This window comes from Nomascus leucogenys, chromosome 8, assembly GCF_006542625.1.
Source record: "Nomascus leucogenys isolate Asia chromosome 8, Asia_NLE_v1, whole genome shotgun sequence".
In the NCBI taxonomy this organism is placed as follows: domain Eukaryota; kingdom Metazoa; phylum Chordata; class Mammalia; order Primates; family Hylobatidae; genus Nomascus; species Nomascus leucogenys.
The window spans coordinates 3,261,834-3,317,041 of record NC_044388.1 but is presented as its reverse complement, the minus strand read 5'-3'; the positions used below and the strand labels follow the sequence as shown (position 1 = coordinate 3,317,041).

The 55,208-nt window shown below is 52.0% G+C and overlaps 4 protein-coding genes across 7 annotated transcripts; 1 reads left to right on the top strand and 3 right to left on the bottom strand.

The window, feature by feature from the left end:
• Positions 1-3,790: 3,790 nt before the first annotated feature.
• On the top strand, positions 3,791-17,207 carry CACNB3 (calcium voltage-gated channel auxiliary subunit beta 3). Of its 4 annotated transcripts, none has more exons than XM_030816656.1 (13): positions 3,791-3,966; positions 11,581-11,703; positions 11,918-12,040; positions 12,497-12,612; positions 12,911-12,975; positions 13,192-13,211; positions 13,406-13,486; positions 13,677-13,735; positions 13,903-14,012; positions 14,631-14,782; positions 15,023-15,118; positions 15,238-15,387; positions 15,849-17,207. In XM_030816656.1, the coding sequence occupies exons 1-13, from the start codon at positions 3,925-3,927 to the stop codon at positions 16,161-16,163; spliced, it is 1,452 nt and encodes a 483-aa protein (XP_030672516.1). In that variant the 5' UTR covers positions 3,791-3,924; the 3' UTR covers positions 16,164-17,207. The 4 variants fall into 4 exon arrangements, with proteins under 4 accessions (XP_030672516.1, XP_030672517.1, XP_030672518.1 ...); XM_030816657.1 differs by lacking the exon at positions 3,791-3,966 and adding an exon at positions 5,253-5,751 and having other exon boundaries at positions 15,849-17,017; XM_030816658.1 differs by lacking the exon at positions 3,791-3,966 and adding an exon at positions 5,766-7,200.
• LOC115836312 (translation initiation factor IF-2-like) lies at positions 4,609-7,159 on the bottom strand. The gene is made up of 2 exons (XM_030816660.1): positions 6,780-7,159; positions 4,609-5,162 (listed from the first exon to the last, which is right to left on the bottom strand). Exons 1-2 carry the CDS (start codon positions 7,155-7,157, stop codon positions 4,950-4,952), a joined length of 591 nt encoding a protein of 196 aa, XP_030672520.1. The 5' UTR covers positions 7,158-7,159; the 3' UTR covers positions 4,609-4,949.
• Positions 17,208-18,022: 815 nt separating the features above from the next.
• On the bottom strand, positions 18,023-39,753 carry DDX23 (DEAD-box helicase 23). The gene is made up of 17 exons (XM_030816655.1): positions 39,657-39,753; positions 32,857-33,065; positions 31,211-31,321; positions 28,889-28,982; positions 28,719-28,784; positions 26,501-26,639; positions 26,083-26,216; positions 25,840-25,952; positions 25,454-25,597; positions 25,129-25,354; positions 24,684-24,829; positions 22,907-23,084; positions 21,860-22,102; positions 21,004-21,155; positions 20,349-20,457; positions 19,402-19,576; positions 18,023-18,952 (listed from the first exon to the last, which is right to left on the bottom strand). Exons 2-17 carry the CDS (start codon positions 33,063-33,065, stop codon positions 18,729-18,731), a joined length of 2,463 nt encoding a protein of 820 aa, XP_030672515.1. The 5' UTR covers positions 39,657-39,753; the 3' UTR covers positions 18,023-18,728.
• A 4,913-nt stretch (positions 39,754-44,666) lies between these two features.
• RND1 (Rho family GTPase 1) lies at positions 44,667-53,407 on the bottom strand. Its single transcript, XM_003252493.3, has 5 exons — positions 53,158-53,407; positions 52,270-52,357; positions 49,533-49,642; positions 48,522-48,656; positions 44,667-45,763 (listed from the first exon to the last, which is right to left on the bottom strand). The coding sequence occupies exons 1-5, from the start codon at positions 53,275-53,277 to the stop codon at positions 45,518-45,520; spliced, it is 699 nt and encodes a 232-aa protein (XP_003252541.3). The 5' UTR covers positions 53,278-53,407; the 3' UTR covers positions 44,667-45,517.
• Between the last annotated feature and the right edge of the window lie 1,801 nt (positions 53,408-55,208).

Sequence of the window (55,208 nt, the reverse complement as noted above, 5' to 3'; positions counted from 1 at the left end):
GAGGAAGAGCTAGGTCTTGAACCCACAGCTGACTCCCCAGTCCCTCCAGAGGCCTGATTTGGGAAGGAGGGTGCAATCTTGCTGGGCATTGTCAGCAAGAAACCCGTCAGACATATTTATAGCAAATGCTGCATCAGGGGATGGAATCTGAAAGTGCCTCGAAGCATCAAATAACACCATGAGTCCAGAGGCAGAGCCCAGAAAAAGGAGGCACTGCAGCAGGAGGGATTGAGGTTTGATGTTGGAGGAACTTCCCCCAGAGTAAAATCTGGAACTGGCAATGGGGATTCCCTGTGGAAGCTACTTCCACAGGATTTTCTCAGAAGAGAAGGGATAGGTACCTTTTTCTGGTCTAGGTAGAAAAGATAAGAAGGGATGGACATGGTGATCTCTATCTTTGTAGTATACAGACTTTCAAATATCAAGGCCACTAAGCACAGTTGTGCAGACTATGCCTTGCTGAGGAGGCAAACAGAGACTGAATCCAGCTCTAGATCAGTTACCTCTTGCTTCAAAGCTGTGTCTGTACAGACTAGCCAGAGTGGCTTGTAGGGGCCCTGCCAGATATCCCAAGTCCTGACAATCTGGGGGTCTGAGGACAAAGTGAGCAGGAAGAAGGTATGAAGGCTGCCTGGGGGCCTGTTTGCTAGAGCTTAGGGCCTATACGGGCCAACTTAGAGGGCATAGCTTCCAGGAATGGATCCAGGGTAGAGGCCCCTCTCAGCAGGGTGCCCTGCCCAGATACTGTGAGGTTTGAGCCAGAGATGAGGGCCCTGAGGGAGCTTGAGTGGGGAGGAAGAGGATATGTGCCTTGGGCAGGCCCTGGAGAAGGATAATCCTGCCAGTCACGTCACAAAGAAGGGCCTGGGAGAGGGCAGTTCTGGGGACCTGGAGGCTGGGCTGCTGGCTCTAGCTCTGAAGTTCCTACCTTCTCTGCGGAGCAAGATGGAGAAGGGGCCTGTGGTCCAGCAGCTGGGGTGGAAATGAGAAAAGCAAGGGGTGGGGAACTGCCCCTGTGTACCTCAGATTTCCTGTGATAGGCTCATGGAGGAGGAATTTTTTTTTTTTTTTTTTGAGACAGAGTTTCTGTCCCCCAGAGTCTGGAGCGCAGTAGGGTGATCTCGGCCTGCCTCCTGAGTTCAAGCAATTCTCTGCCTCAGCCTCCTAAGTAGCTGGGACCACAGGTGTGCACTGCCATGCCCGGCTACTTTTTATATTGTTTGTAGAGACGGGATTTCACCATGTTGGCCAGGCTGGTCTCGAACTCCTAGCCTCAAGTGATCTGCCCGCCTCGGCCTGCCAAAGTGCTGGGATTATAGGCGTGAGCCTCGGCGCCAACCTCAGGGAGAAGTAATTGATATTTCTATTCAAAGTGGAAGGTGGGCCAGGCACGGTGGCTCACTCCTGTAATCCCAGCACTCTGGGAGGCCGAGGCGGGCAGATCACTTGAGGTCAGCAGTTGGAGACCAGCCTGGCCAACATGGTGAAACCTCGTCTTTACTAAAAATACAAAAATTAGCCTGGCGTGGTGGCGCGCCTGTAGCCCCAGCTACTCGGGAGGAGAATCGCTTGAACCCCGGAGGCGGAGGTTGCTGTGGGCCGAGATCGCCACTGCACTCCGGCCTAGGCGACAGAGTGAGATTCCGTCTCAAAAATAAATAAATAAATATAAAGCGGAAGGTGGAGAGATGGTTTCTATGCTATAGGTTCAGGCAGAGAATGTGGAGGGAGGGAAGGAGAGAAGGTGCGGGAAGCCAGGGACAACCGCTTGCCTGGGCCAACATCCCTTCTCCCCCCACCTCCCTTCTCCTATGGAAACTTAAGCTGCCGCAGGGCCCAGCGGAGCTAGTCCATTAGCTGTGGTCAGCAGGGGAGTGTAGGTGGGGAGGGCCCTCTCTCCCTCCAGGTCTTCTTGCCAAATGAAGGGCAAAGCGTTTGCTCCCTCTACTAGAGTCAAAAAACAAAACAAAACCATAAAAACCTCCACACACGTTTTTAACACACACACATAACATAACCTCTTTCCTCTGAATGGTCGAAGCTGAGCAACTTGGGGGTGGGTGGGTGGTAGGGGCTCGGCGATCCACTAGCCTAGACTACAGAGGGAGTGGGGGAGGAGGTGCCTTCTCAAAGCACTTTCCAGGTTAAATCCAGCCTCGGGAGGAGCCGGGAGTGGAGAGAGAATTTACTCTCCCCCAACTTACCTCCCTCAGAAATGGGGGCAAGTGGAGGGTCGGCTGAGCAGAGAGGGAGGAACAGTCTCCCGAGATCCCGGGGATGGGAGGATTGAGGGGAGGGATCCCGGAAACTCCCAGGGGAAGTGGGTTAAAAGAAGGGCCGGGAAGAAGGGTAGGACGCCCTCCACTGGAAAGGGGAGAGCGTTCTAGTTAATGCTGAGGGGAAGTTGGGGACCTGGGTCAATCGGTGTCAGCGTGTGTCTGTCTCCATGAAGGGGGTCCGTCTCTCCCCGCCCCAGGCGCCGTCTTTGGTCTGGAGAAGGGTCCAGCCTGGGGGCGTTGGGGGTGTGAAAGGACCAATGAGCGGTCTGTCCGCTCAGAAGGGTCCAGAGAGACAGCCGACTGGGACTACACCCCCCGCTCCCCCTTCCCCCGCCAGAACTTGGGCTTGTCCTGTTTGACGCACCCGCAGAAAGGGGCGGGAGGGGTACTGACCCGAGGAGCGGTCCCGCGACTCTGTACTCCCTGCTGCCTAGTCCCGGCCAGGACGCTGCCCGGCTTAGCTGGGGCGCCCCTCGAGACCAGGATGGAGGTAGGGACGGGCTAAGGTCCCGGAAGGGCGCGGGTGTCTCGAAGGAGCCCCACGGGGTGGGAATAAGTAGAGCGCAGCCTGGGGTCTCCTACTGGGGGTCTCGAGCTGGGACTGCAATTCCTGGAGGAAGGAGGGGGAGAGGGGTTCGTCCTGGGCTTGGGCGGTGTCTGGATCCGCGGTGCGTCCCCTTGCTCTGGCCCGGGCAGCGCCGCCTGCTGGCAGGGCCGGACCCCGCGGCCCCGGGACCGGACACCAAGCGGTGCCGTCACCTGGAGGGCGCGTGTAGCCGCCGGGCCAGCGAGCCCAGGGGGCGCTGCAGCCGGTCGAGAAGGGGCCGCGTCGCTTCGCCTCGCCCTTCCCCTTCGCGGAGCTGGGACCCGCGGCACCAGAACCCAGGAGAGAGGGGAGACGGCAGAGACTCCGCGGGCGCGGGGCGATCCCAGCTGGGCTCTCTCCACAGGGATGCCGATCCCGCTGGAGACACAGGGCCGAGCCGGGGAGGGGTGGGTGGGCGCCTTGACGCTTGGGCGGGCGAGCCGAGCACCAGCACTCTTGCTTTTCGGTCCTTTCCCCCGCCGAGATCGGGGTCGCAGCCGCCGCCGGAGGATGGGTGCTCGGCGCACGGAGCAGGGCCGAGAGGGAGCAGAAGCTTCCGCCGAGAGGGAGCAGAAGCTTCCGCCAAGAGCTCAGGAGCTGGGGCAGCCCTGGAGCGTTCCTGCCCTTCTGCCTGCGGCGGCGGAAGCTCCAGAGTCCCTACTCTTTCTCGGGAGGACTTTAGGGAAGAAGCAGAGGGGCAGGGGAAGCCGAGGAGCGCGGGTGCGACGTGGGGGATGGAAGGACAGTGGCAGGCACACGGAAAAACAGAACGGGGACCTTAGACAGGAGAGACAGATGTGGAGAGAGGCTGGGCTGAAAGGCAGGGAGAGCCAGAGACTGACAGAGGCGGCGAAAAAGGAAGGGAGAGGGAGGGAGGGAGGAGGGAGGAGAAAGAGGGAGGGAACCAGGAGAGAGGGAAGGGAGCAGGCGGCGGAGCCGGGCAGGCGTGGGGCGAGGCCAGGCGTGCAGGCGGGAGCAGCGAGCAGAGCAGCGGCCGGGTTCTGCTCCCGCCTCGGAGCCCCTGGCCCGGGGGAGGGGGAGAGGCCGCTAGCCTGGTCTATGTCTTTTTCTGACTCCAGTGCAACCTTCCTGCTGAACGAGGTAACCGTGGCGGGGGGTGTGGGGTCGTGGGAGGGGGGGTTCCCCACTGGGTGGGAGGAGAGCTCCGCTCCAAGCTAGGAAGGGGGCACGCGTTTGGGGGAGACTGCACCGATGGGGAGGGAGGGAAACCGGAGGAAGTGAGGCCAGGGGTGGAAGAGGCACCGGGTTAGAGAGGAGGGAGCAGCCAGAGCTGGCAGCTTCCTAGTACTGGGATTGGATGGGAGGAGAGGACTGACTGGGGAGCCAGAAAAAAGGGGCTAGATTACAAGAAGGGCTCTGCCAAGATCCCCTAGCGCCTGTCCCTGAGTTCCCTGGCAGCCTAGCAGCCAGAATGGTAGGGGCCTCCACCTGGTTCAGATCTTAAAAACTGCTGGGGAGGAGTCTAAGTCTTCCCAGAAGGCCTAGCTTCTGCCTCAGTTTCCCCATTCAGTGCCCAGGGACTGGGATCTGCCCAGCTTCCTGGCACACTTAGAGGAGAAGCTAGAATATATTCTGAAACCTCCCAAGAAGGTTTCAATATATTCTAGCTCCCAAACCTGATTATTCAGGCTTTTCCTCTTATGTCTTGCTTCTATGACTTGGGTACCTGCCAGCTGCCAGTCTAACAACTCTCTCCTAGAAAGAATCAGCAGGAGGAGCCTCTCCCCTGATCCTTTATTGCCCTCAGCTCTCTCCCTTTATGCCCAGCCATGAAAAAGAAAAGAGGTTAGGGCTAATGGATACTGACAAGCCATGTCCTGTCACAGGACAAGAAGTCACCAAGTTGGCATTAGAACTGGAGTAGGCAGGTGTGGGTGAGACGAGAAATGAAAGGGGCATTGGGTAGCAACCCAGAGATATGAGAAGAAGGAAGGAAGCTCTGAAGCTTCTGCAGGACCCAGGGGATGTGCCCAGGTATGAGGAACTTGAACCCATCTCCTGGGGATGGTTGGCATGGCAACACATGCCTCAGGGGCAGACTTAGACAACCTTGTCACAGGAGATTACAAGGAGTGTGAGGAAGGAGTGCTGCCGATGGCAGATCCGCTGTTACCTACAGCCCCAGGACCTTCTGTGGGTGGAGAGTCCCAAAAGGAGAGGCCAGGAGAGTGGATGGGAAGAGAAACAGCTGCCTCCGCCACTGCTTTCTTCATTAGAGCCATCTTCCAGGAGAAGAGCACCTCGAGGGTCTTACTCTTTGACACCTCTCCAGGCCCCTGAAAGACAGAAGGAATTGAAGAGAAAGGATGAAAGAGGGGGATACAAGGAATACTGCGTAACTGGGTGAGGGCACAAAAGTGGGCAGTGTCTGGGAACTTCCAATACAGAAGAATCCAGTATATGCCCAAACCCCAGTTGGTGCTGGACTCAGGAGAGGAGATGGTCCCTTCAGCCACAGGGGCTGCAACAAAGTTGTTTGTCAAACCTAGCATGAGGAAGGTGCTTGGCAGGGCTGCTCTGGGCCACCCACAGTAGACAGACTAAAGATGTCACTCTGAAGATGAAGCCTCTTCTTCGTCTTGCCAAGATAACACCGATAAGTGACCCAGGTGGGAAGCCACTTGGTTTGGGTGGGCTTTCTCTCTCCCATGCACAGTGCCTTCTACCATAGATCTTATTAAGCCATGTCAGAGTTTTGGATTTCTGATTCTCCTCAAGCCTAGGAGGGATGAGCCTAGGAGATTGCTGAACTCCCGGGTGTGAGAAATTGGGAAAAGGACTGAGCTCAGGGCCAAGAGCATGGGCACCAGGAGGCCTCCAGGTGTAACCCCTGGTCTACCCACATCCTCCTCGTGGGGCACAAAGGTAGGCAGTCAAAAATCAAAGAAGGAATTTTGCTCAGGAGATGAAAAAAGGAGAGAGCTCAAATGGGTGGATCTTTGGGGAAAGTTTCCTCAAGATAAGGGCTGCGGCTCTCTTACCTCAAATCTCAATGCTCCTGTGAAGGAGACTGAGTGGTGCAGAGTGCTACAAGCCCTTCTGCTAAGCGGAGAATCTGGCCTTACTCTAGTGACTCCGAGGAGACTGACCCTTTCCTCTCCCAACCCCAGTGTAGCCAGGATCCCACCCACAACTATCCCCCTACCTCCACCCTCTGGCTTCTTTCCCCCTCCCTTGAGGCTCACCTAAAACAGCCCCTTTCTGCCCCAGTTCCCACGGATGCCTTGGCACTGTCTGGCACAATCCTTGGCAGGGAAGTGGGGAAGGGAACCCCCATCCTGGCAGGACTAGGACAAAATCTATCCGTGCAACAGGTGTGGGGAGGCCTACCCAGCTCACGGAAAGTTCCCCCCTTCTCAAGGGTTGGGCAACACCGCCTTTGCCGCAGCGTCCCCGTACTGAGGGGGCCGGGCAACCTGTTGGGGCAGGAGCTGCCGTCCTGTCATTAGCCTGGGGGCACCAAGCCCATTCCTTCCCGGGACCACTGCGGGGTTTGCTTTCGGAGCCTCCGGGACGCACGGGCCCAGACCCGCACTGCTGTCGCCTGCGACCCCTCCCCCGTCTGCGCTTGTTCCCGCGCCTCTTCTGTCTCCCAGGGTCTCCCCATTTTCTTGTCCTCCCCGTCCTCCCTCTGCCTCTCTCTCTCCGGTTTCCTCGACACCTGCGGCCTCTCCAGTCTCCGCCCGGGTCGCGTCTCCCTAGCGGTCTCAGCGCCCCCTCCCTCCCCCGCCGCAGCCCTTTGTTTCCCGGCGGAGTAGTTCCTGGGTTGCGGAGCGTCTCTGTCTCCGCATCTCTCCTCGCCCCGCCTCCTCCCTGCCTGGATCCGCCCTGCCCGCAGCCTCTCCTCCCCTTCCTCCCCGCCGCCACGGCCCCGTAGGTGCTCGGGGACCCACCTTCCACCCAGCACGGGTCCGTGCCCCTCTCCCGGCCTGGCCCGGGTTCCCCGGTGGCCGCCGCCCCCGCCTTCTCCTGGGGAGGGGGTCAGGTGGGCGGGCACTATTGTTGTAGGAGCCGGCGCCAGATTCCTCAGCCGCGCTCGGGGTGGGACCGGCTGGGTTTGGGGGGGTGGGGTGGGGGGAGCGGTGATTTGAGCTCCGAGCAGCTGGTCTTCGCGGCTCGCTCCCTCCTTCGCGCTCTCTCGCTCCCCGCCGCCGCCCGCAGGGCTGCGGGGCTCGGTGGCATCTCCCGGGCGCGGCCCGCAGTCCTTGCCCCTGCCTCCGGGCCGCTCCCGCCCCCGGCGCCGCTCGCTCCCCCCACCCGGACTCCCCCATGTATGACGACTCCTACGTGCCCGGGTTTGAGGACTCGGAGGCGGTGAGTGCCCACGGTGAGGGTGGGGGCGGGGAAGTTGGGGTGACACCTCCACTCCCTTCAACCCTTTCCCCGGTTCAGGACTTTGAAAAACGCCTCAGTGGCAGGGCAAGGTTTGTAGGGGGGCGCCCTAAGAACGTGGGGAGATGGATTTTCATGCCAAGCGCTCCCCAGCGACCCAGACTCAGACCCTGGGGCATCGGGTGTGTGCAGAGAGGGGGCAGTATAGGAGGAAGGGCTCAAGCAGGTGGCTCCACGGCCCAGGAAAGAGGGGTGGGAGAAGGCAGGGCTGGAGGCCGAGGGCACAGAGGCGCTGGAGAGGGAACACGCCATGTCTGGAGTTCCAAATTCTGGATTTCTGGGGTCTGAACACAACAGCCAGGAGAGCCGCCGAGGTGGTTGGGAAGGCAGACATTCCAGACCTCTTGTGCCTCAAGCAAAGGACACATCAGGGAGCTGAGAGGACATCAGGGAGCCAGGGACCAGCCTCTTCAGACAGACGGATCCTAAAACTTGAGGAGCCCCATTATTCCCTTCCACCACCTCCATCGCTGCGCATTGCCTCATCCCCTCACCCTTTCTCTAGCCCAGTTTCTCTCCCAGGCTGAAACCTGGGCGCCCAGCACATGGGTAGGCCAGGTGACTGAGCCCCATCTATTCCACAGCCCCCTGCTGAGGCTTCCTCTGAGCAGCGGGCATCCTGAGCTCTTGGCCCAGCATGGAGGGCCTGGAGGTGAAGCCAGAGGAGCTGAGGGCCTGGGGATGGAGAGGAAGCGCTTTGCTCAGAGAAACAGGCAACCGATAAATATTTAATTCTCCTCTTTGCTTTTATCTCCTGACCCACTGAGACAAATCAGCTCATTAAGCAGTGATTCCCGGAGCTCAGACAGCAGGGAGAGTGCCTGGAAAGATGGGGCAAGAATGCGGAGCAGCTTCTCAGCCCCTTGGAGCTGCCAACTTTCCCCCAAATGTCCTGTAAGAAGGCCTCCTTAGGAGTGGACCACTAGGTGGCTTGGAAGGGGCCCCGATAGGTTGGAGCACCCCTGGGTCGGAAAGAGGAGTTCACTTTCAAGTCTTCTCCCATCACTTGCTGCCAGGCCCAGGATAGATGAATGCTGACGTTCAGAATAGGCAACTTTCCTTTTCTGGGACTGGGCTCCTTCTGGGCCCAATTCTCCGTGGGGCCTCTGGGGCTAATTACGTTGCTGCTAGAGCAGATCATTTTCAAGGCTCTGGTGGACACCTCTTTCTGACAGTTGAAGGGACAGCTGGTATAGCCCAGGGTGCCAAGGTGAGCTTGAGAACAAACCTCTCCGTGGGGCTGGACAGCCCTAGGAGGTTCTTCCCATCCCTGGTGAGAAGGCAAGGGCTATTGCAAGGAACAGACTGACATGTGGATGGTGTTGGAGGGCAGCCTACTGACCCATTGCTCCCTCCCATCTCTCTCTGGTTCCTGATCACCCTCCCCCACTTCCCTTGCTCTTGCCTGGCTCCTTGCTCTCCCTGAGGCCCCCTCTGAAGCAGTAGGAGGGAGATCAGGCTCTAAATAAATCCAACGGCTCATCTCCCTCCTCTCCTTCCCCCGTGCCAGGCAAGAGAGGAGCTGCAGCCTGCCCACACACTCACTAGGCAAGGGGGGCACCACCAGGGCACTGTGCCAACTCCTGGCAGCTCCAAAGTACTGAGACACTGGCTATTTTGGCGTAGCAAGGTACAGGAAAGGTAAGACCCTAGATCATGCTTGGCAGGGCAGCCCTGGCCTCCCCAAGTAATACCGGAGCACTAGAGATGAGTGAGCCTGGGGGACTTGGGAGTAATGGAGAGGGGGTTCCATTCTGAGCACAACTCATTAAACATTTAGGGAGAGATCCTGTGATTCCCATCCCAGGGTGAGAGGTCAGGTAACCCAGATGCCCCAGGCATTATGATTACTAAATTAGGCCGCCAGTGGTGGCTCACACCTGTAATGCCAGCACTTTGGGTGGCCGAGGCGGATCACTTGAGGTCAGGAGTTGGAGACCAGCCTGGCCAATATGGTGAAACCCTGTGTCTACTAAAAATACAAAAATTAGCCTGGCATGGTGGCGCATGCCTGTAGTCCCAACTACTCAGGAGGCTGGGGCAGTAAAATTGCTTAAACCCGGGAGGCAGAGGTTGCAGTGAGCCGACATCGCGCCATTACATTCCAGCCTGGGCATCACAGTGAGACTCTGTCTCAAAAAAAAAAAAAAAAATTATTAAATTAAACCAGGTGTAGAGACTCATGCCTATAATCCTAACGCTTTGGGAGGCTAAGGTAGGAAGATGGCTTAAGCCCAGGAGTTTGAGACCAGCCTAGGCAACATATCAAGATCCTGTCGCTACAAAAAACTAGTAGGCATGGTAGCGCATGCCTGTAGTCCTAGCTACTCAGGAGACAGGAGGATCGCTTGAGCCCAGGAGTTCGAGGCTGCAGTGAGCCACGACTGTGCCACTACACTCCAGCCTGGGCGACAGAGCAAGACCTGTCTCTAAGTAAATAAATAAAATAATAAAAATAAAGATTACTAAATTGGGCTGAGAGCCTGGAGCACAGGCAGAAAAGGTCAGACTCCTCTTTTAGCACGGTGCTGGGCCTCTGGAGGTACCCGATGTATCTGTACCAAAGCGAGTGGTCATCTGCCTTGCCTCCTGCCTCCCAGCCTGTTGGCCCCTGTCTGGTCGCTTCAGACACCAACATCCCACAGAAGTTTCTCTTGTGTCCTAAGACCCCTGGGAAGGAGGTCCCTCACCCTGTGCAAAGATTATTTCTGGGGTTCAACCCCCACTTATCCTGCTGCCATCCAGCCTCATTTTGTTCTCAGGAGAGATGAGGAACAGCCGGCGGACTACTCTTCTGTGAAATGAAAGATCTTTCCCCCTTGTGCTATCTTCAGGCCTTTGGTCTACTATAGACACTGTCTTTAGCCTAAGGCTCGAGAGCCTGGGCTGACCCCTAGCTGAACAGCCCTCTTGCCCAAGGCAGGGTGGGGGTAGAGGGCATGGTGGACAGTAGGTATGTGATTTTGCCTTCTCCTCTGAGAGTCTGGCCTCTGCTGCCTTCTGTAGGTGGTCATGCCCAGTGAGCTTGAGAGAATGTTCCTCCACCCGAGGACATTCTAAAGCCCCTTCCCCTATACACACACACACTCCTGCATGAACCCCTTATCTAGGCTTATCCCTTCTCTCTGCCACTGGCATCTCAGAATTGTGGGAAGTATCACTTGACGCTTCTCCCCACAGAGAGGGAAAACTGAGGCAGGAAACGAAAGACTCCCTTTCCCTAGACAGAGGAGGAAACCCAGAGACATCCTAACTTCTGGGCTCTTGTCTCGAAGTCCAGCATCCCTTACTCATTTGTGCCTCTCCCTCATGGCCTTGAAGCTGAGCTCTGTGACCGTCAAATGCACCTTCACTGCCCAAGACCTTTCCTATGGGCAGGACTCAGAGACTCTCCTTGCTCATGTTACCCCCTCCCCACATCCCCGGGGTCCTGCTCCGTAGCTGGGTTGCCTGGCACTAGCATAGCCTTCTTCTAGGGCTGATATCCCCTGGGCCTGGGAAAGGAGTGGGGAGATGTAGGCCAAGTGGTAGGCGTGGCCCAGCCTCACCTGCACCCAGGGAGACAGCTTTGTGTTCTTCTTGGTCTGTGTCTTGTTTGCTGCCCACACCTGGCCAGTTGCCCCAGCAGGTGTGGGAGGAAGAAAAGTAGGGGGTGGGGAGAGCAAAGGGGAGGTAACTTCTAGGAGCTGGCAGCTTTGTGTCCTCCTCTTCACCCTGGAAGGGTAAGGGCTCACCATTTGGGAGCCTTCAGAGCCTTGTTGGAGTAGGGAAAGTGGGATCTTAGAGGGCAGATGGCTGGATCCCCACACTCAGGACTGGTGCTGTGCCAACCAGCGTCTCTTGACTGTTGCGGCTGGCTGGACTCCTGCCAGGCATCTTAAAGGGATGATGTCCAGGCTGCTTTGCAGGCTGCTGTGAACAAGAGGGCTGGGTCTCCTGGATCCAGAATCATCTCTAATACATCATCTTCAGCACACCTCCCTTCCCTCGGCTCAGAGGACATGTTAGAGGGGAGAAAAGGGAGGAAAGAGAGAAGTGAAGGCTCTATTCAAAGCTGCAGTATTAATAGGCTTGGGGGAGGAGGGGCCCAGATCTTTGCACCTATGAATTGGGCTAGATTTCCTGTAGCCTCAGAGGCACTGGGGCCCTTCTCAGGGGATAGGAGGGGCCATAGGGACCCAGCCACCTCCTTGGAGATGGAGAAACTGGGGGCAATAGAGGCAACACTGTAAGGTGAGGAGGGTGCCTCCATAGCATCCTTCATGCCGGAGCCTGGGAGTCACAGCCTCTTTCCCAACCCAGGGTTCAGCCGACTCCTACACCAGCCGCCCATCTCTGGACTCAGACGTCTCCCTGGAAGAGGACCGGGAGAGTGCCCGGCGTGAAGTAGAGAGCCAGGCTCAGCAGCAGCTTGAAAGGGCCAAGGTATACTTTCTGGGCATGGGGCGAGACAGGAGGCCAAGCTAGGTGGAAACCTGCACTCGGTCCTAAGTCCCAAGGGGTCCTTGGGCAGGATGTCCTTGAGCGTGAGAGGGTGTGTGTGATGGGCAGAGGCCACGGCCTTCTGCTGTTGGGGCACTGAAGCTGGAAGGGGTGCTTCGAGGCTTCTCTCACTTGCACTAATGGCCAAATTCTCCAGCACAAACCTGTGGCATTTGCGGTGAGGACCAATGTCAGCTACTGTGGCGTACTGGATGAGGAGTGCCCAGTCCAGGGCTCTGGAGTCAACTTTGAGGCCAAAGATTTTCTGCACATTAAAGAGGTGATTGACCCCCCTACTTCCAGAAGCCTCTAACACTTCATTTGCTTGCTCTTGCTCCAGATCCCAATGCTTCTGACTTCAATCCTCAGTCTAATTCCCCAAGCTAATCAGCTCTTCTCCTTAACACACACCTGTCCACCCCTTATATCTAAGATCTCATCCCCAGGGTCTCCATCCTTCTGAGACCGGGCTTGGGCATCAGTCTCCATGTCCATCAAGTGAGCAGTTAGATTAGCTGCCTCCAAGGTCCCCTGTGACAGCTGCAGTGCCTCACTCAGAAATCCTGGGTGGCCCGAACTTGGCTGACCTTTCCCCTGGCCCCTTCTGCCCACCACCCCTTGCATTGCATTCCTCAGACCAGCTCAGTGACTGCCTCGCTGGCTGCTTCACATTGAAGAGCCAGGACTAGGGCGGGGCGCTCCTCTCACCAACCCTTCCTGCTCCACCTACCCCTAGAAGTACAGCAATGACTGGTGGATCGGGCGGCTAGTGAAAGAGGGCGGGGACATCGCCTTCATCCCCAGCCCCCAGCGCCTGGAGAGCATCCGGCTCAAACAGGAGCAGAAGGCCAGGTGAGAGTTGGGCTGTGAGTCAGTAAACACACCCCAAACACTTGCACTGTACCCACAGGACACGTCACCATGCATGCCACACACATGCATATCCCCCTGAAATACACATACATATATGCCCAGCTCTACACACTCACACTAAACAAATCTACAAACACGAATGCACACATATTGCATGTACACCTGTCTCACTAGATAAAGCATATGGAATTGTGTACAATTATTAAATAATGCATAAAACATACATACACAGAGACACATTCTTCTCTCCCTCTCTCTCGCCTCCCTTTCTTCTCAGGAGATCTGGGAACCCTTCCAGCCTGAGTGACATTGGCAACCGACGCTCCCCTCCGCCATCTCTAGGTAGCCTCCCCCCAACCCACCCATTTTGGGTAGGTGGGTAGCTAAGACACAGGGAAAGGGGGGATCCTGCCCAAGTGAACTGTGTGGGAAGGGGTTTGTGGAGAGATCAGAAGGGGTGGGGAGAAGCCAGTATCTCCCCTGGGGATGGGGATACTATGCCCCCAGGGACCTTTCCCCCTTCACCAACTTTAATCTTGTATTTCCTTTTCCAAAAAGCCAAGCAGAAGCAAAAGCAGGTGAGTCAAGGAAGGGACCTGGGCTGGGGGGATCATGGCTTATGGCTCTGGGGACAGTGTTCTAGGCAGTCATTGTTGGAGGGCAGAACAGAGAGGGGAGGGAGCCCAGAACCTCTGGATCTGCCCTCACGCCAACCAGGCATGAGACAGGCACCAGGGCCATGGTTTCTACTGACCTCATGTCCATTCTGCAGGCGGAACATGTTCCCCCATACGACGTGGTGCCCTCCATGCGGCCTGTGGTGCTGGTGGGACCCTCTCTGAAAGGTTATGAGGTGAGAGGAGGTCCTTGACCCCAAAGAGTCACCTCTACCAAGCCTGCCACAGGAAGTCCCTAGGGAAAGTGGAAGGTTGTGTCTCCTCCCTCCAGGGTGTGTATGTGGAGGGCGTCAACTCTGGGGCCATGCACTGGGGAGGCTGCTTCTCTCCAAAAGGGCCCTTCATCAGTGCCATGCCCTCCCCCAGGTCACAGACATGATGCAGAAGGCTCTCTTCGACTTTCTGAAACACAGATTTGATGGCAGGTAAGCTGCCCTGGCCTGAGGTGGCCTGAGAACCAAGGAGAAGCTCATGGCCTACTTCCAGATGCCTGTAGCTAGTCTTCTCTAAGGGAAGAGTTAGTGGGAGCTGAGTAAGGAGAGGCTGAGGCACAGGTTTAGAAGCAAGCTGTGATTCTCCACTCCCACCCCAGGATCTCCATCACCCGAGTCACAGCCGACCTCTCCCTGGCAAAGCGATCTGTGCTCAACAATCCTGGCAAGAGGACCATCATTGAGCGCTCCTCTGCCCGCTCCAGCATCGGTGAGAAGTCCCCACCACCTGCTTCTGTGCCCACTCAAGCGCCAGTGAGAACCTTCCTCCTCCCTTTTCTTTTTTAATTTTTTTTTTTTTTTTTTTTTGAGATGGAGTCTCACTCTGTCGCCCAGGCTGGAGTGCAGTGGTGAGATCTCGGCTCACTGCAACCTCTACCTCCTGGGTTCAAATGATCTTCCCATCTCAGCCTCCTGAGTAGCTGGGACTACAGGCGCCCATCACCACGCCTGGCTAATTTTTGCATTTTTAGTAGACACGGGGTTTCACCATCTTGGCCAGGGTGGTCTCGAACTCCTGAACTCAAGTGATCGGCCCACCTTGGCCTCTCAAAATGCTGGGATTACAGGCATGAGCCACCATGCCTGGCCCCTCTTCCCTTTTCTCTTCCTTACCTCCTTGTCTTTCTGCCCAACTCCTCTACCTGCCTCCAGGATTGGCAAGAACACACCCCTCCTCCTCAATTCCCATTCCTCTGCCTGTCCAGGCTTCGATGAATGCCCTTTTCCTCCAATTCCTTCCTATCCACCATTCGGTAGCCCTCAAAGCCTGCTGGAGTGAGCAGCGGGCAGAGCTCCTGGTGAGCACTGCTGCTGCCTCCCTCCATAGCGGAAGTGCAGAGTGAGATCGAGCGCATATTTGAGCTGGCCAAATCCCTGCAGCTAGTAGTGTTGGACGCCGACACCATCAACCACCCAGCACAGCTGGCCAAGACCTCGCTGGCCCCCATCATCGTCTTTGTCAAGGTGTCCTCACCAAAGGTAAGTCAGCTGGACTCATGGAGGAGGCCCACAGGGCTGTCCTACTAGAATGTGGCATGACTCTACTTGGTCCCTGCCTGGGGCACCTGAGTTCCCTTTTCCTGCTGTCCTTAACACGACTCTGAGTCATCCTCGCCTGCTACTGATGCCACAAGTGGAGGAAATGCCTCGCTCTGCCTGGGCTCAGCTCTGCCCAGAGTCCTGAGAGACTCCAGGCCTAGCTCTGCCCTCCCTGCTCAGGTACTCCAGCGTCTCATTCGCTCCCGGGGGAAGTCACAGATGAAGCACCTGACCGTACAGATGATGGCATACGATAAGCTGGTTCAGTGCCCACCGGTGAGTGCCTGGGTCAGCTGCTCCTGTGCCCACTCCCCCAGGGCTGCGGCAGTGATAGAGATGGGTGGGAGGCTGCTGCTGAGGGGAAACCAACGTTGCGCCTTCCTCCCCCTCCCCAGGAGTCATTTGATGTGATTCTGGATGAGAACCAGCTGGAGGATGCCTGTGAGCACCTGGCTGAGTACCTGGAGGTTTACTGGCGGGCCACGCACCACCCAGCCCCTGGCCCCGGACTTCTGGGTCCTCCCAGTGCCATCCCCGGACTTCAGGTAACCATTTCCAGTGGGCAGAGATGCTCAAGCTAAACCAGCCAAGGCACTGCCCCTCCCTGCCCAGAGGACTGTCCTTGGCCTCCAGTTCAGCATGCCAAAGGATTGTAGAACTTTCAGCTCTGCTGTACAGAGCTAGTACAGGCGGGCAAAGGAACTTCCTGAGAAGAGAGGGAATCAATCAATGAGATGGATACGTCAGAGATTAGTTTCCTAGGGTTCAAGAGAAACACAATCTCCAAACCTGCTCCCAGGCTGCCTTGAAGGCAGAGCCTGAATTTTGCGGGAGTTGAAGCTCCAGTTTTCCCTCTCGGAAGAGGGAAAATGCTCCAGCATGCTTCTTCCTTGCACTATTTCCTGTACTGGGGAATTGAGAGTTGAGGGGGGAAGAATCTCGCACCTCACCAGAAGACAAGGTGAGGTCTGTACTGCCTCACTGAGAGCTGTTGTGTGGCCCCCAGAACCAGCAGCTGCTGGGGGAGCGTGGCGAGGAGCACTCCCCCCTCGAGCGGGACAGCTTGATGCCCTCTGATGAGGCCAGCGAGAGCTCCCGCCAAGCCTGGACAGGATCTTCACAGCGTAGCTCCCGCCACCTGGAGGAGGATTATGCAGATGCCTACCAGGACCTGTACCAGCCTCACCGCCAGCACACCTCGGGGCTGCCTAGTGCCAACGGGCATGACCCCCAAGACCGGCTTCTAGCCCAGGACTCGGAGCACAACCACAATGACCGGAACTGGCAGCGCAACCGGCCTTGGCCCAAGGATAGCTACTGACAGCCTCTTGCTGCCCTACCCTGGCAGGCACAGGTGCAGCTGGCTGGGGGGCCCACTCCAGGCAGGGTGGCGTTAGACTGGCATTAGGCTGGCACTAGGCTCAGCCCCCCAAACCCCCTGCCCAGCCCCAGCTTCAGGGCTGCCTGTGGTCCCAAGGTTCTGGGAGAAACGGGGCCCCCTCACCTCCTGGGCAGTGACCCCTACTAGGCTCCCATTCCAGGTACTAGCTGTGTGTTCTGCACTCCTGGCACCTTCCTCTCCTCCCACACAGGAAGCTGCCCCACTGGGCAGTGCCCTCAGGCCAGGATCCCCTTAGCAGGGGCCTTCCCACCAGACTCAGGGAAGGGATGCCCCATTAAAGTGACTAAAGGGTGGGGTGTGGGCACCATGGCATGAGGAAGAAACAGGGTCCCTGAGCAGGCACAAGTCCTGACAGTCGAGGGACTGCTTTGGCATCTGAGGGCCTCCAGTCACCTCACTGCCACACATTAGAAATGAGACAATCATAGCCCCCCCAGGGTGGCACACCCATCCGTCTGCTGGGGTGTGGCAGCCACATCCAAGACTGGAGCAGCAGGCTGGCCACGCTCGGGCCAGAGAGTGCTCACAGCCGAAGCTCTTGGAGGAAAGGGCTCTCCTTACCATGCCAGGAAGCATCTTAACATGTGACAGGACCAGGGACCAGGAGCATGGTGAAGCCAACTGGCAGACGGGAGCCAACCTGGATGGGGGTGTGGGGAAGGAGGGCATGTGTAGCAGAGAACTTAGGGGGGCCTCCTTGCCTTCTTTCTCATTCTTTTGCCCTGCATCCTGTCATTTCTGTTCTTGTCCCTCATACATCCTAGGAGAACCGGGCTCCAGACTTTGTTCCCTGACTCATAGCTGCCGCTTGTTAGGTTAGGGTTAGATGGGGAGAGACAGGGCACAGAGGACCTGTCTCCCCGGCTACTCTTGCCTTATGGCTCTAGTGTGTGACCTACAGAGCATGCTCCACAAGCCCCTGCCTCACCTCACTGTCGTCACTAATAAACATCATGCACAGTCCCTCCGGCTTCTGTTCTGTCTGTGATACGGCCCAAGCCTGGTGGAGGGAAGGATGTGTTCGGGCCGCCCTTCTCTCAGAGGATCTGTCCAGCGGGAAGGGGACAAAGGCAGAGCTGGGGAGGCACTCCACTCCCAGGCATCCCCACTCCTCATGCCCAGGTGTCAAGAGGGAGACATCCAGCAGCATGGAAGGGGCTTGTCCTGGGATGTGGGGAAGAAGATGCTCGGTCACGGCTTTACAGTATCCTTGCGCCAGGCCAAAAAGGCCCTAGAAGCCCCTACAACTTGAACTCTGTGTACTAGGCCAACTCTTTCTGTGGGGTAAGAAGAGCATGTGAACAAGAGGAGTGTGGAGGGAGGACTGCAGCCCTGCATTCCTCTCACCACAGCCTGATACAGCTGGGTCCACCCGTCCTGCACCATCCCCTCCCAGGAGCAATGGGTCCCACTAGGGAGCCACAAGCAAAGATCCTGAGACCAGGCGTTGGGCACACAGCGGCAGAGTGGTTCCAACTGCCTCACCTGCCAAAATTTCACAACTGCTTTCCTTTCTCACCTTTGCCTAAAGCTCCCTAGAGGGTGTCCAGGCCAGGGCCACACATTACAGGAGGCTAGAGCAGGGGTGGAAGATGCATTACAGTCCTGAGTGGCTTCTGCATCTCCCCTCAAGTCCACCTATGGACTCAAGACTATCAGCAGAGACCCTCTACTCTTCTCTTAATGTGGCTGTCTCTCATTTTCCAAGCCAACCCACCCCGTGCCCAGTGGTGTCCTTCCTGCCAGGGAGAAGCTGGAAAGTTTAGCTAGAACTAGACACAGCCTTAATATTCATGTATTTATTCTCAGAACATACAAACTTATCTTCGCAGAGAATAGAAAACAGAGATTTCACTCAGTGACAAAGATGGACACAGCCAGTTCACCCTGTCCCCCGATCTTAGAAAATCCCCTGGGGGAGGGGATGCCTAGAGCATACAGCACCCCTTGGTGTGGGGCTGTGCACAGGTCTAAAGACTCTCGACTTTCTTTACCATCCAAACAGGAAAACAGCTGTCCAGATGACAGTAAGATTCCACTGTCCGTAATCCTCATGGTGCCAGGTCTCCTGGGGCATCTAGGGCAACGATGCTGCTGCAGTTTATACAGTTACACAGTCAAGTCTGTGCCAAAGGAGGTCCCATCAGGCGGCCAGGTTTCTGTTCAGTCTGGGGAGCAATGCCAACTGGCTGCCCCCATAGCCTGGCATGAGCTGATGGCCCAGTGCAATCCCAAAGCAAAGAAGAGCAGAACTGGGCCAAAAAGCTGTGGTAATTTGCTCTCCCTGCCTCCGACAGCGTCGTCCTCTCCTTTTGCAGCCCCACACGCAGGCCTCCCGACCTGAGGGTCTGGGCTAGGGAGTCGGACTGTTTTCCTAAGCTCCCATATCCCAAGAGTGAGGACCTGGAAAGAGGGATGTGAGGGTTCTGAAGAACAGGCATCAGGCAGCTTCGGAGATGCCCTCAGCCCACAGGAAGAGTGCTGTCAGGCAAAGATGGTCTCTTCCCGGCGCTTCTTGGTAAGGATGGTGCCTGGCTTATGCTGGGCATCTGGGTGGTTGGCTAGTTCGGGGGGACAGGAAGACACTGGGCTTTCCAGGATGGCTTGCTTCAGCTCGTAGAACACAGCAGAGTCCTCTTTTGTGAGGAAGGTGATGGCCACCCCACTCTTGCCTGCTCGTCCCGTGCGGCCAATGCGGTGGATGTAATCTGGGGAATGGGAAGAACGTCACTCAGCATAGCCCAGATGCCCTGGGCAGCTGTGTCTGATGCCTCCACTTCTAGAGGCATCCTTCCCACCCCATCTCCAAAGGCAGGAATACAGCACACGCTGCCTGAACCGGAGGCACTCACAGTGCCCTCTCCAGGTGCCCATCTCCCCTGTCCTCCTACTGACTGTGGTCCCTACCACACTAAGACCCACAGCTGCCTAGCTTCATTCTTCACACTCCTGAGGACACAAGTGTCATCCCAGCTGCTGGGACAACAAACCCAGGTAAGATAAAGGACAGGAGCGCTTCTCATGGGAGCAAGCAATCCCAGACTTGGAGCTGAGGGAGACAGTAACAGCCTTCCATGGACAGCACCCTGACTTCGAGTGGGACACCATAAGGAATCTGACTTCACCCTGGAATGATGCTGCTTTCCCTGGAACTTACCTTCAATATTTTTGGCCATATCATAGTTGACAACCATAGACACATCTTGGATGTCAATACCACGACCAGCCACATCTGTAGCCACCAAGATATCCTTGGCCCCAGCCTTGAGGTTGGACAATGCAAACTCTCGCTGCTCCTGGCCTTTTCCACCGTGCAGTGTGCAAGCATTGTACTGTTGGAAGAATGGTGAAATGAAGAGTGAGCAATGCGATCAAAGAGAGACACAGGAGTTCAGGGGAATGGGACAGAGATGAAGGGAGGGCTGGAGAGAGCAGCAGGGTAGGAGAAAGGAAAGGAAACAACAGAAAGAATGACTGCAGTGAAAGGAAGGAGAGAACAAGTGAGCTGGAGAGAGGGACGAGAGAAAAAGATGTGGTGTGGCAGGGACACACAGAGTAAGGTCAAAGGCAAAGCAGCTGGGAGAGCGGTGGAGCCAGACAGATGAGAAGTCCTCAAAGAGAATTAGGGGCAAGATCAGGGTAGAAAGCAGGGATCAAGAAGTTTAAGGAAGTTGGAGAGCTGAGTGGCAGGGACACACCCTTCCCCTCAAGCACCAGTAACAGGAGTAAAGGACACTGATTATCAGCTTCCTTCTGACCCTATCACCTCCTCTCCTCAACATACCTAAGCACAGTTTTCACCTACTCTTTTCTACATCCTCAGACCTTGCCAGGATATGGGTCTCAAACCTTTCCCTGGCTCCACCTCACCAGGATGAAGACCCAAGGCAGCTGTGGCTGGCGTTACTGCAGCAGACAGGGAGTCCCAGCAATTGACTCCATTCTCTTTATTCCCTCAAACCACCCTTCACCCTGGTCCTAACTTGTTGATTGCTGGACAGGTTAAAAACGGGTGAGAATCGAAAGGAAGAGCCTAGGGGGCCCTGCTAGATTCAGAAAGCAGTGTCACAGAGGCCAGACTTTGTTCTCCCCTGCCAGACACACCCCCATCTTCTCCAGGGATTTGGCCAACACGTCGCAGCCCTTCTTCTGGTTGACAAAAATAATGATGGGTGGGTCAAAGCCTTGCTCCAAGATTGCCAGCAGCTTTTTCCTGGAGGGAAGAGGAGAAAAATGAGATGCATAATACCTCCCACTCCAAGTGAAATGACCAACCCTTATCTATGAACACTACTTTCTTTTTTTTTTTTTTTTTTTTTTTTTTGAGACGGAGTCTTGCTCTGTGCCCAGGCTGGAGTGCAGTGGCGCAATCTCGGCTCACTGCAAGCTCCACCTCCCGGGTTCACGCCATTCTCCTGCCTCAGCCTCTCCAAGTAGCTGGGACTACAGGCGCCCGCCACCACGCCCGGCTAATTTTTTGTATTTTTAGTAGAGACGGGGTTTCACCGTGGTCTCGATCTCCTGACCTCGTGATCCGCCTGCCTCGGCCTCCCAAAGTGCTGGGATTACAAGCGTGAGCCACCGCGCCCGGCTAATGAACACTACTTTCAGGGTCTTCAATGCCCATGACATTCTGCCCAAGAAAACAGCAGCTCTTCAATACAGCAGAGCAATTGCCCTGCCCTGCACTTGCACTAAAAAAGTTCTCAGAGCCATTTCATTCTCCACCCTGTTTTCCCTGGCTCAGCTGCCCTCATACCTCTTTTCTGACTCTGACATGAGGAAGACCTTCTGTTCCACGCGCTCGTGGGGCTTGCCTGCAGAGCCAATGTACACCACAGCAGGTCGCCGAAGATAGCTCCTGGCCAGACGCTCCACCGCTGGGGGCATGGTGGCCGTGAACATGACTGTCTACGAAAACAGGAGGCTCAGCCCTGCACCCAGGCAGGAATAAATCATATATCCCACTGTCACCGAAGGCAGGTCAGCCCAGACTAAAGAATCTAAAACGTGCCACAGTATAGGCTTTCATAGCCACCACCTTAGAAAATAGTGTCCTCTGAACTCCCATCCTTCCCCAGGACCTGTTCATCAAGGCACTTTCCGTCGTATGATGACAGGAAGGACTGAGAGCATTTGCCAGCACCTGTGGCCCCGGCAGCAGCATGAGTCTTTGGAATCATTTTTCCAGGGCTAAGCTAGATGGCTCCACCCTTAGGACTGTAAGAGGACTGTACCTAGGCACACTTCATTCTAGAAACATGTACTCTGAGCCCACCTAAGGCAAGAAAGGCCCAACAGGAGGTTGGCAAACTTGTACAACTTTACTTTTTTTTTGAGACAGGGCCTCACTCTGTTACCCAGGATGGAATGGAGTAGAGGCACGACCTCAGCTCACTGCAACCTCTGCCTCCCAGGCTTAAGAGGTCCTCCCACCTCAGCCTCCTGAGTGGCTGGGACCACAGGCGTGCACCACCAATGCCCAGCTAATTTTTGTAATTTTTGTAGAGATGGAGTTTCGCCATGTTGCCCGGGGTGGTCTCAAACTCCTGAGCTCAAGTGATCCACCCGCCTTGGCCTGTCCAACTTTTCCCAGCCCAGGGAGGCAGCCTTACTTGGCGGTACTTATGTTTTCCCGACTCAAAGTTGGCCAGCATCTTCTCAGGGTCCTCAGCCTCATCCGTGTCTGGCTTCTGGTTGCTGACAGGCATGTGCTCCAGGATCTTCTGGACATCTGGCTCAAAGCCCATGTCAATCATCCTATCTGCCTCATCCAGAACCACATAGGTACAGCGGCTCAGCACCAGGTAGCGGTTCTCCAGCACATCAATCAAACGCCCAGGCGTAGCGATCACAATCTGAGGAGTACAGTATAATCATTTATAGCCCAGCAGGTGCCCCTTCTTTTCTTTCCTGTGAACTACCCACCCACTTGGGTGACAGACCTCCAATGCTGAGGAACTTGGACTCCAACCTCTGATTATGTTTAGCAGTAAAGGCTCCTGCAAACTGGCATGAAATCACTTGTTGCCTGGATTTTCTCAGAAATGAATGAGGTCTCTGAGTAAGGTGCAGGGATTAGACAGAGGAGGCAAAATCAGTAGAAACTTTTTTTTTTTTTTTTTTGGCAAATCATTTCAGATCCTGAAGAAGGAATTTCTTAGATGGGAGAGACTAAGGGATACTATGAAGGGGGGTGTATAAAGACTAAATTTAAAAAAAATTGTAAAAAGACTAAATTTCTACAGCAGACTTCTCATAAAAAGCCCTCCTCCACTTTCCTGAGATGAAGGCAATGCACAAAGTCAAAGATTTGGTCTGGCAGAGTAAAGAGTAACTAAAAGCACAGGCTATGGATGTGAATCTCAGCTCTGCCCACTGCCAGCTGTTTGTGACTTCAGGCAGTTATTAACCTGAACCTCAGCTTGATCTATAACAAGGAAATACCACTCTTATACATTATTGTGAGAATTAATGAGCTAATATATATGATATATACTATTTGTGATATAAACCCTGGTGCATAAGTTCTCAATAAATAGCACATATATATAAACCAGCTCCTTTCTTCATACTACTGCACATCTATTCCAGAAACCAGAAACAAAGCCCCAAGATAGCCTTCCCAGACAGCAGGCTGGCTGCTAGACAGAAAAACAAACCTCACAACCCATGCGCAGCCTGAAGCCCTGGTCTTCTCTGGAGATGCCACCAATGACAGCCACAGTGCGGATACCTAGCGGCTTCCCAAACTTGATGGTCTCTTCCTCAATCTGTTGAGCCAACTCACGGGTGGGAGCCAGGATGATGGCATAAGGGCCTTGGTCTGACTCTTCGATCCTGTGGTAAATGGGGCGTCCCACGGCTGCGTGAGCTTTGGTTCTTATCCAACCACAAGCCAGAGCAAGACAAAGTCACTCTTATGGGGAGCGATGGGAATGGGGAGGATGATGAGAAAAGAATGCAATGATCTCACTTAAAAATCAGAGGCTGGGGCTGGGCATGGTGGCTCATGTCTGTAATCCCGGAACTTTGGGAGGCAGAGGCAGGCGGATCACCTGAGGTCAGGAGTTTGAGACCAGCCTGGCCAACATGGTGAAACCCTGCCTCTAATAAAAATACAAAAATTAGCCAGGCCTGGTGGCTGGCGCCTGTTAATACCAGCTACTTGGGAGGCTGAGGCAGGAGAATCGCTTGAACCCAGGAGATCACGCCACTGCACTCCAGCCTGAGTGACAGAGACACTCTGTCTCCAAAAAAAAAAAAAGTAAGTCCAGAGGCCAGGCAAGGTGGCACAAGCCTATAATCCCAGCACTCTGAGAGGCTGAGGTGGGTGAATCGCTTGAGCCCAGGAGTTTGAGACCAGTCTAGGCAACATGGTGAAACCCAGTTTCTACAAAAAATACAAAAATTAGCTGGGCATGTTGGAACACACCTGTAATCCCAGCTACTTGGGAGGCTGAGGTGGGAGGATCTGAGCCTGGGAGGCAACGGTTGCTGTAAGCCAGGATCATACCACTGCACTCCAGCCTAGGCAACAGAGCGAGACTCCATCTCAAAAAATAAATAAATAAATAATAAATAAATAAAAATCAGAGATTCAGCCAGGCGCAGTGGTTCCCGCCTGTAATCCCAGCACTTTGGGAGGCCAAGGCACGCAGATCACTTGAGATCGGGAGTTTGAGACCAGCCTGGCCAACATGGTGAAACCTCGCCTCTACTTAAAATATAAAAATTAAGGATGGGCGCACTGGCTCACGCCTGTAATCCCAACACTTTGGGAGGCTGAGGCAGGCAGATCACCTGAGGTCAGGAGTTAGAGACCAGCCTGACCAACATGGAGACCCCATCTCTACTAAAAATACAAAAAAATTAGCCAGGTGTGGTGACGGGCGCCTATAATCCCAGCTACTTGGGAGGCTGAAGGAGGAGAATCACTTGAACCTGGGAGGAGGAGGTTGCAGTGAGCTGAGATTGCACCATTGCACTCCAGCCTCGGCAACAAGAGCGAAACTCCGTCTCAAAAAACAAAACAAAACAAAAAAACAAAAATTAGCTGGATGTGGTGGCACATGCCTGTAATCCCCAGCTACCTAGGAGGATGAGGCAGGAGAATCACCTGAACCTGGGAGGCAAAAGTTGCAGTGAGCTGAAATCGTGCCACTGCACTCCAGCCTGGGTGACAGAGTGAGACTCTGCCTCAAAAAAATAAATAAAATAAAATAAAAAAAATCAGAGACTCCAGGATAGCAAAGTTCTCCAGGTCTTTGTCAGCAACACATACTTCTTTGATATCATGATCCAATTATTCCCTAACATCCAACCAAGAACAAAGAAAGCTTCTGATTACAGACATAAAACAAAAACCAAACATCCATTTGCCACTTTCACCTTTCCTACCCAGACAAACCCACTCCAGCTGGTGCTAGCTGACCTTACCTGTCAATTTTGGGAAGTGTGGTGATCCAGACCAGCAGTGGGATGAGGAAGGCTGCTGTCTTGCCGCTGCCAGTCTCAGCCACACCAATGATGTCACGATTCTGTAGCCCAATGGGAATTGCCTGACGCTGGATAGGTGTTGGTTCCTGCAGTGACCCCAAGAAAGAGTAATAGGTACAGGGAGAGTTATACAACCTGGGTAACCACTGATAGTAAGCACATCTCCTAGCACAATGGAAGGATACCAAGTACAGTTCACAGAAATAGGGACCCCAAGAAGAAATCTAATCACTAAAAGCCAACACTTCTACCAGAAAGTGACAGAAAAGGTCACATTGGTGCCCACTAGCAGCGATGGCTCCAAATAGTCAAGGAACAAAGTTCTCTATTCCCAAACTAGTGTAGGAACATGTCAGATCTCTTGGGCCGATCTACCCCTCCTTACCTTGTAGCCACACTTATCAATGACCTCCAAGATGTGTGGGGGCAGAGAAGAGTCTTTCCAGGATCGGATGGGATTGGGGATCTTGCCACCTTTGGTGGTGATGCTGTAGTCCTCACGGAAGATCCGCCAGTCCCTGTCCGTCATCTCATCTAACTTTTTCTGAGACCAATGGCGATCATCCCAGCGCTGCTTGGCTTCCTTCTTACGAAGTTTGCGGAGTCTTGCCCTGGAGCAGGGTGTGAGGAGTAAGTAGAATCAGTGCCCTCCAACTCCTTTCTGTAGAGCCTCTGGGCTCTGTCCAGCCACCCTAGCCTTGATCACTCACTCCTCCTGCTCCTTTTCTTCCAGGGTTCGCCTCTTCTCCATTAGGTCTCCATAGAAACGTGACTGCTCTCGTTTCTGCTGCTTGAGGTCAATGCCTGCAATGAAGCCTCGCCCTAACAACTGCACCTGGTGCCGTTCTTTGTACCTGGGATTGAGATAGAGGAAAAGAAAAAAGAAGGAGCTGTTACGGCAGTAGGAGGGAAGGGCAGACTACTAGCATGAAACAGTTCTTCCTGGACAGGGTCTTTCTTCCACCAGAGGGCTGGCTGACTACCAGTCTACCAATTTTCCATCCCAGCTTATCTTACTTCCTCTACCTCTGTAGTCATCAGCTCTCTAGGACTGCCTAGTGGAAAAGACCTAGAACTCAGGCCTGAAGCCACTCACAGGGGGTTGTAGTCAATGGATGTGTCCTCAGATGCATCCCACTCAAAAACAAATTTTCGGTCATTGAGATGTCTCGTTCGGCGCCGCTTTTTGATGCCACCCAGGTAACGCTCCTGCCCAGGGACAGAACACAAAGCATATGAGCTTTGAGGCCCAATTCTCACATGCAGAGATCACAATGGCCAAATAACTAAACCTCATTTTTGTGTGGGAGAGAGGTGAAGATGGAGCCAAGGCCTGCACCTTAATGGCATGCAGTTCCTTGCTCTTATCCTTCTCTTCCCGGATCTTCTGCCGCCCTTCCTCATCCTCATTTCCATTGGTCTCCCGTTCCATCCTCTCCCTGCGTTCCCGACGTTCCCGTTCCTGAGGATCTTCTGCAGACCAAAGAAAGCAAAGCTGCAGAAGAGCTCATGGAAGAAAAGAGGAGAGGGAATGGAGGGAATCCAGACGAGGAACATCAAATGAAGAAAAAAAGGGGTAGACATATGACATGGGGTAAATGGAGATCTAACAGAAAAATGTTTTCTCATAAACTCCCACCATCCTTCCCTTTTCCAAACTCCAGAGTGAACAGGTTTCTATCTCTCCTAAGAGACACTGTATCTCATCCCACTCTTTCCTCTTCCACCTAGGGGCTACACAAGGTAGAATAACGAACCCAACATCTTCCTGCCCAAGTCTTGGAACTGTTTCCTTTTCTTCCTCTCTTCTTCAAGCATCCTCTGCCGCTCTTCTACCTCCTGCTGCCGTCGCTTTAGAGCTTCAGCCTCTCGTTCTGCTTTGGAGAGGAACTTGGGCTACAAAAGAGATTGGAACTGTCAACAAAGGATCTGGGAGCAGGGTACAATCACATCACTGATGGGGAGATGGCAGGGAATCCAAAAGTATTTGCTCAGGCATTAAGCCTGTTGAGGAAAACACAAATAGGCCTTGGACTTGGTTATGGACTGAACTAGGTCCCCTACAGAATTCATGTGTTTTTTCAGGCTGGACGTGGTGGCACATGCCTGTAATCCCAGTGTTTTGGGAGACCTAGATGGGAGAGCACTGCTTGAGGCCATGAGTTCAAGACCAGCCTGGGCAACATAGCAGACCTTGTTTCTACAAAAATAAAAAAACTCAGCCAGACATGATGGCATGTGCATATAGTCCCAGCTACTCGGGAGGCTGAGGCAGGAAAATCATATGAGCCCAGGAGTTTGAGGTTACAGTGAGCCGTGATTGCACCACTGTACTTCAGCTTAGAGGCAAAAGAGAAAGACCTTATCTCTTAAAAAAAGAAAAAATGTGGCCGGGTGCGGTGGCTTGTGCCTGTAATCCCAGCACTTTAGGAGGCCGAGATGGGCGGATCACGAGGTCAGGAGTTCGAGACAAGCTTGGCCAGCACAGTGAAACCCTATCTCTACTAAAAAAATTACAAAAAATTAGCCGGGCATGGTGGCACGTGCCTGTAATCCCAGCTACTCAGGAGGCTGAGGCAGGAGAATTGCTTGAACCTAGGAGGCGGAGGTTGCAGTGAGCGGAGATCATGCCACTGCACTCCAGCCTGGGCAACGGGGTGAGACTCCATCTCAAAACAAACAAACAAACAAACAATGCATGTGTTATATATTTTTTTGAGACAGACTCTCGCTCTGTTGCCCAAGCTGCAGTACAGTGGTGTCATCATGGCTCACTGCAGCTTCAACCTCCTGGGCTCAAGCAATATCCTTGCCTCAGCCTCCTGAGTAGCTGGGACTACAGGCACATGCTACCACAGATGGCTAATTTTTTAAATTTTATAGAGATGGATTTTCACCATGTTGCCCAGGCTGGTCTAAAAATCCCTGGCTCAAGTGATCCTCCCATCTTGGCCTTCCAAAGTATTGGGATTACAGGTGTGAGCCACTGTACCCAGCTCAAAATTCCTATGTGGAAGCCCTAACCCCTAGTACCTCAGAATTTGACTATATGTGGAGACAGGGCATGTAAAGACGTGATTAAGTTAAAATGAGCCCATTAGGCTGGGCACAGTGGCTCATGCCTGTAATCCCAGCACTTTGTGAGGCCAAGGAGGGCAGATCACTTGAGCCCAGGGGTTCAAGACCAGCCTGGACAACATGGTGAAATCTGGACTCTACAAAAAATACAAAAATTAGCTGGACGCTGTGGCACGCACCTGTAGTCCCAGATACTTGGGAGGCTGAGGTGGGAGGATTGCTTCAGCCTGGGAGGTGGCGGTTGAAGTGAGCCGATATCATGCCACTGTACTCCATCCTGGGCGACAGAGTGAGACTCTATCTCAAAAAAAAAAATAAAGGGGGAGTGCGCCTTTTAGGGTGAACCCTAATCCAACACAAGGGGTACATGTGTACAGAGGGAGGATCATGTGAAGAGCTGAGGAAGAAGACAGCCTTATAAGCCAAGGAGAGAGGCCTCAGAAGAAACAACCCTGCTGACACTCCGCTCTCAGACTTCCAGCCTCCAGAACTGTGAGAAAATTAATTTCTGCCGGGCGCAGTGGCTCACGCTTGTAATCCCAGCACTTTGGGAGGCCGAGGCAGGTGGATCACGAGGTCAGGAGATCGAGACCACAGTGAAACCTCGTCTCTACTAAAAATACAAAAAATTAGCCGGGCGTGGTGGCGGGCACCTGTAGTCCCAGCTACTCGGAGAGGCTGAGGCAGGAGAATGGCGTGAACCCGGGAGGCGGAGCTTGCAGTGAGCCGAGATTGCGCCACTGCACTCCAGCCTGGGTGACAGAGCGAGACTCCATCTCAAAAAAAAAAAAAAAAAAAAAAAAAAAAGAAAATTAATTTCTGTTGTTGAAGCCACCCCATCTGTGGTATTGTGTTATGGCAGCCTGAGCAGATGAATGAAGACCCCCAAGTACTTACCTTAGCCTCGGCTTCTTCCTCAGCCTTTTTCTTGGCCAGAAGCTCCTCCAGGGATAATGGCTGGGCCTGAAGATAAAACATAGAACTTTAGTCTATAAAGGCTCTCTCCCTTTAAAGATCAACAAAGCAATGCACGCGTTGAAGATGAAAATATCCTTCCTCTCCTTTACCTTAGGCTTCTTATCACCATGTTCATCCTCTTCATCCTTCTTAGAGTCTCTGTCCTTCCGAGATTTAAAGTCTTTTCCTCGACCAGGAGATAAGCTTTGAGGAAAAGGAACAAGAAAGGTCCACATCATTCTTACTTCAGCGCCTGGATGAGGTTCAAGTTCAGCCCCAAAAAGAGAATGGAAGTTTCCCCATGACTCAACAAGACTGGCCCATGGTCATCTATCATGTTTTGAAACTCTCCTAGCAGGCATGGTCATTCTGCCAGCTCGGAAACCTAATTATGGCCCTGTCTTGGCCCCTTTCTACCCAAATCTCCTTTTGAGACTTATCTCTTTTGGGAAGTGGGACTTTACTGCTGATGTCAAAAATATTTCCCCTAGGCCAGGCGTGGTGTCTCATGCCTGTAATCCCAGCACTTTGGGAGGCTAAGACAGGTGGGTCACCTGAGGTCAGGAGTTCAAGACCAGCCTGGCCAACATGGCAAAACCCTGTCTCTACTAAAAACACAAAAATTAGCCAGGCATGGCTGTTTACACGAAATTTTTTTTCTTTTTTTTTTTTTGAGATGCAGTCTCACTCTGCTGCCCAGACTGGAGTGCAATGGTGTGATCTCAGCTCACTGCAACCTCCGCCTCCTGGGTTCAAGCAATTCTCCTGCTTCAGCCTCCTGAGTAGCTGGGACTACAGGAGAGTACTGCTGCCGCTGGCTAATTTTTATATTTTTAGTAGAGACGAGGTTTCACCATGTTGGCCAGGCTGGTCTCGAACTCTTGACCTCAGGTGATACATCCACCTCGGCCACCCAAAGTGCTAGGATTACAGATGTGAGCCACAGCGCCTGGCCCTCCTTAACTCTTTAATATACAATGAATTTAGCCTACATGGCCACCACCCACAAGCCAAGAAGATACTGCTATCTATATTCCCTCATCATTTTTCATTCCTATCAGTCCCAAGAATCCTTTCCCCATACCTGCTCTAAGCTTAATCTACAAGAGAATTCAAACAACCCCACTGAGTTTCTGTTAGGGGCATTCTGTCCTCTGCCTTGAATTCTAACCTATACTTTCAGGGCCTGATAAGAACTTTGTATACAGGCCAGGCACAATGGCTCACGCCTGTAATCCCAGCACTCTGAGAGGCCGAGGTGGCCGGATCACCTAAGGTCAGGAGTTCGAGACCAGACTGGCCAACAGGTGAAACGGCTGTCTCTACTAAAAATACAAAAATTAGCCAGGTGTGGTGGCTCGCGCCTGTAATCCCCACTACTTGGGGGGCTGAAGCAGCAGAATCGCTTGAACCTAGGAGGTGGAGGTTGCAATAAGATCATGTCACTGCACTCAGCCTGGGTGACAGAGAGAGATTCCATCTCAAAAAAAAAAATCAAAAGAGGCCGGGCGCGGTGGCTCATACCTGTAATCCCAGCACTTTGGGAGGCCGAGGTGGGTGGATCACCTGAGGTCAGGAGTTTGAGACCAGCCTGGCCAACATGGAGAAACCCTGTCTCTACTAAAAATGCAAAAATTAGCCAGGCATGGTGGCGCATGCCTGCATTCCCAGCTACTTGGGAGGCTGAGGCAGGAAAATTGCCTGAACCCAAGAGGCAGAGGTTGCAGTGAGCCGAGATCATGCCATTGCACTCCAGCCTGGGCAACAGGACAAAAACTCTGTCTCAACCCCCCCCCCCACCAAAAACAAAATCTGGTGGCAGATGCCTGTAGTCCAGCTACTCAGGAGGCTGAGGTGGGTGGATCACCTAAGCCTGGGAAGTCAAGGCTACAGTAAGTTGTGATCACACCACTGCACTCCAGGCTGGGCAAAAGAGTGAGACCCTACCTCGAAAAAATAAATAAAATAAAAATAAGTAAGAAAGAGAGCTCTGTAATAACTACCAAAAGAATCTGTTAAGAGAAATCTACTTTCTATTTTTTTTTTTTTTTTTTTTTTTTTGAGACAGTCTTGCTCTGTCACCCAGGCTGGAGTGCAGTGGTGTGATCTCGACTCACTGCAGGCTCCGCCTCCCAGGTTCAAGCCATTCTCCTGCCTCAGCCTCCCGAGTAGCTGGGACTACAGGCGCCCGCCACCACGCCCGGCTAATTTTTTGTATATGTAGTAGAGACGGGGTTTCACCGTGTTAGCCAGGACGGTCTCGATCTCCTGACCTCGTGATCCACCCGCCTCAGCCTCCCAAAGTGCTGGGATTACAGGCGTGAGCCACTGCGCCTGGTGAGAAATCTACTTTCATAAGAAGCTGAGCCAACTCAGGTGCAGAGAAGAAATGGGAGCATTCCCCTAAAGCCCCCTCTCATTCCTTCATGTACCTGGAGCGTTTACGGTCCTTGTCCCGTCTGTGCCCATCCTTGTCTCGATCTCGGTCCTTCTTATTCCGATCCCGCTCCTTATCTCGTTCTCGTTCTTTGTGCCGTCGTTCTCTGGAAGACCACAAATTTAAGAATTCACTTGGTATTTCCAAAGTATCTTGCTTCACTGCAGCCCTGAGAAAGTTCCTATACTCTCGTCCCAAAGTAATGTTTTACAAATTAGAGAATGTATCTCTCACTTATGGAAATAACAAGGGAATTCTAAGAAGCTTTTATAGATCAGAGATGTACTGTTAAATATTAACGGCAATGACAGGTCATGGACTATGTGAACAGATGAACCTTCCTTTTTTATTTTTTTGAGATGGAGTCTCGCTCTCTAGCCCAGGCTGGAGTGCAGTGGTGTGATCTCAGCTCACTGCAGCCTCCGCCTCCGCCTCCCGGGTTCAAGGAATTGTCATGCCTCAGCCTCCCAAGTAGCTGGGAATACAGACGTGCACCACCATGCCCGGCTAATTTTTGTATTTTTAGTAGAGACGGGGTTTTGCCATGTTGGCCAGGCTGGTCTCAAACTCCTCACCTCAAGTAATCCACCCACCTTGGCCTCCCAAAGTGCTGGGATTACAGGTATGAGCCACCGCGCCCGGCCACAGATGAACCTTCCTTGATAACCCAGACCTTCACCTTACAAGTTCCCTCTCAACTTTTTTAAAATTTTTTTTGTATTTTTAGTAGAGATCAGGTTTCACTGTTAGCCAGGATGGTCTCGATCTCCTGACCTCGTGATCCGCCTGCCTCGGCCTCCCAAAGTGCTGGGATTACAGGCGTGAGCCACCCCACCCGGCCCCCTCTCAACTTTTAAGAGTTGGGTCACTGAGGAAAACTGAAAACACCTGCAGGTCCAACTGAGCTAGGAGTAGATTAATGTACAAAAAGTAGATGCCTAGCTGGGCGTGGTGGCTCACGCCCATAACCCCAGCACTTTGGGAGGCTAAGGTGGGTGGATCACCTGAGGTCAAGAGATCGAGATTAGCCTGACCAACCTGGAGAAACCCCGTCTCTACTAAAAATACAAAATTAGCCAGGTGTGGTGGCGCATGCCTGTAATCCCAGCTATTCGGGAGGCTGAGGCAGGAGAACTACTTGAACCTGGGAGGCAGAGGTTGCAGTGAGCCGAGATCGTGCCATTGCACTCCAGCATGGGCAACAAGAATGAAACTCCATCTTTAAAAAAAAAAAAAGGCCGGGCGCGGTGGCTCACGCCTGTAATCCCAGCACTTTGGGAGGCTGAGGCGGGTGGATCACGAGGTCAGGAGATCGAGATCATCCTGGCTAACACGGTGAAACCTCGTCTCTACTAAAAATACAGAAAAATTAGCCGGGCGTGGTGGCGGGCGCCTGTAGTCCCAGCTACTCACTTGGGAGGCAGAGGCAGGAGAATGGCGTGAACCTGGGAGGCGGAGCTTGCAGTGAGCTGAGATCGCGCCACTGCACTCCAGTCTGGGTGACAGAGAGAGCGAGACTGTCTCAAAAAAAAAAAAAAAAAAAAGCAGATGCCTAATACTGGAGGCATCAGAAGAACCAAGAAGGAAGACATCTAAAATGTACTCTCCCTTCCCATGTAATAACATACGAAGTTACTTTACCTTTCTGCAGATTTGGAACGGGAACGAGAGCGAGAACGACTGCCTCCTCGACGTCTATCCCTTGAACGATGCCGCTTTCTATCTTTAGATGGGGAAGACTTCCGGTCCCGGTCTCTATCCCGCTCTCTGTCAGGAGTCCGTGATCGCTTCCTTTCCTCCTTGGAAGGTGATGCATCACGGTCCTTTTTGTCAGCCAGCTCTCCTGCCATCTGTAATGAGCAGGAAGAGTACTTATAATGTACTAGTCACTGCTCTAAACTGCTTATATATAATTCACTTACCCTCAAAACAACCCTATGAGGTGGATATATTAGTATGTCTACCATACAGATGAGAACGCTGAAACTCAGGTATATAAAGGAACTTGTCTGAGGACAGACAGGTAGTGGCAGAGTTGCAGGCAGTCTGGCTCCACAGGCCATCATTACTCACTATATTGTCTCCCTGTAATTCCTTTCAGAGTCTCGCTCTGTCACCCAGGCTGGAGTGCAGTGGTGCAACCACAGGTCACTGCAGCTTCAACTTCCTGGGCTCAAGCCATCCTCCTGCCTCGCCCGGCTAATTTATTTTTTGTAGAGACAGGGTCTCACTATGTTGCCCAGGCTGGTCTTAAATTCCTGACCTCAAGCAATCCTCCTGCCTCAGCCTCTAAAAGGCTGAGATTACAGGCGTGAGCCACAGTGCCTGGCCAATTCCTTTTTATATATTCATTTCTAAATATGTACAGGGAATATATCATATTTTTGTAATTAGACTACAAAAGAGTATTAAAAGAAGTGTTAGTGTATGAACAGTGTACCAACTATTTCTAGAAACATCCTATATTGCTTACTTTGAAGTGTATTAGGTCTGCCAACCCACTAGGATCAGTTAGCACACATATATCTGAGAGAGATAAATTTTCTTGAGCTCATAAAGAAAGCTCAATGGAGAAAAAAGTTTAACTTTGAGATCTGGATTATATTATAATTAGCACCACAAGGAAAACCTGAATTTAAGTGGAGAAACACACTTTTACTCAGATTAAAAGAAATGTACCTCTAATTATGCAATGGGAAAAACTTGGTGAAGGGTACACAGGACCTCTATACACATTTTTTAACTTCCTGTGAAACTATAATTATTTCAAAATATATATATTTTAAATACCCAAAACTAGAGGTTGCAGAAGTCCTGACTGACATTCCCTATTCAGATTTTCACAACCTTGGTCATCTGCATAACCCAGTTTTGTGAAAGGTTTCAGCAGGAATTTTTTCTGTCTCCCTCCTACCTGGGAGACACCGAACACCACTCCCACACTGTCAACTATTCTTTGGACTATGAAATCTAGTTCAGCCAGGAGCTAAAACTGCAGCAAGCCTGAATCTGCAACCACCTCATCATTATCCCAAAGACTTGGGATACATTTCTCGCAACTTATTTTATCCCCAAACGGTTCAGCTCGAATGGTTCCTTAAGCTTTAGCTTACAAATCCCCTTTCTCATGCCATTCCCTGCCATACATCCTTAAGAAAGATTGTATAAAGATGAGAAAGGAAAAATGAACAAGAAGCACTTTCAAAGGTGAGGACAACCCACTTTATCTCACAATCACCTGAGAAATGACTGACTGTTCTGTATCAGCACATCATGGATATCACACGGAAATACCTATGTCTTGGGCTGGGTATGGTGGCTCACGCCTGTAATCCTAGCACTTTTGGAGGCCAAGGCGGGCAGATCACGAGGTCAGGAGATTGAGACCATCCCGGCCAACACGGTGAAACCCCATCTCCACTAAAAATACAAAAATTAGCCGGGCATGGTGGCACGTGCCTGTAGTCCCAGCTACTCAGGAGGCTGATGCAGGAGAATCGCTTGAACCCAGGAGGCGGAGGCTGCAGTGAGCCAAAATCACACCACTGCACTCCAGCCTGGCAGCAGAGCGTGACTCCGTCTCAAAAAAAAAAACAAAAAACAAAAAACCTATGTCTTGACTGGGTGTGGTGGCTCATGCCTGTAATCTCTGCACTTTGGGAGGCTGAGGGGGGTGGATCGCTTGTCCAGGAGTTTGAGACCAACCTGGGCAATATCACCCGTCTCTACTAAAAATATAAAAAATTAGCCAGGCATGGTGGTACATGCTACTCAGGAGGCTGAGGTGGAAGGACTGCTTGAGCCCAGGAGGCAGAGGCTGCAGTAAGCCGAGATTGTGCCACTGCACCCCAGTCTGGGTGACAGGGCAAAACCCTGTCACCAAAAAAAAAAAAAAAAAAAAAAAGAACACTTATAGCCCTAAGAAAACAATCCCAAAGGAAGGCTATTTTCTCTGTACAGCATCCTGGGTATCATTCATTCTTTCAACAAATATTCACTGAGCATCCGCCAGAAATTGTTGTAGGTAATGGAGACAAAGCAGTAAAGAAAACAAAGTCTCAAAGTCTCATGCCGGGCGCAGTGGCTCACGCCTGTAATCCCAGCACTTTGGGAGGCTGAGGCGGGCGGATCAAGAGGTCAGGAGATAGAGACCATCCTGGCTAACAGGGTGAAACCCCGTCTCCACTAAAAATACAAAAAAATTAGCCAGGCGTGGTGGCGGGCGCCTGTAGTCCCAGCTACTCAGGAGGCTGAGGCAGGAGAATGGCGTGAACCCGGGACGCAGAGCTTGCAGTGAGCCGAGATAGCGCCACTGCACTCCAGCCTGGGTGACAGAGTGAGACTCCGTCTCAAAAACAAAACAAAAAAACAAAACAAAAACAAAGTCTCCTACTTCATAAAGCTTAAATTCTAGTGTAGCGGAAAGGATTTTAAATAGTAATGAATGCTAATGAAGAAAATAAAACAGTGATATGATGGGTAGGGGTATAAACAAGAGATAGATGGCTCAGGGAAGAAATTTTAGTTGACATTTAAGCTGAGACTTGAATGATGGGAAAGAGGGCCATGAAAAGATTAGGGTAAAAAACCCTTGTTAGATACAAGAAATGTGAGTACTAGGAAACTGGGGCAGGAACTAGCTTAGCATGTTTGTCAGGTTTGTTTGTTTTTTTGTTGCTGTTGTTGTTGAGACAGGGTCTCACCCTCTCACGCTGGATGGGTGGCAGTGGCACAATCACAGCACACTGCAGCCTTGACTTCCCAGGCTCAAGCGACCCTCCTGCCTCAGCCTCCCAAGTAGCTGGGACTATAGGTGAATGCCACACCTGACTAATTTTTTTTTTTTTTTTTGAGATGGAGTCTTGCTCTGTCACCCAGGCTGGAGTGCGATGGCACGATCTTGGCTCACTGCAACCTCCACCTCCCAGGTTCAAGTGATTCTCCTGCCTCAGCCTCCTGAGTAGTTGGGATTACAGGCGCGTGCCACCACGCCTGGCTAATTTTTGTATTTTTAGTAGAGGCAGGGTTTCACCATGTTGGCCAGGCTGGTCTCAAACTCCTGACCTCAGGTGATCCGCCCTGAGTGCCCAAAGTGCTGGGATAACAAGCGTGAGCCACCGTGCCCAGCCCCAATTAATTTTTAAAATAATTATTAGAGACAAGGTCTCAATTTGTTGCCCAGGCTAGTCTTCAACTCCTGGGCTCAAGGGATCCTTCTGCCTCAGCCTCCCAAAGTGCTGGTATTACAGGTGTGAGCCAACTGCACGTTTGTCAGTTAAAAACAAACTGGCCAGACCTGGTGGCTCGTGCCTGTAGTACCAGCACCTTGGGAGGCCAAGGCAGAAGGATCACTTGAGCCCAGGAGTTCGAGACCGGCTAGGGTAATATAGCAAGACTTCCCGTCTATTTTGAACAATAAAATTTTACATTTATAAACAATTAAAAATCAGCCAGAGGCCAGGCGCAGTGGCTCACACCTGTAATCCCAGCACTTTGGGAAGCTGAGGTAGGCAGATCATGAGGTCAGGAGTTCGAGACCAGCCTGGCCAACAGGGTGAAACCCCGTCTCTACTAAAAATACAAAAATTAGCCAGGCATGGTGTCGGGCGTCTGTAATCCCAGATACTCGGAACTGCTTGAACCCAGGAGGTGTGGGTTGTTGTGAGCCGAAATAGCACCGAGACTGCACTCCAGCCTGGGTGACAGAGCAAGACTCCGTCTCGAGAAAAAAAAAAAAAAAATCAGCCAGGTGTGGTGGTTCACACTTGTAATCCTAGCACTTTGGGAGGCTGAGGGTGGGTGGAATGCCTGAGCTCAAAAGTGCTCAAGAGCCCATAGGCAGAGGCCTGGGAGGAAAATATCGTCCAGGAAAACGGCTTGTGCCCCCAGGAGCCAATACTACCTATGGGGCCCATGCCCCTTCACTCCTGTCTGGGGAGGATCACCTGAGCCCAGGCTGAGGTGGAAAGACTTCTTGAGCCTGGGAAGCACTGATGCAGGAGGAATACTGATTCAAGATGAGTTCAGTGAACTGGGCAGGAGTCAGATAATGAAAATGTGTTACAGGTCAGAGTAGAGTTAACTTGGATTTTAACTGCAATGAGGATCTTAGAAGAGCTTTAAACAGGAAGCAATCTAATACTTTGGTGACCTGCAAGAAAATATATAGTAGACAGACAGAGTGAAAACACAACCAGTGAGAGTGCTATTATTGTGCTCTAGGCAAGAGATGGCAGTGGCTTGTTCTAGGAAGGTGGCGATGGAGATGGAAAGAAGTAGGCAGCGTCAGAGTATATTTTGGAGGCAAAGCTGACAGGACTTACTGAAGGGAGAAACGGGAAGAGCAGACACAAAGATAGCTCCTAAATTTATAGTTTCAGCAACCTAATAGTTTGTGGTGCCATAGCAAACAAACTGGAGAAGACTAGGGAAGGAACAGATTTAAGAGGAAATCAAACGTTTCATTTTGGCCAGGTTGAGTGTGAGAGTATCTGTGGAGATTCCCAGAAGGCAAAGAGAAATGCAAATCTGGAACTTAGGGGAGAGGGTCTGTAGACAAAAACCTGAGTCACCAATACACAGGTAGCTTTTAAAGCCATGAGACACTAAATGATATTACCTAAGTAGGCAGCATAGTATAAGAAAAAAATAGAGAAGCAGCTCTAGAATTGAGCTCTGGAACACTTTAACAGGAGTTAGCCACGGGATGAACCACAGAAAAAGACTGGAAAGAACTAGCAGCCAGTGAGAAAGGACAAAGAAAAGCATGGCAACGAAGAAGCCAAAAACATGTTTCAAGGAGGGAGGGGTCAACTGTGTCAAGTATCACCGAAGTGGAGAGGGAATAAGGGACATGGAAGTAACCACTGAATTTGGAAAAATGGAGATTATTGGTGACCTTGACAAGAGCTGTTTCAGTGGCATTGAGGGAACGGAAGCCTGAGTGGAATGAGTTTGGAAGAGAATGAAAAATGAGAAGACAGTAAATATAGGCAACTTTTATTACAGGTTCTATTATCACAAGGGCCAAATAACCAGGCTGACTCTGGCCATGCTTCCCAGCAGCCTTCCTCTCAAACCTCCAGATCTTCAGGTCCTCAGTTCTTGCAGGGTAGGGGCACATTCTTTTTTTTTCATTCAGTGACGTATTTATCAAGCATCTACTGTATGCAAGGCACAGTGCTAGATGCTATGTGAGTTACAAAAATAAATTCTGTTCACAGTAAGTTTTTAGAACAACACGGTTATAAGGCCGGACACGGTGGCTCGCACATGTAATCCTAACACTTTATTTTATTTTATTTTTTTTTGAGACGGAGTCTTGCTCTGTCACCCAGGCTGGAGTACAGTGGCGCGATCTCGGCTCACTGCAAGCTCCGCCTCCCGGGTTCACGCCATTCTCCTGCCTCAGCCTCTCCGAGTAGCTGGGACTACAGGCGCCCGCCACCACGCCCGGCTAATTTTTTGTATTTTTAGTAGAGACGGGGTTTCACCGTGGTCTCGATCTCCTGACCTCGAGATCCGCCCGCCTCGGCCTCCCAAAGTGCTGGGATTACAAGCGTGAGCCACCGCGCCCGGCCAATCCTAACACTTTAAGAGGCCGAGGCAGGTGGATTGCCTGAGCTCAGGAGTTCGAGACCAGCCTGGGGAACATGGTGAAACCCCGTCTCTACTAAAAATACAAAAAATTGGCCGGGCGTGGCGGCGTGCGCCTGTAATCCCGGCTACTCGGGAGGCTGTGACAGGAGAATCGCTTGAACCCGGGAGGCGGAGGTTGCAGTGAGCCGAGATTCTGCCATTGCACTCCAGCCTGGGCGACAGAGCGAGACGCCGTCTCAAAAAGAAAAAGAAAAAGAAAAAAAAGAACAATAGGGGGTATGAGACACATACTAAGAGTATCAAGGCTCAGATGTAGTAATACAGGTGTTCAAAGGCGTTTCCTTTCACTTGTAAAAGGTGATGCGGAAGGCTTGGTAGAGGAAGTGACGGTTGAGCCTTTAAGTATAAGTAGAATTTGAAGATATGTAATTAAGGACGCGGAAAAGAAGTCATTCCCGGCAAAAGAAATAATACGGGCGGCGCAGAGGCGGGAAAACATGGACTGACTGCGAGAGAAAAGCCAGAGTTCCAGTTTGGCTGCAGCAAAGGCTACTTTAAGCATGAAAGAATAAGGTCAGACTTGGGGTATCAGAGGCGCTGTGCCCATAGGCAGAGTCCTGGGAGGAAAATATCGTGCAGGGCCGTGGCCTGTGCCCGGAGGAGCCAACACTACCCGTGGGGCCCGCGCCCCTTCGGTCCTGCCCGCCCGAGCTTCCCGGGTTCATGCCCCTTCTCTGAGGCGTTCTTTCCCGCCTAGTCCAGGAGGCAGGGGCCACCGCCGTGCCCTGATTCTAGCCCTCTCTGTAAGCTAGTGGGAACCGCCTCCACCGCCCGGGACTCACCACCCTGAGTCTGAACCGCCCAACGCGGCCTCAACGTCGCGGAGCCGTCGCCATCTTTCCCGTTTCCTGGTCGTGGAGATGAACCCCCCCCCGGCCGCGAGGCAAGCTGGGAAGGCAAGTTCCTGGAGCTGGGCGGCAAAGGCCGACACTGAGGCCTGGGAACTACCAATCCCAGAATGCACGGCTGGAGCGCTGGCCCAAGGCCGCGGGGTCTGCCGGGCAATGTGGTTTGCCAGACGTTAGCGTCCGGGAAGGAAGAGTTTTTCGCGAATAGGCTTCCGGCATTAGGTTCTCCCGCCGAGCACCCTTCTTGGAATCGGCTGGTCTTCCTAGAAACTACAGTCGATGACTATCGTTGCCCGTGGCTTACAATGGAGGAATTTAAGGGCATCCTGAGATATCTATAGCACGTAATTATAGCTAACAACTGCAGTAACAACAATAAATACCATTCGTGGAAAAGCGGTTTTTATAACAATTCTGTGAGAATGAGGCTAGCCCCATTTTACAGTTGGACAAACTAAAGATTAGGTTACAGGAGTAGGTTCACAAGGAGGGTGATGCAGTTCTCCATTGTGTGTGGAACTATCCCAGGCTTAGGAGGACGTTTTAGCAACCTTGGCCCCTGCAGCCGGGTGAATGCCATAACAACCCCCAGTTATTGTTAGAGCTCCAAATGAGCCCACACAATGGACTCTAAAGTCCTCCCGGAAGGATGGTATCTCCTGGGCTCTAGCACCTGTTTTCTCAACATTCCAGATAGGACCCTGGTTTCCTCAATTTCTTGCCCTTTGGAATGTGACCAATTGTTGAGGTATCTTGGTATTTTTGCTTCTTTCTTCCCCCAGATTCCCCTACTTCAGTCTTCCGCTGAGTTTTGTGGTTGCTGTTGTTGTTGTTGTAACCTCAAATCGTAAGTTCACTTTGTGTTTCTCTTTGGTCTTATGGGTTCATAACTCTTTCCCTCAAAACAAAACAAAACAAAACAAAACAAAACAAAACATTGCAATTGCGGAAACGGTTTAGATAACCAGAAGTATCTCGGACCTCCCTTCTCATTTTGCCAGCAGCAGGTTTGTTGCTTCAATTCCACATGGCTGTAGGTCTGCCTTTTCTCTCTGAATATGCCTTAAGCTCTCAAGCAGAGCCTCAGGATAGACCCAAGTAATCCTAAAGCCCTGAGCATAACGTACATGGCCCAAAGTAACCCTCGGAGACACACACTTCTCTTAGAACCTGCAGCCTTTCACCTCCCAGCTTCTACTCCAGAGAGAACGGAAGGGAAAGAAGAGAGCTGAGATCTGTTGGGTGTAATTCACCATAAAAGCACGAGAGGGCGCTCGACTCACAGATTCAGAGATTAAACTAAGAATCAGACCAACCATGGTAGGCCAGAATCTTCAAAAACTGCGGCCACTTTTTATTGAGAATCTTCTAAGTGCTCAACTCTGGGCTGGACACTTAACCTACCTTATTTGTTTTACTTAGTTCTCATAGCAGTATAAGATGAGTGCTATCTCCATTTTACTGGTAAGGAGATTGTGGCCCAGATAGAGTAATTATGCCTTCAAAGGCCACATAGTTAAAAGAATGGGCCAGGTGAGGTGGCTCATGCTTGTATCTCAGCACTTTGGGAGGCCAAGACAGGAGGACCGCTTGAGCCCGGGAGGTCGAGGTTGCAGTGAGCCATGCTCGTGCCACTGCACTACAGCCTGGGTGACAGAGCAAAACCCTGACTGGAAAAAAAAAAAAAAGAAGAAAGAAAAAAGAAAAGAAAAGAATGGAGCCAAAATTCAGGTTCATTTAACTTCAGAGTCCATTACCTTTCCCCATTTTCGGGCTGCCATCTCAACTCTCTTTAAATTAAGCTCCTGGAGGGTGATAAAGCTTGTCCCAGTTCATAGTGGCAGAGTCCCTCTAGTACTTGTGCACACGTCTCATGACACATGTAAGACATTGGGCTTCAAGGATACTTGTTATTTGTCTTGCCCCACTAATTCTCTCACAAACATGCATCTTTGTTTTCTTATTTGTTTGTATTTTTATTTTCTTTTATTTATTTATTTTTGAGATGGAGTCTCGCTCTGTCACCAGGCTGGAGTGCAGTGGTGCAATCTCGGCTCACTGCAAGCTCCAACTCCCTGGTTCAAACGATTCTCCTGCTTCAACCTCCCAAGTAGCTGGGATTACAGGCACGTGCCACCACATCCAGCTAATTTTTGTATTTTCAGTAGGAACGGGGTTTCATCATGTTGGCCAGGATGGTCTCGATCTCCTGACCTCGTGATCCACCTGCCTTGGCCTCCCAAAGTGCTGAGATTACAGGCATGAGACACCGCGCCTGGCTTATTTTCTTAATTATTTTTGAGACAGGGTTTCACTTTGTTGCCCAGGTTGGAGTGGCACAAACAGCTCACTGCAGCCCTGACCTGGCCTCAAATGATCCTCCTGCCTCAGCCTCCCAAGTAGCTGGGACCACAGGTGCACCCCATCACGCCTGGCTAATCGTTTTATTTTCTGTAGAGACAGGATCTTGCAATGTTGTCCAGTCTGGTCTCAAACTCCTGGCCTCAAGCAATCCGCCCGGCTCGTCCTCCCAAAGTGCTGGAACTACAGGCACCAGTCACCGCACCCAAACCATCATCTTTGGAGATAGAGACAGAGGGATGGTGTTCTAGTAAGAACCATAACTGGAGATACCTATTTAGGTACCACATGCCTACCAGTAAGGGGTCCATGGGATTTTGGTGAACAGTGAGATCTGGTTTGAATCTTGGCTCAATTGCTTACTAGTACTGTGATCTTGTGCAAATTATATGGCATCTCTGGCTTTTCTCTTTCCTCATTACAAAACAGAGATAATAATACCACTTCCCTCACAGGACAGGACAGCAGAGCAGGTTAGAGTGCCTGATGTGAAGCCAGATTGCCTGGATTTGTATCCATGTTCAATCACTTTCTAGCTGTGTGACCTTGTGCACATTACCTAATCTCTCTGAACCTTGGTCTTCTTTTCTGTAAAATGAGATAGATAGCGGCCGGGCGCCATGGCTGACACCTGTAATCCCAGCACTTTGGGAGGCCGAGGCGGGTGGATCACCTGAGGTCGGGAGTTCGAAACCAGCCTGACCAACATGGAGAAACCTCGTCTCTACTAAAAAAACAAACAAAAACAGAATTAGCTGGGCATAGTGGCGCATGCCTGTAGTCCCTTGGGAGGCTGAGGCAGGAGAATCACTTGAACCCAGGAGGTGGAGGTTGTGGTGAGCTAAGATTGCGCCATTGCACTCCAGCCAGAGTGAAACTCCGTCTAAAAAAAAAAAAATAGCACCTCATATGCTCATAGGGTTATCACAGGAATAAATAACGTAGAAAGAACTCATAAGTGGGGCCGGGCACCATGGTTTATGCCTGTGATCCCAGCACTTTGGGAGGCCGAGGCAGGAGGATCACTTGAGCCCAGAAGTTCAAGACCAGCCTGGGCAACATGGTGAAACCCCATCTCCACAAAAAATAGACTACTACTGTGGTACTCCTGTAGTCCTGGCTACCCAGGAGGCTGAGGTAGGAGGGTAAGGAGGGTGATCAGGACGGTGAACCAGGAGGGTGAGGTTGCAGTGAGCAGTGGTCGTGCCACTGTACTCCAGCATGGGCAACAGAGTGAGACCCTGTCTCAAAAAAAAATCTCGTAAGTGCCCCTGACCCACAGTAAACATTTAACAAATGTTAGCTCTTATCATTTATGAGGCTAAACGTGATCATGTAAAGCCCTCAACAGTGCACAGTGCTGAACACTCATGCTAACTTTATTTATTTATTTATTTATTTAGAGATGGAGTCTCCGTCTTTTGCCCAGGCAAAAGACGTGCAGTGGTGTGATCTTGGCTCACTGCAACCTCTGCCTCCTGGGTTTAAGTGATTCTCCTGCCTCAGCCTCCTGAGTAGTTGGGATTACAGGCACGTGCCACCATGCCCGGCTAATTTTTGTATTTTAGTATAGATGGGGTTTCACCATGTTAGCCAGGATGGTCTCGATCTCCTGACCTTGTGATCCACCCACCTCAGCCTCCCAAAGTTCTGGGATTACAGGCGTGAGCCACCATGCCTGGCCTAGTACATGCTAACTTTATTTCTAGCACCAGCACTACACTATGGCACTTGGAAAACAAGAGCTATAAGTCACTGAGAAAGGAAGTTAAGAGTCAAGGTCCTTGAGCTGCCATCAGTAGGCATCGGAATTGGAAGGTCATGAAGGCAAATGTCACCTCTCCTTGAACTCAGAGGAGACCAGAATCCCAGGAGCCTCCCCCAGCTTTGGCTTAGTCTGTCTACCTTCTATGTGGGGTGGGATCTCAGCAGCTTGGATCCTCTACTGGTGATTTCATCCAACCTTTTTCTCTCCTCTAGACTCTCCAGGGCAGTGGTTCCCAACCAGAATTTTTCCACAGGGGTCATTTAGCAACATCTGGAGACATTTTTGGGTGTGGTAGCTGGAGAGTGGGGTGCTGTCTTCTAGCATCCACCAGATCAGGGGCACTGCTAAACATCTTGGGCTGCATAGGACAGTCCCTCATAACAAAGCATTATCCAGTCCAAAATGTCAATAGTTCCAGGGTTGAGAACCCCTGCACCTCTGTTCTAGGGCTAAGGAGCCCTTCCTTGGTTTAGTAGGTCTTGGGCGGGGCTAGGGCAGGGGGATGAGGAAGAGAGAAGCTCCTTCTTGGAGGAGCTGGGGAATGGTGGAGGCAGCCCCTCTGCAACCCACAGAAAGGGCCCCAGGACAGCTTTTCTCTCATTATCATCAACCAAAGGGCTCAAGCACGGTGGCTCGTGCCTGTAATCCCAGCTCTTAGGGAGGCAGAGATGTGAGGATAGCTTGAGCCCAGGAGTTTGAGACCTGCCTGAGCAATATAGCAACACTCCATTCTCCATAAAAAGGAAAAAAAAAAGACAAAAAAAAAAAAATACCAGTTGTAACAACTAAAGAAAACAGAAAAAAATAGAGCCAAATTCTTTATATGTATTATATTTTTCATTAATAAATAGGTTTTCTTCATTAAACACAGAACATGTAACAGATTGAAACACTCCCCCCCTCCCCCCAATTCCAAAGACAAGAGTCTATAAAACAAATGCCAGCTGTACTGCCCTAAGGGCAGAAAAAGTCTGGTGACCCCCACCCAGCCCTGCCCCTGCAGCACCACCACCCCCACACTCTGCAAGAGAAGGGGGTCTGGGGCTTCTCCCTTGGACCCTGGGGACTTAGGTGAGAAGCATGTGAATGTATGATGTCACCTCTCCATGAGGCATGGGCTATGCAAAGATGAGGTTTCCTTCTCATTGGCTCTGACCAGCTCCTGCACTTCCGATTGCAGTTACGAAGCACCTGGGCTAAGCCCCCAAGGGAGCTGCCGCTCGGCTTCCCCACTCTCCGTTGCTGCCTCCTTAGAGGGGAAGGGAAGGGCTCAGGGACCCCTCCCATCCCCTGACCTGCATGGAAACGCTGTGTGGAAGAGGCATGATGCTGAAGGTGAGGCTGCTGTAGGCCCCCAAGCCCATGAGGCCAGCATGCCCCCCGTCCCCCACAGCTTTCCTTCCTCTGGAGCGGGGGGGCACTGGGGTTAGTCGCCCCCTCCATAATCTAGTGCCTGGCTTGGGGTATGATGGTTCTCTCTCAGCGTCAGGTCCTCATGCCGGGCCTGGCTCCTTCCTCGCCCCATTCCTGTCTCCTTCCAAGCCCTCACCGTGGCCATCTGAAAAACTCGTGTCCAGTGTCCTAAATTGTCTCATCCTCCCTCTCCCCGTGCCTCTGCACCCCAAGGGAGGAAGTAGGGGGTTGTCTCCCCCCTCCAATTTCCACTTCACATAATGGAACAGCTTTTGGCCTTTTCCTTCTTGAAGGTAGAAGAGATGAGTTCAGAGCGACTGGGGAGGTGGAGCAGTCGTTTGGAGAGGCTTCGGACAGGGCTCTTCTGGGGCAGTGGGCTAGGCTTGTTCAGACACAGCATGGATGCCATCCGAAAGATGCTGTGGATGCTCTTTTCTGAGGTGAAAGCGGAGCCTTCCAGGTAGATTTCTGCACCCAGCTGTTTCGCTATTGCACAACCCTGCAGGAGGGGGTGAGGGCATTAATGCAGTGGGCCAAAATGGCTCTGGGACGCTGCCTGTGTGTGTCACTCCCCGTGTGTGTCACTCCCCAGGGCCACTCCAGAGGGGACCCAGCTGCCAGTCTCCAAACACCACCCTCTGCAGATTATTCGATTATCTTTTCTTTTTTTTTTTTTGGCATACACCCTGTCTGATGATGCCTCTTTTTCTTAAGACGATGCCTGACTGCACATTATAAATCATCTGGAATACTCTTAAAATTATATTAATGCCAAACCAAATTAGAATTTCTGGGGATAGCTGGGGCAGTGGCTAGTGCCTCTAATCCCAGCTACTCAGGAGGCTGTGATGGGAGGATCACTTGAGGAGGCCAGGAGTTCAAGACCTGCCTAGGCGGCCGGGTGCGGTGGCTCACACCCATAATCCCAGCACTTTGGGATTACAAAAATAAATCTCAAAAATAAAGATAATAAAATAATAATAAACACTTTTAAAAAATGTTTAAAAATTCGCTGGAAGTGGGCACACAACTATAGTCTCAAATACTAGAAAGGATCCCTTGAGCCCAGGAGTTCTGCACTGCAGTGAGCTAGGATCACACCACTGCACTTCATTCTGGGTGACAGAGTAAGACCCTGTCTCTGGGAAAAAAAAAAAAGGAAAAGGAAAAAAAAATTCTGGGTATAGAGCCAAGGCATTAGTATTCTTCTTCTTCTTTTCTTTCTTTTTTTTTTTTTTTTTTTGAAACAAAGTCTCGCTCTGTTGCCCTAGCTCAGGCTGGAGTGCAGTGGCGCGATCTCGGCTCACTGCAAGCTCCGCCCCCAGGGTTCACACCATCCTCCTGCCTCAGCCTCCCTAGTAGCTGGGACTACAGGTGCCCACCACCACGCCTGGCTAATTTTTTGTATTTTTAGTAGAGATGGGGTTTCACCGTGTTAGCCAGGATGGTCTTGATCTCCTGACCTTGTGATCTGCCCGCCTCAGCCTCCCAAAATGCTGGGATTACAGGCGTGAGCCACTGCACCTGGCCAGTATTAGTATTCTTAAGAGCTCCCCAGGTCAGGTGCAGTGGAGGCCAAGGCAAGCGGATCACCTGAGGTCAGGAGTTCAAGACCAGCCTGGCCAACATGGTGAAAACCCCATCTCTACTAAAAATAACAAAAATTAGCTGGGCGTGTTGGCGGGCACCTGTAATCCCAGCTACTCGGGAGGCTGAGGCAGGAGAATCACTTGAACCTGGGAAGCAGAGATTGCAGTGAGCTGAGATCGCACCACTGCACTCCAGCCTGGGTGACAAGAGCAAAACTCGGTCCCCCAACCCTATGCTCTCATGCACATAAGAAATTATCCAGGGGTCTTATAAAATATGCAGATTCCAGGCCAGGTGTGGTGACACCTGTAATCCCAGCAATTTGGGAGACCAAGGTAGGAGAATCACTTGATGTCAGGAGTTCGAGAACAACCTGAGAAACATAATGAGACCTTGTCTCTACAAAAAATGTTAAAGATTAGCTAGGCATGGGGCCCATACCTATAGTCCCAGCTACTAGGGAGACAAGAGGGAGGATCACTTGAGTCCGGGAGGTAAAGGCTGCATAAACAACTATTGTGCCACTGCACTCCAGCCTAGGCAGATCACATTTTTTTTTTTTCTTGAAATAGAGTCTCACTCTGTTGCCCAGGGATTACATGTATGCACCACCATACCTGGCTAATTTTTTGTATTTTTTGTAGAGACGGGGTTTCACCACGTTGGCCAGCCTGGTCTTGAACTCCTGACCTCAAGTGATCCACCTGCCTCGGTCTCCCAAAGTGCTGGGATTACAGGCATGAGCCACCATACCTGGCCTTTTTTTTTCTTTTCTTGAGACAGAGTCTCTCACTCTGTCGCCCAGGTAGGAGTACAGTGGCACGATCTCAGCTAACTGCAACCTCTGTCTCCCAGGTTCAAGCGATTCTCCTGCCTCAGCCTCCTGAGTTGGTGGGATTACAGGTGCATGCCACCACAACCAGCTAATTTTGGTATTTTTAGGAGAGACAGCGTTTTGCCATGTTGGCCAGGCTAGTCCTGAATTCCTGAGCTCAAGTGATCCACCGGCCTTGGCCTCCCGAGTGCTGGGATTACAGGCGTGAGCCACTGCACCCAGTGCCCCTCCTCCTTTTCTTTTTTTTGAGACAGGGTCTCACTCTGTCACTCAAGCTGGAGTGCAGTGGCATGATCACAGCTCCTTGCAGCCTCAACCTCCTGGTCTCAAGCGGTCCTCCCACCTCAGCATCCTGAGTAGCTATGACTACAGGCACTCACCACCACACCCAGCTATTTTTTTTTTTTTTTTTTTTGGTAGAGACAGTCTTGCTTTGTTGTCCAGGCTTATCTCAAACTCCTGGGCTCAAGCTATCCTCCTGCCTCAGCCTCCCAAAGTTCTGGAATTACAGGCATGAGCCACCTTGCACCTGGCCTCTTTTTGTGTGTGTGTGTGTGAAATTCTAACGAACACCTCTAATGATTCTAACGCAGGTGGTCAGAATACAATCTTAGAAATGTGGGCACACACAGGAATAACTCACCTGCTAACTGACAGCATACATCTGGGTAAGCAGGTGCCCACCACCTCTCTCCAGGTGACTCATTTGCTAATTATAACAGCAATTCTCTCTTGCCATAGTGGAAGAATTTGAGACAGGGCTATATTTCAAGCTGTCTGCCTCTAGCCTTCCTCACTCCACCCCACAACACGCACTTGCGCGCGCACACACCTGCTCATAGGAGATGGGCGCCTGCTTCTGGTGGGACAGCTCCATCAGAGTACTCAGGTCTGTTCGCAGGTCTGTCTTGCAGCCAATGAGCAAAACGCGGGTGCTGGGACAATAATCTAGGATTTCTGTCCTCCACTGAGGGGTCGAGCAGGAAGAAGGGTAGGAGAAGGAGGAAGGAAGGAGAGTTAGTGGCAGACGGATACCAGGAGAAGCTTGGCTGGCAATGTCACACACATCACCTCACTTATCACCAGCCCAGTCCTCCCTCTGAGTCACAGCATCACCGTTGCACTAATTACATCATTTCCCTGCCCATGAGGCCTTTGGGGCCCCCAGAATGCTGACCCAGGAGCCTGTTCCCCCAGTCTATGGCCCAGTCACCACAGAGGGCACAAGGGCAATTCTCCTCCCACTCTCTGCCAACCATACAGGCATGGATCTGCCCCCTCACCCCAAAGGGCCTCGCAAGTCCAGAATGCCAGGGGGAAGCCAACCAGTCTCTTCTCAAGGGAAGAACATGATCCCAGCATCTTCTATACTATGCTAGATACACAAGGTTTCCTAGGACTCCTCAGCATTGGCGGATCTGCCCAGATCCAAGCATTTCATACCAGCAGCTCAGCTCAGACCTGCCTGGCTTATCCATTCTCAGTGGGACTGGGATCAGGGTCCATAGAAGCTGCCTCCAAAAGGTCCCATGCCTGACCCTCATACCGTATCACCTAAAGGTTCTCTGACTCTCCGTCCTCTGCTTCCTGAGTCTTCAATACCACCCTCCCCTGCGGGGCTCTGGCAAGGCAGCATGGGATAACGAAAAGGGCGGGAGGCAGCGGGGTAAGGAGACCCAAGTTCCAGTCCCAGAGCCGTAGCTAATGGTGTGGCCTTGGGCACATCTCTTCCTTCCCTGACTTCCGTTTCTTGATGTTATACAAGAGGGCATTCATGACCAGGTCCCGATTCCTTCTTGGTCCTCATGCTGAGTTAGAGATTAGAGAGTTGATCTAGTCTTACCTTCTTGAGTGCACTGTCCACAGTCTCTGGACGGCTGATGTCAAAACATAGTAATACTGCATCCGAGTCGCTGTAGCAGAGTGGACGGACATTATCGTAGTAGGGAGATCCTGGTGTAGGCCAGAAAGAGCTGATGGTGAGCCACGGTGTTTTCCTTCCCCAATAGGCCTAAGCCCTAAAGCCCTGGGAATACCATCCTCGATCCCTGAGGAGCCACCCATCTCCCAGGGGGAATGCGCTGCGGCTGGAAGCTTGGGACCTGACCGCCTGCCAGAAGGTCATGAAAGAATATCATCCCCCTTAGTCCAGAAAAAGGGAAAGAAGACAAAATAAAGTGGGTGGAGTATAATTTGGCTCTGTTTGGGTCTGCTACAGCAGTCTTAATTGGAGATCTACTAGTTTTCTGAGTGCCAGAAGATGCTTCCAGCCCTGCAGAGAGACAGCGCTTATTTCAGGGCTCCTCTCTTCTAGAGCCTGCCTGCTGCCCAACTTCACTCCCTTCTGCTCCTGGGTCTCCCCGGTGAAGAGACAAACCTCCCTGTTACATAACCTGGCTGCTGCTTTTCCATGGGGTCAGAACTTTAGGAGGCTAGCAGGGGAGGGAGAGAATCAAGGGTTCAGTGCCCCACTTCTCCACCCACCCAGATCGGCTTACATTGAAAAGGGCAAAAGGAAAGCTGTACCCCCTGACCCCCCCACATCTCAGGAAGGCAGTCTCAAAGACAGCAGCACCGATGGCTGGGGATTTAGAGGCTAGAGCAAGAGTCCATCGTTGGGAGGGAAATAGGCAATGAAGACCCAGGTGGTCCCATATGGGAGAATGCTAGGGGCTGAGCCTACCCCCTCCACCCTGGGGAAGGAGCAGTAGCGGATTTGGAACCCAGACAATCCGTGCTCAGAATAGCAAGCAGCCCCTCTCCCTGCACCGCAATCACCATGGAAACTGGGGGGAATCCAAGCTGGTGGGGGGATGTTGGTCATTAAAAAAAAGGAATACAGGGGAGTTGGGATAGCTGCCTGCTCCTTTAGCAAGCCTCCCCCATCCCTTTCTGAGGTGGGGTCTTACCACTGCAGCACTGAGGAGCGGAAGCACTGCAGCCTGGGGAAGGGGGAGGGGAGGAGGCGTCCATTTTGGCTCTAAGCAATCCCCCTCCCCTAAGACTAGCAAGTGAATAATGAGAACAGGGTCAACCCTGACCCCAACATTGGAAACCCTATCCCACACACCACGGCCACTTCCTCCTTCCTTATGGGAACCTAATCTGAAAGAGGGAGTTTGAGAATAACTGACAGCCTTTATCCTTTCAGAAATTGGGGGGTGGGGGTGTGACACAGGGAATAGAGACTACACTTGCTGATTTTCCATGATCTGGTTTGGGATTTGAGGGCTGCATTCTGACTGTGGAAGGAGGGAGGAGGTGGGGGGAGGGCGTTTGGGCGGTGGTAGTGAAAAGAGACGAGCTGCAGTAAGATTCTGGGAAGATTGGAAGGTGGGAGGGTACAGCAGATGAAAAACCAAAAATTATACATCATGCAGTCAAGCTGCATTCTAGTCCGATCTAGCTAGCATAACACAGCCCAGGAGAACCAGAACCCTGCCTCCCAAGCCCGGAAACTGGAACAGGGAAAAGCATACCAGATTGGGGAATTTTTGTTTGGGGAGGAAAGGCTCATTGTCTAACCATTCCCTAGCCCCAATCTTTTCAGACCTCAGAATTACAGCATGGGAACAACGGCTGTTGGAGGAGCAGGACAGCGTATTTATTATATGTAGCAGGAAACACCTAGTGATTTATGGTCCCTTTTTAAACTCAGTCTGAATATGCATTTTTGGGGAGGGGTGGATTTTATTTTCTTTCTCCTATTCCTGGCTTTTACTCCTTAATTATGACTCTGAGCCAGTCTATTGAAAAAGGTCTGGGGTAAAGAGATAACGGGAAGGGTCAGAATCAAGGCAAAGGATAGCCTAGCACTAAGGGCTTGGGGCTGAGAGGCTGGAAAAACATTGTTTCTACATTCTAGAGAGACTGGGCATATTCTACCTCACCCCAGTAGAGGGAAAACAGAGCCAACCTCCCCTCTGCCCTGCCGGCCACTATTCACAACTGACTATGCCCTATATTAAGCCATCTCCCCCACCCTCCAAAACATCGATGATGCATCGCTTCATCCCCGAGCTGCAGCGGTGTGACGAGTGGGGCTGAGCTGCGGCAGGAGGACAGCAGTGGCCCAAGATGGAATGCAGGAGACAAAACTGAGTCTGAGCAATCTTTCCCCAAAGCAGACTTGTCTCCCCGCCCCAACCACGCTGCCTCCAGCAGCACTGCCTCTTGCCTCTTATTTGGCTTTGCTCTGGGGAAGTAAAAGGTGTGTGTGTGTGTGTGTGTGTGTGTGCGCGTGCACGCACGCGTGATGGGTGGTAGGAAATGGAAATGGAGAAGTCCTGTTTTACTGCCCACCCGCAGGACTATTCATGGGTCCCTTCACCTCACCATCCCAGCCCTCTAAAGGGTGGAACTAGACCCAGGGAAGAGAGTGGCTCCTGGGGTTCACCCACTCTGCACCCTTGGACCATGCAACTGAGTCGACCAACTGTCAGCCCTCCCCACAACTAACGAGTCTTCAGATCCTCTTTTTTCACTTCTCCCCACCAAAGGGGAAAACAATTTCTAAAAGACAGCAGCTACACAGCAGACCAGTGGGGGTGGGAAAGTGGCATTTGGAGCCGAATTCTTACCTGAGGTATCCCAGAGACTAAGTTCCACCCTCTGTTCCTCTGTCTCCAAACAGGCTGTGTAATTTTCGAACACGGTGGGCACATAGGTCTGTGAAAAGAGAGGAAACATTCACCCCAGGCACCCTACCCTCAGATCCCCTGGTTAGTGCTGGCTACACACGCACTCACCAGAGAGACAGTAAAGTCACAGGAGACAAGAAACCAGAGCAGATGCCTGGGGCAGGAGGGAAGGGACTGCGGAGGACCAGGCACTTTGCTCTGCAGCAATGAGAAATGTGAATGACACCCCCCCACACCACCGCACCAGGGGTAAGCCCCCCATATCCTAGGCGATCAGGGACACACACACACACACACACACACACACACACAGAGAGAGATTCCTCCCATCCCCAGATTTGTGTTTCCCAATTTGAGAGAGCCACAGGCCAAAGCCAGTCCTAGCTCATCTCCTCTCAAACCCCTCCCGGCCAGGTGAACAGAGGGGCTGCAGAAGCCTGCCTGGAGGCACAGGCATAGAGCCTTTGAGGAGCAGGTGAGCGGATAGGCAGGGATTACGTCAAGAAGAAACCCCAGACTCTCAAATGCCTCCAGTGCCGTCTCCTGAGAGCAGACTCCAGGGACGTAGGAAGGTGGAGGGAATCTGATGGGGCCTCTAGGTGAAGAGGTGAGGAGGAGCCAGCGGGGCGGCAGAAGTGGAGCAGGTCTCAGGGGAAGCTAAGGCAGGGCAGTCCTCCAGCCAAAAAGCAGCTGAGGATGGTAAAGCCTCAGAAAGCGGCTGAGGATGGGCTGGGGCTGGGGGAGCCACGTCTCCTGGGCAGGTGGAAATCTACGCCAAGGCGGGCAGGCAGAGAGAAAAGCCCGCCAGCGGGCGGGCGGGCAGCTCACCTCTGGATAGCAATCCTTCGCTAACACTTGCAACATTGCGGTCTTCCCACACTGCACGTCCCCGACCAGAACGAGCTTACATCTGGCCACGACTGGCTGGGGGGCCCGTCTCTCCTTCATGGTTGCAGTGTCCGCGAGACTTGAACTTCGTTCAGAAGGGAGGGTTGCGCCAGGTGCGTCTCAGCACACCAATCCAGCCAGATTCCCTGCCTCCCTCCAACTGAGGAGGAGGCCGGCACAGCCGCCTTTTATTTCTCTGGCTGAGCCAATCACAAGAGGAGGCGGACTCTGTTACGCCCAATCCCTGAGGTGGGATTCCCTCCAGCAGCCAATGGATGGGAGGATCTGAGTCAGCGCCCCCTTCCTCCCTTCTTTCTCTTAAAGCTGCACCTTGTTTCCCCCTGAAAGGGGATTCCCACGTTGTTTTGCATTTGTATTAGGAAGGGGAAAGGGTATTGGAAACAAAATGAAATGATCTGGAGTATCTACCAATAAGTGTCAGAAAAACAAACTAGCTATGGAAGCAGGAAGTGAGGTCAGGCTGGAGTTGCAGGGACTGTCCCAGGTGGGTTAGAAGAGCAGGACCTGCTTAGACTATAGACAGGGGTGTGTGTGTGTGTTTTGGAGGAGTGGGGGGTGGGGGAGGTGGCCCAGAACTTCTCTGACATTTTTTTTCTTTTTTTTCCTTACATCTTTTGTTTTAAGTAGAGACAGGGGTCTCACCATGTTATTCAGGCTGGTCTTGAACTTCTGGGCTCAAGCAATCCGCCTGTCTCAGCCTCCCAAAGTGCTGGGACTACAGACATGAGCCACAGCGCCTGGCCTGATGTCTGACTTTTTTGTTTTTTCTAATTCCCATCCAAACCAGTTCTTACTTCCTTTTATTTCCCCTCCCAATATCAGCTCCTGCTGTACCTCTTTATTTATTTATTTGTTTGTTTGTTTTGAGACGGAGTTTCGCTCTTGTTGCCCAGGCTGGAGTGCAATGGCGCGATCTCAGCTCACTGCAACCTCCACCTCCCGGGTTCAAGCGATTCTCCTGCCTCAGCCTCCCGAGTAGCTGGGGTTACAGGCATGCACCACCATGCCTGGCTAATTTTGTATTTTTAGTAGAGAAGGGGTTTCTCCATGTTGGTCAGGCTGGTCTCGAACTCCCAACCTCAGGCGATCCACCTGCCTTGGCCCCCCAAAGTGCTGGGATTATAGGCGTGAGCCACCGTGCCTGGCCTGTGCCCCTTTTAAAGCCTTCTCTTCTTCAAGAATCACCTTCACCACCAAAGAGAGAGAGAGAGAGAGAAAGAGAGAAAGAGAAAGCTTTCTAGAGTCATCCAGAAAAAAAAACACACAGCACCTGACCCAATGATGGGCAGAGAGAAATGACGGACTCTGGCAAGTGGGGGTGGGAGACAGGAAGAAGACAAAGCAAACACAGTCACTGTTTGGCCAGACAGCCTCTCACCCATGCCCAGCAGAAGCTGCTTAGGGGTGTTTGTTCTGCGGCCTAGGCTCAGCTTCCTGAATGAATCAGGCACAGGTCCAGTTCCATGTTAACGCCCACTGAAACTGACACACTAATGTGTGTCACCTGGTTAAAGTCCAGACTGGGCCCAGGATTTTGGGATTAGAAGCTGGAGGACAATCTAAGGTTGAGATGAACTACATAACTTTTTTTTTTTTTTTGAGATGGAGTCTCGCTCTGTTACCCAGGCTGGAGTGCAGTGAGTCGATCTCGGTTCACTGCAACCTCTGCCTCCCGGATTCAAGCAATTCTCCTGTCTCAGCCTCCCGCGTAGCTGAGACTACAGGCGCACGTCACCATGCCTGGCTAATTTTTGTATTTTCAGTAGAGACAGGGTTTCACCATATTGGTCAGGCTGGTCTCGAACTCCTGACCTTAGGTGATCCACCCACCTTGGCCTCCCAAAGTGCTGGGATTACAGGCGTGAGCCACCACACCCAGCCGAGTTTCATAACTTCTTAACAGCCCTGACCGGTGGGGCCCCTGTATTTTGGGGAGCCTCTACTAGACAGAACTATGGGCTGTCCACAGC

Excerpts from the sequence above, each read along its gene's own strand:
- CACNB3 (XM_030816657.1), top strand. The coding sequence starts at position 5,686 with ATGGGCACCAGGAGGCCTCCAGGTGTAACCCCTGGTCTACCCACATCC. Across the intron at positions 12,613-12,910 it reads AAACAGGAGCAGAAGGCCAG|GAGATCTGGGAACCCTTCCA; the intron begins GTGAGAGTTGGG and ends CTTTCTTCTCAG. Across the intron at positions 15,388-15,848 it reads GTGCCATCCCCGGACTTCAG|AACCAGCAGCTGCTGGGGGA; the intron begins GTAACCATTTCC and ends TGTGGCCCCCAG.
- LOC115836312 (XM_030816660.1), bottom strand. The coding sequence starts at position 7,157 with ATGGGGGAGTCCGGGTGGGGGGAGCGAGCGGCGCCGGGGGCGGGAGCG. Across the intron at positions 5,163-6,779 it reads GGACCCGTGCTGGGTGGAAG|GGGCCTGGAGAGGTGTCAAA; the intron begins GTGGGTCCCCGA and ends TCTGTCTTTCAG.
- DDX23 (XM_030816655.1), bottom strand. The coding sequence starts at position 33,065 with ATGGCAGGAGAGCTGGCTGACAAAAAGGACCGTGATGCATCACCTTCC. Across the intron at positions 28,983-31,210 it reads AAGGACCGTAAACGCTCCAG|CTTATCTCCTGGTCGAGGAA; the intron begins GTACATGAAGGA and ends TTTTCCTCAAAG. Across the intron at positions 26,640-28,718 it reads AGGAAGAAGCCGAGGCTAAG|CCCAAGTTCCTCTCCAAAGC; the intron begins GTAAGTACTTGG and ends TCTCTTTTGTAG.
- RND1 (XM_003252493.3), bottom strand. The coding sequence starts at position 53,277 with ATGAAGGAGAGACGGGCCCCCCAGCCAGTCGTGGCCAGATGTAAGCTC. Across the intron at positions 48,657-49,532 it reads TGGACAGTGCACTCAAGAAG|TGGAGGACAGAAATCCTAGA; the intron begins GTAAGACTAGAT and ends TCGACCCCTCAG. Across the intron at positions 45,764-48,521 it reads CGCCCATCTCCTATGAGCAG|GGTTGTGCAATAGCGAAACA; the intron begins GTGTGTGCGCGC and ends CCCCTCCTGCAG.